The 72089-nt window shown below is 43.5% G+C and overlaps 1 protein-coding gene across 1 annotated transcript; it reads right to left on the reverse strand.

The window, feature by feature from the left end:
- Positions 1–2283: 2283 nt before the first annotated feature.
- On the reverse strand, positions 2284–35453 carry LOC131575731 (amine oxidase [flavin-containing] A-like). The gene is made up of 15 exons (XM_058831574.1): positions 35324–35453; positions 25185–25279; positions 23738–23875; positions 16742–16846; positions 15422–15513; positions 13004–13145; positions 11335–11484; positions 10209–10368; positions 8971–9067; positions 7585–7638; positions 6655–6712; positions 6115–6212; positions 4948–5059; positions 3628–3690; positions 2284–3147 (listed from the first exon to the last, which is right to left on the reverse strand). Exons 1-15 carry the CDS (start codon positions 35367–35369, stop codon positions 2992–2994), a joined length of 1566 nt encoding a protein of 521 aa, XP_058687557.1. The 5' UTR covers positions 35370–35453; the 3' UTR covers positions 2284–2991.
- Between the last annotated feature and the right edge of the window lie 36636 nt (positions 35454–72089).

The raw sequence follows: 72089 nt of genomic DNA on the forward strand, positions 1-72089 counted from the left end.
TAAACAGAGACCTTCTCACATGTATCATCCCCACTTGCTTATTTTGGACTGCCTGATCTATGTGCTCAGTGGTGCTTCCCATTTCACTGCTGCTGGGGAATATTAGGGGCTTTTTTCTCCCTCTGCTACTCCTTCTGCTAGTGCTTGCTCTGGTCTTTGTTTTGCTTCCAGCAGCCCTTTCACCTAAGGTTTTCCCATTTCCCAGGGTGTCCATGCAATTTAGTTCCCTCCCTGGGGATGAAGGACTTGGTGTGGACCTCAGCCTCTCCCATCTCACCCCATATTTAAAGAGGACAGAACATTTCCCATTTCTGCCAAGGGAGTGCAAAGCTCTTCCTCCAAAAACTGGAGCACTGAGCATCCCTGGTTAGGGAAGGTGTCCAAAGGCTTTCCCATTCCCCAGCCTGGGTGAGGGCTCTGCTTGGTCCCTAGGAGAAAGAGGTGTTTCCCTGGTGCTTCATCCTCTCAGCTTTAATACCAGCAGCAGCTCCCTTGGGGAGTTGTCAGTGGTGATAAACTCGGTCCCATTCTGTTCCAAAATTGGTTTAAGAAAGATGCTTGGCTGTTTAATATTTAAGCGAAATGTTTAATGTTTAAACAGGGAAACTGGTCTGATTGTCAGAAAGGGCATTAAAGCAGGATGGGAACTGGTCTATAATCTCTGACAAATGCTGCCCTTTCTCTGCAGCAGCCTGGTGCCTGGGAGCTGCAGGAGTTTCAGAAATGCCAATTTTAATCAATCTCTCTCATTTCAATTGCCGCCTGCCAATCCCACAGCAGTGAGACGTGCCCTTCCCTGGGAAGGGGGGAATGTTGTACCTGGCCCTTTTTCACAGTTTGAGATGAGTTCAGCTGAATTGCACTGGAATTTCAAACCCCAAACTAATTTCAACAGAAACGTGCGTGGATAAGGTGGAAAGTGAAGCTGGACAGCGTTGGCTCACGGGTGCATTGCAGATGATTTGGGGTCCCTTTTTCATGTGCACACAGAAGTTCTGATGTCAAGTCTATAGTAAGGCTGAAAATGAATGCCTCTGAAATAAACCTATGGATAAATTATTTTTTAACAGGTACAGGCAGCATTTTTCAGGTGGTGGAAATGTCCCCCTGGGGGGAGCATGTGGCAGTGTAGAACTGCTTCACACCACAAAAGGCTCATCAGCAGCCCATGCTCCCTCCCTCAGGAGGAACAGGGCAGTCCTTGTGCACAGGAATCCCTGCTCAGCAACAGCTGGAGCTGGGGAGAGCACACGGAGCAGGGAGCCCTCCAGTCAACCAGCAATTCATGTAACTCACAAAAAAACAAGCAAGAAAGAATCTGAAGAAAAGTTTATAAGAAGATCAAAGTTTCAGGACTATTGAAAGGCACATTTCACCCATGCTGAACAACAGTTGAGTTCATGGACACGTACAACGCTCAGAATTCATGGCAAAAAGACCACATAATGATGATACATTGTGAAACATACATTCCAGACTTTAGTAAAACACTAAAGTGATTATTTTAAGTGTTTCATGTACATAATAAGAGCGGAACAGGCAGATGCATCCAATTACTGTAATTTACAAGGCAATAATTCGAACCTCAAACAAATTTCTCCTTATTGGAAGAAGGGGCTATAGATTAGCAGTGAAACGAGGGGCAGTGAATGATCAGGGAGCCAGGAAGCTGCTGCCATTTGGAAAATAACAGCCAGCACCTGCTGCAAATCAGGGGAATTTAACTTCACTTATTAATTTCACTGTGCTGTGGCAGCACAAGTCTGGGCTGGATGGATGGGATGGATGGATGGATGGATGGATGGATGGATGGATGGATGGATGGATGGATGATGGATGGATGGATGGATGGATGGATGGATGGATGGATGGATGATGGATGGATGATGGATGGATGGACGGATGGAGGGATGATGGATGGATGGATGGATGGATGATGGATGGATGGATGGATGGATGGATGGATGGATGGATGGATGGATGGATGATGGATGGATGGATGATGGATGATGGATGGATGGATGATGGATGATGGATGGATGGATGGATGGATGATGGATGGATGGATGATGGATGGATGGATGGATGGATGGATGGATGGATGGATAGATGGATGGATGGATGGATGGATGGATAGATGGATGGATGGATGGATGGATGGATGGATGATGGATGGATGGATGGATGGATGGATGGATGATGGATGGATGGATGGATAGATGGATGGATGGATGGATGGATGGATGGATGGATGGATGGATGGATGGATGGATGGATGGATAGATGGATGGATGGATGGATGGATGGATGGATGGATGGATGGATGATGGATGGATGGAGCCGATGTGCACAGATGTTTCCCTTGGAAGTGGGCAGAATGAAGTCTCCTTGATGCCTCCCCTCTCCCTGTTCAGTGCTGTGCCTTGTGCTAATTACCTCCTTTCATCCAGCTCGGGGTTAAGTTTCACGTTTCAATGATTAATCAATAATCAAATGCATTTGAAAATTCATTTGGCAATTCTACAACTGACTGGCATGGTAATCTCTTCTGTGCAGCAGGGATGGTATGGGAATAACCTCAGATGTTCTGAGCTGCTGACTGAGGTGCATGCACGAGGGCATTTACTGTCACATGTGGTGCAAAATAAAACACTGAGTGGAAACAAAAGCATTCTTTGAGACCCCCCTGCAACTCAGAAAAGATGTGATCTGCATTTTGCCTTGCCTGTATTAGGAATATATCATTGATATTATCATGTCTAACAAAAAAAAACAAATGGACAAATTTGAAAAACTCCCCCACAGTTGATTTATTCCTGTTTAGCTGGTAGCAACTGCAGTGGATTCAATGCATTAATTATGGGACTAAAAAGAAAAATCACAAGGAGAATAACTTTTGCTCTTTCCAGATGTCCATGCCACTTTTCTCCAAAATAACCCTCATCTGGTAAAAGGGGAGGAGAGGGGGCGTGCAGCTTCCACTGGGCACCGCTAGTTTCGAGCGACAAGTCCCTTTTTATAGACGAAGAGCCCTGCAGCAGCCACAGAGGTGAGACACAGGGTGCAGCTCAGCAGGCACAGCAGCCCTGGCGCCGAGGGCAGGTTCCTTTCCCAGAAGGTGGTGGTGAATGGTCGGGCTGGGACATCCTGGGGGAGAGAGGAGATGGTGACTCCACAAGGTCCCCCCTCACCACAAGAGCAGGGAGGTGACAAACGCCCTCTGTGAGGTTTTCTTTCCAAGGACCAGATTGTGCAGGGAAGAGTCATGGCTGTGAGATGTGTTTTCTGTCATCCTGACCAGCCATGGGACAGTGAAGATGGAATTACTTGTGGCTGGAATGAGGTTCTAGTTGGCTTTAAACCATGGCCTGGGACTGGGCAGAATTAGGCTGCATTTTTCAGTCCCCCAGGCTCTGAGATCATTGTCCTTGGCTCTTAGTCACCCACCCTTCAGACACGGGTAATAATATTCCCTGGACAAGACACAGGAATGAATACCATCAGCATGTGAGGTGGCTGAAGCCTTGCCTGGGAGCAGGGTGCATGGGAATCCCTGAAACAGGAACTGTTTCAACACCTGACTGAGGGGTGTGTGCCTGACTGGGTGACAGTGATACTCTGGCTTACCTTTGACTCTGGCTCTGGTATCCAAATTTCACTCTTGGAGATCTTCCCCATGCTGTGCAGTACCTAGAAGAAAAAAATTATTTGTACTATGTGAAAAAATTATAACCCACAACTCTTCCACTTTTAGAGAAGAAGTCAGAGCAAGGTGACATTGATAAAAGGTCTAACAATGACTAGGCGAATGTCTCTTGAACCAGAAAGTGATTTCTACTAGAGCGTCTCTAAATATTTTTTGTGGGAGGTTTTTAGTTTTGGATTTTTTTTCTGAGATAAAGTGCTTTTTCTCAAGGCAGTTTGAGAAATACCAAGGTGAGGTTACTATCATGCACTTGGGACACAAAACCTGTTAGGAGTGATGCTTCTGGGACATAGAAAGAGGAGAGATGCATCCCTGAGGCTCTCACGGCACAGAATTATGGAGCCCTCCCTCTCCTATTCAGGCAGTACAAAGCTCATCAAGGATTTTTCTTGAGAATAAACTGATTGTAACAATCATGGGGATTCTTGGGGGCGAATGAATGCCTCCAGAAGACAGCTCACTGTCTTTGTAACTACTGCTCACAGGCACAGAGAACAGAAAAATTAGGTGACTTGAAATGAAGCAAGTAATAAGGATTATAAGGCAAATGTGACATTCTGTCAAATGGAAGTAAAAGGGATTTTAAGATTTTCTCTTAAACAACAACTCTGTGGCTTTGCAATGCAGCAGTTGTAACTGCAATGTGCACCCTTTAATGCTTTTTTCCCCTCCCTCCAGATTGTTGTAAAGGGATTTCACTGTGACTGGGAATCCAGCCCAGTGTGTGTCATTCTGAGCAGATTTAGACATTATCAGAGCTGCACATTACAATTTCATAAAGCTCAGCTAACAGGACTGTTTTGTAAAAAGAGAAGCAAAAGGGATAGATCAAAAACAAGAACAATGTTCAGATTTCCAGATTTCTGCACAGGAAATAGCTGTGAGCATTTGAAATTACTTAGATTAGTTTTAAAACAAACAGTGATTAACTTATTAGAAATTGAGGTAGTGTATCTACAAGCAGGATCAGGTTGGGTTTTTTTTTCCTCTAGACATGCAGCACACAGCATAAGCTTTATTTTAAGTCTCCAGTTCAGTAACATTCTGATTTGGTCGAGATCCTTGGCTTCACTTTATTCAACAACTAATTAAGTTTAAAAAAATAAAAATACTTTGGCCACGTTGTTTTCTGGGATTCCTCCCTGTCAATTCTAGGAGCCTTTGCACTAAATCAGACCCTCCCAGCTGTACTTAATCCTTTCTAGCCTTTTGATAGAGATGTTGAAAGCAGAGCAGTGTACCTCTCTGGCTGCTCTCTCTCCCGCCTGCACGGCCCCCTCCATGTATCCACTCCACTGGCTTGCTGTCTCCGTGCCAGCAAAGTAGATTCTGTCAACAGGCTGGCGAATGATCCTTCAAAACAAGTGGAGAATGTCAGGTGACAAGTGACAGGAAGGCAATGATCCTTCTAAAAGCAATCTATGGCTTTGATGGAGTGTGTGGCTTCAGCTCTCCAAAGTCCCTGCAGACCTGCAGTCCCTGCAGGACCACCTGCTCGCTTCTGCGCCCAGAATTCAAGATCTGAGAGAGAGAAAAACCTAAGGCATAAATCAGTGTTCCCAGCTTCCATGCAAAGTAATACAGGCCTTATTTTAGTGCTGAGATAAGGGATAATCCTAACAGCCTCCAGCAATGATAGATTTGTCTTCTGCACGGCAGCCTTGCCGTTATCCTGCCATTACTGTGGAATGTGAATGATGTTTTTGCAGTGATAGATCACTAATATTAGCCTCTATTTGGAGGCTGGACTTGTCTGGCTGCTGAAGGCCTGGCATTCAGGGAGCTGCATTCACCCCACAGGGTCATAAAGCCAGTCCCTCAGCCCTGCAGCGCTGCACAAGCATTCCAGCCAGCCCAGCTGTAGTGTTCCTCCACTGGGAATGTGCTCCCATCTAATCCCCCAGTAGGTTCTCCTTGTCTGCTTGGCAACCAGAGGCTGCTGGAGGCCAGACACCTCACCCATCACTGCCTGAGTGTTTGGATCAGTGACAAGAGAAGGGATTGTACATGGGACGACTCCTCCCCACATGCTCTCATGCTGGACATGGGGAGGAGCTCCTGGGCTTCTCCTGAACCACCTGCACAGTCAGTGGAGACCCCTCATCTGTCCAGGATATGTGTCCTCATGGGCTTGGGGGTCTCCAGAGGGTTCCATTGCAAATACTGCACAGCACAAACTACTGTAAATAATCCAGAGGGGAAAAGTTTTGCTTTGTTTCCTTGGAAGGCACAAGGGAAATTCTGCTCTTAGTAAAGAAAATAGCAAGATCCTTGTTAGATGGGGAGTAGGGGAGTGGAAAGAGTGTTGAAGTTCCCCATATTTTCCAAATATGCCATCGTTTTTTTGCATAAGGTACATAAATGTGCTAAGAAATGTGAATTTGAAAGCAAAGCATTCTCTGTTTTACCTGCCATAGGAATGCATTATGCCTGGTGGGAAGTAGGCTGTGTAGCAGCCCCCTGAATATTGCTCCATGGTCCAGTTCTTCTCTTCATAATGCACAGGCTGTGAGTATCAACAGAGAAAGCAGTGAAACACTGGCAGAGAAATTGGAAATAACATATTTCTTTTGAAGAGGGGGGAAAAAACAGGCTAAGAACACCTGACAAAGGAGTGCCATGTCATCTGGCTAATGCTATCCATCTGCACAAAACAAATTTTTGTGCTTTTACAGAAACACCAGTCTCCCATGGGTACATGACAGGACAAATTAAAACATGCACTGCCTTCTCTTTTCTTGAGCAGGGTGAGACTGGCAGTTCTTTTCTTCCTGTACTCCGTGCTGCCCTCCCCTTGGGAACACAAACTGTGGCACAACATGCAATTCTAGGCACACATTTCAAGGTACCAGGGAACTTTGGCACTTGAAGGAACTTGCCTTTATCATCCAGAACAAAGGAGAAACATTATTGTGCAACAGAGGCAAAAACAGACATTAATTCCTTACTTGTAAAGCCTCTTTCATCCCCAGTGCCTTGGCATATGCCTCACAGATCTTCTTTTTCCTATATGAAAATAAAATCAGAGTCAGAAAAAAAAGGGTGGGAGGGGGAAGCTCCCCACTCACATCTTTCTTATAAAAAAAATAATTTATTGCAACACATTGGAAAGCAAATTAGGTAAGGCTTTAAGTCTGATTTCAAGTTCTTAACATACATATTTCAAATGCTGATGCCTAAAAGTTACATCTAAAATGGACTCAGGGAATGGGAAATGAAGGTTGATTTTGGCAATGAGGCCTACAAAAATAAATCTTTGTACAGCTATTTTAGGATGCAGAGGCAATTCATTCTCATGTTCACTGGTGTAAGACCAGAAGAAAAGCAATATAAATCAATTAAATCCCTACAGATTTACTATAGCTGGGAATAAAATATGAGCTGAAGAATGCTGCTCACATTCCTAAGCAGAGCTCCTCTTTCACTTGCACAGTACCAAAACTCACATTAAGAAAGTACTGTTTGTTCATTTCACTGACTAATGGGGAAACAATACTTTTGCAAACACAGAAGTTTAAAAAATTTATCACCTGGTCTGAATCTGAAGACCCAAAAGGAGACATGTCAGCACTCCTGTATCCCTGGGTTAAAGCATCATTCAGTGGAGATGTAGTTTGGGAACATGGGTGGAAAAACCTTCTCTGTTCACACTGAGACCCAGAATTGGAAGAGAGGGCAAGATTTGGAAATTTAGAAATATCCATAACTGGATGAATATTAGCATTAGCATCTCGGCCTGTTGCTAAAATGCCAATTTCTGCCCCAGTTTCCAGTGCTGGTAGTTGCACTGAGCATGTATAAATGTGCATATTCACACACATATTCACACACATTCCTGTGGGGAAGCGTCTGAATATCTACAGCTTCTGAACTCTTACCTCTCTTCCTTGCTGAGATGGGCCAGTTTGACAGCCTTTCTGGTAAGGATGAAACTGAAAATAAAAATAAGGCATGTCAACATCACCCCAGCTGATATGCAAACTCTTGCTCAAAATTACTCTAAAAAGGGATTGGCAAAGCACTTTTCTGGTATGTAATGAGCTTCATGTTTGTCATCATCCCTCAACATTTAACAATTACAGGCCACACATGAAAAAGCCTGTGCAGAGTTAACTGAAAGGGAGGGTGTGCATTCCCAGAGGGCTCTGATCCAAAAGGACTGAGACCCTGAGCTTTCTTGAGCTTTTGAAATCCAGCAGGCAGCTGCCTGTGCCACTTGGTGTTAGTAAGTGCTGGCAGCCTGCTGCTCTGACAGGCATGCACAGTGTCGTGGATCACTCCTGCAAGAACTGGGATCAATATTTATTCATCTTGAAGGAAACAGATTTGCCAGTCAGTTCATCTGACCCTAGTGGAGATATCCAGGGGATGAAGTATGTTCCTACACTCTTTTAGAAAGTCACATAAATCCATGAGGAGGAAGAAAGCTGGAAGCTGTTTGCCATATGGGGTTTGGAGGAGGCTTGCTGCTCTCAGGTCATGGAAGCTTTTAAGCCTTGAACATGCCCATAAACATGTACAGTTCAGTAGAAATGGTGAGCTTCCCCTGTCAGACACTTAAGGAGTAGTTGCCTGACATTTATTTATATTGGCCTTTTTTTGGCAGTCTCACCTCAGATTACAGTGGAAAGACTTGTAAAGATGGTTTGTTCATTTGGTTTCAGCTGTTTTAAAAGCCAGTCAATGCTGTCATGTATTTTCCCCCCTGTTTGTCCAAACTGTAACATTTTTACTTGTCAGTTTCTACAGAATCTTGATTTTTTCACTGCACAGCTCCCTCCCTGCTCCAGCAGCTGATGTTCCTTGTCCTGCCTCAGCTCAGTGCAGACAAATGAGGATTTCTTGGACAATTGCAGTGTCATTTTGGACCAGGCACTAAACATAAAAGCCCAACATAAGCCAAATACAGGTTCACACAGGTAGGTAAGAGAGGGAGTTATTTCTAAATCTACTCCAAAGCAAAAATAAAAAACAAAAACAAAACAAAACCATGAACTGAATGCTTAAAAAAAACTACAGCTAAATTCAGCAAGTCCTTCCTAACCACATGCTTTGTATTAGGCTGTTTTATTAGAACCTTCTCCAGAAAGTTTATATGGACTAGAGAGGCACAAGAGGCTTGTCAGAAGTGTTCTCCTCCATCTGTGCAAACTGTGGAAGTGGCAAACACTGATGTAACCTGGTCATTTCCCCTCTCCCTCCTGCTCCCACTATCTCTTACAAGAGGAAATACACATCTGTGAGTGTGGGCTAGCAGCTTTTACCCCATAATGGCAGGAAAAGTTCCATCGGGTTTTGTGTCATCTATGGTTATTCCAATCGGAGACTCTTCATCCTCAATGATGAAGGAACCACAATAACCTAAGGGAAAAGAAACCCCAAGATGATAGCTGGAAAAACCTGTTGATGATGACTGTTGCTGATAGTAATGAGCAAGGAAAATTATCCATAAAAGGAACTGTACAGTAATTCTGTTATTACCAAAAACACCTACATGTCTGAAGTGTCTCTCTAACAGTTTCTCTACTCTCTTCTCTCTGACTCTGGGAAATCAAGAGATTTGTTTGTACACAAACTTGTAAAAATCTTTAAATGTAATTACATCTGGTCACTGCAGGCTCAAATTTACACTATTTTGATTTTTCTGGTGATAAGATTGTTAGGAATGGTGTTCCATAACAGCAATGTACAGAAGCATGGGCTGTCTAATCTCGGATCACATCATGATGTGATTCAGATGAACATGTGAAAAATCTCATCTAGAGAACAATGTATACACCTGACTGCATTCCTGCCTAATCTCAATGGCCAGTTTATGCCCTGAAACATACAAAAATTATATTACTTTGATTACGAAATATTTTCACCCCTCTCAATACTGTTAGGAAGAAAGTGGAACTAATCTGTTCATACAAATAGTTCTGAAAATGGTATCAGTTAAAGCTGAGAAAAACAAGATATTACAGCATGGAAAAAATATCTTGAGCTACCCAAAATGCTAACCTACTTTCCCAATCCTCTGAGATATCAAGTCTGCAGAACAGAAGATTAAAATCAGGGAAAGGTCTTGCTTATACCTTAAGCTCTGCTTGTCATCTGCTGTAAATTCTCTTTGGCTGACCTAACTGTCCCTGCCAGGAGGAGGAGGGAGCTGATGCTGCAGGGAGGCTGATGCTTCTGTGCTCTGTAGATTTCAGCAAGGTTTCCCAGGGAAACATTGCTTGTTCTCCTGGTCATTCCACTTCAGCCAACTGCAATAGGATTTGGGATCCTGTTTGGATCTGGACTCACCCTTGGGACAAGGCATGCACTCAAGCTCAGAGAAAGAGTTCTGCTCTCTAAGGAGCTTTACTTTTCACATTTCTGTATGTTTGATTTTGGGGTTTTGCACAGTTAATCCTCCTCTGGATTTATTCTCTGATTAGCACTCTGACACCATTCTCTGACAGCAGAACTTCAAAATCTGCACAGAGTTCCCAAGTCCTCCGCTTTCCCCACCTACCCTTCCTCCTCCAGAAGGCTTCCCTGTAGTACATCATGCATTTTATGACACTCCCCATAGGCAAACGCTGAATTAACTGGTTTCTCTTTGGTGGCAGCTCTGGTTTGTAATGAATCTTTGTTGTCAGGATTGGAGGGATGGCGCTGATCACGTACTTGCCCTGAAATGCAGAACAAAGTCAGCACAAGGCGCTGCCTCCCAGCGAGCTCATCCCACAGGACATGTTTGAAAGACACCTTTAATAGCTGCTAACAGCTTTCCCACATCTGACCCTGCTAGGTGGTTTTCCCACACACTTATTTCCAGGTGACAAAAGTAATTCTGACATCTCAGAAAAAAGGAGCTGGAAAAAAGAGATCAGAGTTGAAACCTGGCTGGAGAAAGGTAGGGAAATGGGACAAGAGATATCCTATGGCTCAGGTAAAACTGCCTTTTATCATCTCCAGGAAAATATGGCCCACATTTTTCCCAATTATAAGATGCTAAAAGAATCACATTTGTGCATATTCACAGGATGTCACTTCAGGACAAGGAATAGTAATGGTGATTCCAGCTTCCCTGAATGTGCTCCATCCTTCTCACAGGCCCTGGGTCTGACTGGAGCACTGCAGGGCCCTGCAGGGTGACACTGTGGCACAACACTGCTGCTCTCAGGTGCTCTCAACCTGGGGCTGCTGCTGTCCCATGGCTGCCACTGTGGGAAATCGTGTGCTGATGGAGCATTTCAGAGCACCATGGTAGAGAGGAAAAATCTTACTAAAGGTGCTTGAAATGTCTTTTTTTTTTTTTTTTTTTTTTTTTTTGTGCTGTGAACCACAAACAGACACAAATAGGAAGGTTATTTTTCTTTCCTTTGAAATGGTCTCAATGCAGAACTAAAACATAAAAATATATGAAGACATAGAAAGTTAAGGTAGAAAAGTCAGAGTAATGACAGAAGCCAGGTAGCAGGACACCAAGAAGAGAGGCAGTCATTAAATCTGGAAAACAGGGTCCATGGAGTGTCAGCACAGTCCAAGAAATAGACACACACAAATGGGTACTTCCTGATTACATCTGGCCAAGAGCTACAGCAGATGTATCCCCCTACTAAATGCATATTCCACTTTTATTCTGATCGAATTACCTCATATATCTCATGGTTTAGAGTCTCCACAAGGACATTATCACCTGTCTGGTCGATACTGATCACAGGTCTCTCCAGTTTAACTCTGCCTTTGAGGCGTTCCATTATTTTCTCTGATATCTGACCAGAACCCCCTTTAAACTTCCTCTCCTAAAACAACAAAGAGAAAAGAAACACAAACAAAAATCAACAGCATTATTCACAATGACATTGAATATGACTTCTGCTCACCATCATAAAATTCCAGGCCAAATCTTCAAGTCCTAAGGGTGCATAAAACAGCCAGACTTTCAGAAGAGTGAGGGCATAAATCTGAGCCTCAGTGGGGATCACTGACTGAACCACTTTTGCAATGGCTTCCCTAATGACCTGGCCTAAAGACTCTTTAAGCCTAGAGAACATGAACATTAATGCAGGCTTTCTAGCATAAATAAACATATCACTTCACTCAAAACAGGTTTCGAGTTTTTTACCCACCACGGTGCTATCAAAACCTCCAAGTGTTGACAAAGAAACCAACTGTAAAGTGAAAGACTGTGCCAGCCCAGAAGCAAAACAGATCTTTAACTGGGTCTGGTCTCGAGGTAATGAGCTTTCTCTGTCCCTAGGAAGACACAAAGGAAGAAAAAGGAAGAAATGTCACAATCTGTGACACACATTTCCCTGCAATGTCCGTGCAGAGGGTCAGGGGAAGCACTAAAACCTCTTTCATCTGCCAGCCACCAGCAGTGGATAATGCAGCTCACTTTTATGTGTAAGATGCTGGTACTGGGAGAGAGGAAAGGATCCAGAAAGTTTCATGCTGAAAGACTGAAATGGCTACCCAAGCAGGTTTTATAAGACTTGCCAGGGCCACTAAGCCAGAATTCCTCAGCGCTTGTGCTCAGCTAATATTGATTGGGGCGAGGGAAGGAGGAAGCATGATAGGAACACAGACAGCTTTTCCAGCTACAATCCAGCTACAAAGAAAAGAAAGTGCTCTTCCCAGGTGGCTTTCCCTTCTCCACACATTTAATTTAGCCATGAGTATCTCGGGATTAATTTTATTTTTAACTCTTGCTGCAACATCTAGCAGTTGCTGATGCAGGACAGCAAACATGACTGAGGGGCTCCTGAGGAGGAAGACTCTTAGGTCTGTCTCCAACCACAGGAGAGCATCAGCACTGCTTACATCCTTCCTGACACGTGGCTCTTACAGCAATGGACAGAGGTTGATGGAAACTGTTGCCATGTGAGCTGGCCCAAGAAGGAAGGGCCTTTTGCTATTTACAACCAACTCTTGTCATTATAGGCTTCAACACCAAAAGAACACCCACATTTCACTCTGGAGTACACTTGTTCTGAACTCTTGTAAACATTCAAATGTGCCAAGTAACTTCCAGAAAATAAATTGGCAAAAAAGCAACACAACTGCAACAAAAGTACTGTGCTGAAGTGAATGCAGAAAACCCCCAACTGTTTAAATAGTCCACATTTATTCCACATTTTAGCTAATAAAATTAGGGCTAATCCTAATTAGGATTAGGGCTGTATCACCCCATGAGAACACATTTCCCTCTGGCCCCACATGCTCTCATCTTTTCATTAATTGCAGGGTTTGGATGGGTACAACAGTGCACTTGCTCATTACGATTTCAAGAGAGGAGGAAGGAAACGAGACATTTTGTACCTGGCCCCCATTGGTGATAGAGAAAATCCTGGATGTGCCCCCACACTGCCTCACATACCACAGGAACCAGAGGGCAGAGACTTCGTGAGGCTCAGATGTGACGTTGACGTTGACAAAGACCGTGGCGAAGTCTCTGACAGCTCTGCATGAGACACAGGACCAGGAAAAGACTATGAGAAAATATGACTGCTTTCAGGATTTTATTTGTCATACTAAACAAGGGCTGCTTTTCCAAAGTCAGAAAAGTCAAGATGATTAATATCTGTTTTATTTTTCAGTCTGTACTGAGTCTGTTCAAATGGGTTCCTATCAGCATCTTCCTCCCTCCCAAAGTATTTATCCATTTAGTTTGAATTCCCACTGATTTCACCTCTAGTTAAATAGTTTCCCAGCTGCTATTCCTTTCATCAGAACAAATACTTTTCTCAGCAGAATATTTTTTGTAATCTGTTAGTGAAACTTTTCTGCATTTCTCATGGGGAGCACATCAGTTCCAGGGTTTGATGGCTCCTGAGGGACTGAAGCAGCCACACAGCCTGGACATTCCCCAACAGTAACAGTGCTGCACTGATCTTTTGTGAAATCAAGAATTAGACTTGCTAAATAACCCAGACACAGAAACCAAATTGGCAATCATCGCCATAAAAATAAGGGAAGGGTCACCTGTCTACCACAGTACATCCCCTGAACATAAATAGAGAAACAGCAGCAGGAACAGAGGATCTGGCTATTCACAGTACTTGCATTTGTGGCCACAGATTACTAAGAAAATTGAGATCGTTTTGCAAAGAAGGTAAAAGGACTTTGACTTTGATGAAGCTTCATGAAACAACATGAATTTATAATCATCTGATAAAGGAAGGAACTTTGCAAGTTATCTGGGATAAAATATGTAACTTATAAACTTTTATAACCTCATTTCCCTAAGTATGAAGTTCATTCACCCCTATTTCATTAGCCAGGATATGAAAGCAGCCTGCACACAAGAACCCTTTGTGACAATTCTGAGAGCACCAAGACACTAAGCAGTTGCAGCAGGTTCAAACCTAAGAAATGTGAAAGAAGTCTACAGGATCAGTAGATGCTGATCTGTGACACAGGACAAACAAATCTTTTGTAATCTTGGTCCTGAGTCATACAGAAAATGCTATGGAAGAGCTTTTCGCTTTAAGCACTGTTTTTTAACTGTGTGGAAAAATGTGGCTTGGCTTAAAAAATCTAAAATGGGCTTTTACTGAGTTTTTAAATAAGCACATCCATTAAAACTGGATATTTTACTGACAATATTGGCAGTAGAAGCTGCCCAGCAGAGAAGTCTGTTAAAGGAGGGATCTCCACAAACCCAGTCCTGCTTATGTTCCACCAGCTCCATGGCTAAGAGCAGCAGTAAAACTAGAAGAGGAAGAGTCAGTGCATTTGCAACAGCAGTTCAAAGTAACCAAGTTTGCAGGCAAAAGGCTCATAAAATTAATTGCAAAGAAAACTCCAATGCCACAGAGAGCACAAGCAAGTCCAAATGGCTGTACAGCATATCCCGTGGAGCTGGAGCAAGACCTAAGCCATAAAAACGAATTTCAAATGGAAAGATTTGGTCAGGAAGCTGCAGGCACAGCACTAAACTGCAGTCAGAATGAAAGGGCAAACAGAGCACAGCCACACAAATAAAAGACACTGAAAAGGAGGGAGGAGAGAGTTAGAGAACAGCACAGGGGCTGGCACAGCAAGCAGGGACATGAGTGCTCACAAGAGCACACTTCTCTTAGCCTTATAAAGAGCAATGATTGAAAAGAGAAAGGAAAGAAAGAGAATTCCCAGTTGTCATCACCTCAATGGATTGAACATTGTTCCTTTTTTTATTTGTACAGTGCAGTCCCTCACAGAAAACACATTGGTCATTTTATAGATGGTGCAACACCTTGAGCCCTCTTCCTACCAACTCTTGCTGATGTTCTGTTGGATCTGTTACTGACAAACGAGGAGGACCTGGGGGATGATGCAAAGCTGAAGGGCAGCCTTGGCTGCAGTGGCCTGTGGAGTTTTAGATCCTGAGAGGAATACTCCAAACAGCAGAACTGCAGCCCTGGAATTTGGAAGGGCAGGTTTCACCCTCCTCGAGGGCCTGAATGTCTCATAGGAAACTATTGTGTAAGGCAAAGAGCCACAGGAGAGCTGGCTGGAGTTCAATGATCCAATGGTTTGAAGTGAAAGGATGTTGGGAAGAGCTCACACACCACTGCTGTGTGCAGGGACCTGCTGAAGCAAACCCCAGGCTCCCCCAGCACTTCTGATGCCACCTGTCAGCCAACCAAAGCCCATCTCAAACACCTCCTGATCTGTGCTCAGCTCTACCACAGAACCTGACAAAAAGCCACCGTCATTCCACAGCTGGAACTTCAAAGCAGGTAAAGATTTACGCACTTGGTCCAGCAAATCTTATTTATCAGCTCTTTCATGGTCATTTTGTCCCATTCTTCAGCATGTGGAGCATCCCATGGAGCATCAGCAGGAATCTGGAGACAGAGGTGAAATATCCAAGGAATTATTCAGTACTTCACCATTGCCTGGTCATAGCTAGTTAGTAGCACAGACTTAATTGATATGCTGGCCAGGAGTTACTTTTGTCCCCTGCACATGGATAATTTTGGAAATTCACTAAATGGAATAGTTTCCATTCACACCTTAGGGCATGAATTGTACCATGACCACCAAATCTGTCTTTGTATGATCAGTGAACCATTTCCTTCTGTTGGGACTCATCTGGATTTTAGTTGTCCAGAAGCAATTCCAATTTAATTGTCTTGGTGTCTTGTAAAAGTTGAGGGGAATGTTCTTTATCCAGACAGTTCTAAAATGAGTATCCAAAGGCTCCTATGTCTCTCTGCTAATTGCAGAGTAAAAAAAAAAAAAAAAAAATCTAGATACTTTTCAAATATTTTAGGCAGTTAAATTATCAATAATAATTCTTTGCAGTAAGTAACATGATGTGGAGGATACTACCATATTCCCAAAACTTTAGAAAATGTACTATTGACCAAAAAAATGTGTAGCATAATACATAAATTTGATTCTGCAAAACCACATAAAATCAGTGGAATTTGCAGGAGTGCAGTGAGTTATGCTTGAAGATTCTGGTAAGGTAAAGCCCTTGGTTTATGTCTAGATTATATGGGAGCTGATGAATATTTGAAAGAGAGTATAATGCTCCAGGGGCTGCAGTGGTACTGCTTATATCTTGAACTTTAAAAATAAAGTTCCTGTGAAGTCAAACTGGAGCCTAGCTTAGGCAGCTACAAGAAAAAATAATCATCTTTACTCAAAATGCTGTCACAAGGGAAGGAGAAAAAAACCCTCTAATCTCCCAGCTCATGGGATATTTTTTCCTGTCATGAGAAAATACTTACACTGAGTTCAACCTCTTTTTTTCAGATATCTTAGATACCTCCAGATCCTTTTGTCTCCTCTCAGAGAATCATAGAACAGTTTGGGTTGGAAGGGGCCTTTACAAGTCATCTAGTCCACCCCTCTCTCAGTGAGGAAGACCTATTATTTCTGACAATTCCTGGGAAATACAGAAATCATTCTGATGGATGTTTTCTTTCTGTTTTGTTTTGTTGTTGAGGGTTGGGGTTTTTTTTAATTTTAAAGAAGCAATAAAAACCCTGCCAGAAAGAAAAAAAAAACCTGATTTATTCACGGTGACATGAGCATTGTAGGAAACACTGAATTTTCACAGCCTACCTCTTTTCCCATCTTGTCCATGGTTCTCCAGAAGTTATTGTAATCCAGATAAACCAAGGGATTCCATGTTGAAGGGCAAATTCCTGTGAAATTTCGTGACTTTCCCTGAAATGCACATAAAACCACAAACAACTGAAATACAACAGAGCAGATCTTCATTACTCAAGAACACAAAATTCTCAGAGTCATCACGTGTTTGGCCTTTTGCCCCAAAAGACCTGGCTGGGTTTTTGTTTTCTTCTTTTTCATTCTCCTGCATATGCATCAAGCAATGGAATGCATGTTGCTGAGTAGGAGGGCTAAAAACAGCTGGACTGGCATTAAAAATGACAATAACACCTTTTTATATCCACTATTCTGAAAGGGTGGGGAGGGGTACATTTGTTCTGAACAGGTTGTCAAATTCTCGGCTAAGGATACTCAAGCCATGGCCAAAGAGATAATATTCCTTGTTCCTAAGAATCCTTCATTATTACATTTAAATGAATCTACTACTTGCCTGCTGCTGAAATGTGCATCCTGAAATTTGTGTGGGTCTAAAATTGAATGCATTTCGAACTATTTAGGCACCTTTATGGTACACCTCACCTTAAAAGCAAGCTTACCTCTTTATCATTCCATGGAAGAAACCTAGCCTATAAGAAAACATCTGAAAGGGAAGTTTTTGGTTGCAGGAAGAAAAATATTGTATGCTTGCAAAAATGGTGTCAGTACTTCTGATGTGTGTGACACAGAGCTGCAGCAGTCGCTGAAACTGCTATTATCTGAAACTGTTTCAGATAATCCTGTGATATAATGATAAGAGAAACAACCTAACAGCAGCTGCTTCTTTGTGATAACTTTAATCTGAAAGAGGAGGGGATGAGCAGGTAATATTTTTTCTTATTAGATTGCTTTGGACCTTGCCCCATGTAAGTCAGTGTGAATTTCCCATCAGACCTCTGCTGTCTGCCTTTCCAGATGTGTCAGAAGTTGGAGTGAGGATGCAGGGAACACTCTGACCATGACAGGTAGGAGCTGTGGTGCTAAACCTGCTTTTCAGTGCCATGGACCCCGTGCCAGCCCACCACACCTGGCAGGTGGGAGTCACAGACCAAGAGAGAGGCTGCAGTGCTTCAAATGCAGGAAATGGGGACCCAGGGACAGAGGACACAAAGCAGGAGCCAAACACACCTTCCTCACACTTGGTGAGAGAGAATTCATTGATCTTCCCCACTGATAATTGTGTATTTGTGTGTAAAGGCATGTGGGCTTCTGATTCTGATTCTGCAGAACATTTTTCTCTGCAAAGATCATAACAAAGATAAAAGGTGCAAGATGAAACTCAGAGATCATAGTGAGCTTTCAGACTTGGCAAAAGCAGTAAAATACCGAAATTCCTACACCTTGGTGAACTTTTGTCAGACCCAGGACAGGTACAGTAGGGGAAGCAAATGTATGTGGGTAAGGGACCACAGCAAGACTTGCCTGGTCCTCTCTCCTCAGAGCAGGGCTCCAGCAGTGCCCCAGCTCTGGAGCCCATCAGGTCACTCTGTGCTGCTCCTCCTCACCATCTTCAGTGAGGGCAGCAGCAAAGCCACTCTCCTGTTCCAGCCAGACTCAACAAATTCTGCTCTGGGACAAGCAAAGCATCAAGTTGTGGTCTCAGCACTTTGTTCAGCCTGAGATTTGCAAATTCAATGTTTCAGAGTTGTTTTTTTTTTTTCATTTCCAACAAATGTTGTGCTTTCAAGTCACCAGGAGGTGGTTGGTCGCCTCTGGATTTCTGAGTAGGTAATCTCAACCTTGTGTACCACATACATTTTTTTCTCTCTTTTCTCCCTATTTTGTTATTTTGCAGACTTACTCTGAAGGAAGGTGGCAGGGGGGATGCTGCTCCAGCCTTCTCCAGGTGCACATGTGCATGCAAAACATTTCTGCCATGGCAAGAGAAGAGTAAATTCTCCTGTGAACTCCCAGCAGGGAATCAAAAATACACCGGCTCTTCCTTTCCCTTGAGGACAATTTCTCACTGCCAGGCTGCAGCACTGTGTTGCACTTCTAAAAGATCATCAAACACTTCTGCTCAAAATCCATTTATTGCTAGTCATTTTATTCTGATTGGGAACACAGGTGCAATCCACATTCCTTCCTTGACATGCTTTAACACCAATAATTCTGCCCTTCAGCAGAGAGGAGGTGCAGTGCTGCCAGGCCACCCAAATCAGGGTGAGGAGCAGTTATTACTGCTGTTCTGTGCTGTTGATACTGCATGGGGACAAAGGGAAAAGATAAGCCTGTGTCCAATCAGGAGCAGCAGCAAGAAGTTCCCAGTTTTTCACTGTTCAGTGAAAATCTCTTTTCAAAAGTCTTTCTGATAAGTGACTGTACCTGTACAGAGTGCTGTAACTTGCAAACAGCTCTCCTATCCTTAGCTTACTTAGCTTAAAACATCTTTGGTCAATGGCATAGCCCTGGGAGATTAATGGGAATACATGTTTTATCCCCTGAGAACTATGAAATGCCAACTGATAATTATAAAAGTCTAAAGTTGTGTTACTTGTTGCCCTCTTCTGCATGCAAAAAACCCTACAACCTCAGTAAGACTGGAGCCCAATGGCAGGAAAAGCTGGAAAAATACAACAGTGCTAGCAGACCTGGAAGAGGCTAAGACTGAATTCAGAGAGGCTGAAATAGTTCACAGACACAGTGATCCTTGTGTGGCGGGGCTGGACCTATCAGAGATGGGATCAGAGGAATGCCAGCTCTAGCAAATTCCAGGAGAGAAACTCCCATTTCCCATCAGGCAGTTTATGATACCAGTATCATAAAGTCACCCCAGGACACAGTGTGAGCCCAACAGCCTTAGACACATCAGTTCTGCAGCTTTCTCTCTGGCACAAGTATCTCCACAGCAGGGAGTAAATCTAGCCTGAGTGAGCTGGGGCTGGTAAGATATTAATTTGGTTTTAATATTGTCTCCTTGCTAGGCAGAAGAGCTCTGGCTGAAAGTTTCACAGAGGAGCTCACTGCAAACAGGGAAGGTCTTGCAATTTTCCATTTTTAAACAAATTCATAGTGTTCTGGATGTATTATTTTCAGAACTACTGTTCTCTTAACTGAAAGGCAAATAACCCACTGGCTTAGTTCCCATGCTGGCACATGGCTGCCTGACTGGCCCACAGAGTTTATCCAACTCTTATTTTCATTTCCTGGTGTATCGAGTCAGATCTGAGTCCTGCTGCCTGCTTGGATTAGTGACCCCACACCAATCCAAAGAAAACAAGATGCTCAAGCACCACCCCTCAGTGGTTAGGAAGAGGGCATCGAGAGATGAGCTCTGCCAGGTCCCTTCCCTGCCCAGGACTATGCTGGGGCTTGGAGCCAAAACTACAGGAATTAACCCCAAGTTGTGACACCACCCCAACTTTCAAATTGTGCCAGAGGAGCAGACAATTTTGCCAGACTTGAGAAAGGCAGGTCTGCCTCCTGCCTGCTGTGCCAGGGGCAGGACACACAGCAGGAAGCACAGGAGGAGCATCCCCCATGCCCCAGAGCAGGGGTTGTTATTGCCTGGGGCTGTGCCCAGCACAGAGCAGCAGCTCCCCATGGTGTGATCTCAGGAGAGAATCCTTCCCTGTCCCCACCTCCAGCAGGTATCAAACTATCCCTGGGAGCAGTGCTGTGCCTGGGACTGTCTGATCCCTGTGTCTGAGCAGCAAGTTTGTGGTGATGTGCAGGGTCTTAGTCACAGACCCACTTTCTGCACCCCAAGCTCTTAATCTAAAGGCAGGATGAAGGAAAGAAAGGACTAGATGGCTAATCTGAAGCACTGTATAGAAATCCTCATATTTTATCAAGTGTTCCTTCCCTCTGAAAATTGTAATTCCTTATTAAGTAATATTGTATATCCTGGAGCTGTGTGCTGCTGCCAGATATTGCAGGAGTGCAGCTATAGGATAAGGTTATTACCACACCAATGCCTCGACTTTCTAGAGTCTTCTACTGAAAAGGTGAAAACAGCACAGAGCTTCAAGGACCTCTGTTAAAACAAAAAGCTGTCTGCCAGCTCAGGGAAGGGAGAACTCCAGCACATCTGCCCTTTCTCAGTCCAAAAGCACTCTGGCTGAATTATGGGACAGTAGGCACAGGGAAATTTAGCTGGATAGAGGCTCATAACAAACACTGAAGATTTAAGTTACAGATTTACAAGGGCAGGATATCAAAAGAATTCCTCATTGACATTAAAGGAGTCCACGTTACTAACTGATGGAAAAGAAAGAACAAATGGATTAAAAAAAAAGGTAAACAATAGTTATATATTTGAATTTTCAAAGAAACTGTAACTACAAAGGAAACCTGCACCAGTGAAGCAACTTGGTTATTAAAGCTTGCAGTACATGGGATTTTTCCACACACATATGGGAAAAATTCCTGTCAGAAAGAAGCGGCTCATTAAATCCCTCTGGGGAATTTCACTTTCTCTTGGCTGCTTCCGCTGCTCATTTTCCCACTTTCTCCCAACTCAATCAAAGCAGTATCCTGGAAATCTCCAGAAAAAGCCAAACTGAACTGATTGCTATGGTAAAGAAAAGACCCAAAATCTCTGAATCCAAGGGTGCTGGAGATTACATACAGATGTCACAAACACTTTTAAAGCTGTGCTTAGTCATGGCAAAAGCACTTCCTCTCCCCTCTGACAAAACCACACCACATTACAGACTTTAGAAAAAGCTCTTGGGAGGAGACCTTCCTGTCTGGCCCTGGCTACACACTCCTGGACAGCCACCAGCTGACAGAAACAACAGCTGAGACACAAGGGGAGAAGGTTTAATCAGACCTTTCAAACCTGAAATTATTCTGTATTAGCCCAAGAAGCCGAAAACATCCATCTTTCAGATTAATATTTAATTTCTGGTGGATATGATCCTTTAATATCAAATAATCTCTTTGTTAACACTTTCTGCCATCTAGGAAATGCCACAGGTGCTTGTGTTCGTGGAGCAGCTGTAATGAACATGATGGGTGCATCTTCAGCTGGGAGAGCACAAACCCCACCTGCACCTCACAGCCAGCCTGGTCAGGGTGCAGCAGGCAGGTAAAAGAAAGGCAGGTGAAAGAGCCCTGGGCTCTGACCAGCCCAGCCAACAGCCAGGACTGCACAGGTGGAGTTTAAAAGCTTCAGCTAGAAGTGGAATATAAGAGAGGGTTCAACAACACATCCCTAAATCAAAGGGCATGGTGGCTGCACAATGTTTCAAGGAAAAAGGAAGGAGAAAAAGCAGTGGGAAACCTTAGGAAAAGACAATGGAAGAAAAGGGCTACAATTTGGGAAGGGAATGTGAGAGAAATGAGACCTACAGGAAGAAAAGCATCATTATTATTCACCCAGTGCTTACATCTGGGAGAACTTAAAACCCCTTTGCTCTCACCCTGCTCCAACAACTACAGCTCCCTTGGGACCCTGATTAGCTCAGCAGGGCCACGATGAAAAACCCAGAATTGATCCACAGCCTGTGATCCAGCTGAATAGCTCAAAATGCTGCCTCTTGCTTAGAAATACGCTTTCACTTCAAAGAAAACATACAAAATTACGTGGTCATTAGCAGGAACGTGCATAATGCAATGTGGGACAATAAAAAGCTGCAGCTTTGGTGTCAAAATGGATTAAGGGCTCAAAGTAATGTAACCCATTAGAGCCTTTTATTTAACATAAAGAAGATAAGTGCCTTTTAGGATGCTGAGAGATACATGCCTGAGCTTAAATTAGAGTGGGACAAACATTCTGCTGGAACAAACCAGCCCATCCCTCTTGCTGTAGAATTACATCAATTTTGCATGAGGGGGTGACAAATAACTTTTTTAGTACTATGGAGTGGCTGTGCAATTATTCAAGATGTGCCTGTTTTATGAGCATGGCATCAATCTGCCCAATAAGGAGTGCTTGCAGAAGCAGATGGTAAAACTTTGCAGCATGAACACATTGCTCTAATTCTTAGGAAAAAAGTGGGAAGGTAATAGGAATGATACCAATTAAGGATCCATCACATAGGATGGCTTATCTATATCAAGTATGTCAACTGTGACTCATATAGGCTTCAAGTCTGGTTCTGCCAGAGTCTGTTAAGCACCAAAACTAAAGAATATTTTTTAAAAAATTGAAAGTGATGGTCTTTGCAAATTAAAATAATACTTTGAGTTATGGATACAGACAGTAACATCTCACTCCTATGAATCTTAGGCCTTTCTTTGTCCTTCTCCCTGCTGTTCTCATCCTGTACTGGTTTTGGAAGCAGATCCTGGGTAGGACCTGTGCAAAAAAATCAGTGGGCCAAAGATCTGGCACGAGGGCTGGAAATCTGCTCTGAGGACAGGTTTCATTCCTGGTCACTTCAGCCACAGCAGCACTTGTTCAAGAGTGGCCACCTGGACTGCTGCTGCCCCACACCTCAGAGAAACTTTTGGTGACTGTTGGGAAGGGCTTGTGTCACCATTAGGTGGAGAGGGAACCTCAGAGTCTCAGATTAGATTATTAATTCCAAACACCCATTTGTGAGATGAATCCCACTCCATGGGACTGGGAGAGATCTCATGAGAATCCAGTCACGTGGGCAAAATATATTGTCCTAGTCTCAGGCTAGCTCCATAATACTGTTGTCCAGTACCATCATTCAATACTATCCATCAATACTATCATTTTTTTAATTTAAATTTAGCTTTTATTTCAGAACAAGTATTTTCTGAACTTCATGCAAAGCTTCTTTGGAGGGTATGTTCAAAGACAATGTGCCAAAGGCATCCCAGATTTGCTGTCAGCTGCATTTTCTGAACACTTTTAAGAAGAAAGTAAGAACCATTTGTCACACACCCAACAAGTTAAAACAGAATAACAACACTTCAAGCAGGTGCTTTCTGGATTACTAAGGGTGAGTTTTAAATGAAACCCTTTTGATGACTGTCAGTAATTTCCAAGTTTTTGGAAATTTGGGTCCTTCAGCATGGAAATGCAACACTTACCCCTTTATGATGGAACATATGGCCCTCGACATACACTTTATAGGTCTCCACCCCCAGCTCTTTTGCCAGTCGGAGAATCCGGTTTTGGGTAGGTCCCACATAAGATCCACCAACATCTACATAATTCACTTTATCATTCTGTGGAAAAGAATACAGGAATCAGAAGCTGTGCAGGAAGCTCCTCAACAGAAACATCTAGAAGCAGAAGGAATTATTCCATGCTGAACGTGTATGGAATGTACGTGCATGACATTCAGGAGGAATTTTTTTTTAATGGAAAAGGTTGCCAAGCATGGAAATGGGTAAAGGGAGGTGGTGGAGTCACTACCCCTGGTGATGTTCAAGAAATTCACATTGCTCTTCTTGTCATTGCAAAACATTTCTGCAGTTGAAACCATCTCCAGCATCAAGGCTCATTTTCTCTCTCTAGATACCTGCCTAGCCTTAATGCTGCAGGTGCTGAGCACTGCACTGCAGTTTTCAGAAGATTAATCTCCTTCCCAGCACTGCACTCCTTGGCTCCAGCCTGCTGCTGTCTGGACAGGGACCCCCAGCCATGCCTGCCATGAGAGGTGCTCAATGCACCCCTCAGACCAGCACCCCACTCACTTGGGAACTGGGAAGAAAGCAGAAGGTTTCAGGGATGCACACTATTACAGCAGGCTGATCTCCCAAGACAGTAACTCTTCTGAGCACTGTTTATAGTGAGTATTTTAAACCTGGCACTCTCAGTGTCACAGAAGGATGGTGTTTATGCTTCATGTTTCACACACAATGATTTCTGCTGGAACACCACTGTTTATCTCTGGTTCCCCAGCAATGGCACCTGACATAATTTACACCTCCCTCAATTCCAGGGTGGGAAGCAGAGGCAATGTCTGTATTACACTACCCTGTGCCACAAGTCACTCTTCATTTCTTTCATTTATTTTTTTCTAACGCCAATTGAGATGCAGTTCATTTTTAGAAGAAGGAGTGTTACTTCAGATAATTTTAAGACATTTTAAAACATACATCTAAGCATAATGATGTCTGGCCCTGCTCAGGCTGCTTCTTACACAGCTGTAAGTTATCATGCCTATTACAGAATGCAAAGGGAGATGGGAAAAAGAGGGGTAATTTTCTGACACTCATGGTCCCAGATGATGGTTTTCAACACATTATTGAAGTCTAGGTAGACAATATTAATTTTTCCCTCATCTATTAAGCCAGTCACTGCACCTTAGAAGGCTGTCAGGTTGGCCAAGCAGGAACTCTTGGTGAACACATGCTGACTGATGACTTTTGGACTAGTCAAAGAAGCTCTGTCACCTTCTGAGGGATTGAGCTGAAGCTGTAGTTCTCTGAATCAAAATAATTGCAGTTCCCTGTGTCAAAATAATAGGAGTGACATCTGTCACATTGTAGACCAGCACAAGTGAGAGTCCACATCTCGTGAAGCACTTACCCTGATAGTGAATGTCCTTCCTCCAACTCTGTCCCGGGCCTCAAGGACCACCACACTGACCCCAGCCTCAGACAGCAATTTGGCAGCTGACAAACCTATCAAAAAAAAGAGAAAGTGCATTAAAGCAAGTGGCAGCAATCAGCCACATTAATGGTCAAAAAACTGAACCTAAGCTTCAAGGTCAGAGATTTCAATAGACTGTTCCCAAAAATCCCTGGGAGAAGTTAGGAACTTCACATGGCATCTCACCACTGAAATCATGTGGCTGCTGCTTAGCTGCATGTTATAACCACTCACACCATTCACAGACTGAAGCTTCCTCCTTGGGTTGGCATTTTGGCCTTTTAAAAGCAGCAAAAGATCAATTATTAAGGGACAGACACACATCTTACTCTTCATTTGTGCAGCCTATGGAAAGGCAGCAGCCAGCTTGGGGGACTTGCAGTGCTACAGTGCCATCAATAAAGCTCCTCTCCCACATCAACCCCCTGCTCCTCTGCTGTTCCTTGTCCTCATTCACATGCAGGAGGAAAGTCTGCTTCACTGTCAGGATTCATTTTCAGCAATGGAGTTTGACCATGACAATCAAACAGGCTGCATGTAGATACTTTATAAAAGGAATTATGGTCTCAGCAAAAATCATCTAATTATGGGACTTTGTGATGGAGCCACTCTGGAGACAACTGAAATTCAATAGGACAGGAGACCTCTTTGCTTCTGACAGATGCAAGCTGAAATTGTAAAAAGCAATCATGAGTTGGTGAAATCAGATTATCCCACAGCCCTGCAGGCCAATTTGGCACTGAAGCATTGTTTCTTTGGAGTTGTTTCCCCTCCTTAAGTACACAAAAGGCAGCCCTATTGATCAGAACTTCCAGGATAGCCTGCAGGCAGGAGTAACCATATTACACTCATGTTTATTACACTGCCTTGAAATGTGATTAAAATCAACTGTTTGTGAGCCTAAAGAAGGCATGTCTGAAAAGACCAGAGGAGAGGAATCATCCTGGGAAGAGTTAAATGTACTCCTTCATTCTAAGGGCAATGCAGAATTGACCATAAACTTCTATGCATAGAAACTTTTAATGGGAAAGAGAAATGCCATTCACTGGAAACCAGAATTGAGGAAGTTCAAATGTTTTACATAGGCAGAAATTATATATGAAATTTTCATACTCATCTAAAAGTAACTTTACACCCTTGAACCATATTATTCAGATTGCTGCTGGAGCACAAGTATACTTAATTCTTCCATCTATTTAATATTCTAATTTTTTAATTGCAAGCAATTTTTCAGTGGAGTTGATATCTTATAAATTGATCTAAGTTTTTCCTCCATGAAACTCTAGAAACAATTATTTTCTAGCTAATTATTTAATCTGTTGAGTGATGGTTTCTCTTCCTCCCCAACATAAATGTAGAACTCACAAATCTGTGATGTTGAAAACACATACTGCTATATTTTCTTACAAATATATGATTTTTTTATATGCAGAAAAATGAGATTTCAAAATGTACAGTGGGTTTTGTCACAAAATAGTGGATATCCTACATATATAAAATAAAAGGCTGCATTATCTATTCTGTGCAAATACACTGGACACTCAGACATAAGTGGGCAATTCTTTTGTAAGAAAGTTTACTGTAGATATAGATGCCTTGAGAAAACTGATCATGAAGCCAAAAAATGTCCAGCCTAGGTATGAAAAAAACCAAAATTAAATGCAAATCTGTGGTGCCTAAGACCATAATTTCATGCTGAATACAACAGCTCCATTCCTGCCACAGTTGTTTAGGAGGAATAGTGGACTGAGTTGGAAGTTAAGTTCACTGCTGGATTATAGCTTAATTATGGGATATATCCAAATAAAGAAGGGCTGCTAAGGGATGAAGAACATGTTGTAATGTGACTCAGGTTCTCTAACCTGCTTGCCTGTTAAACTTTTACTCCAGACTTACAGGTGGTAAAGTTTCATTATTGTTAACCCAAGGGTCATCTGAGAAACTGGTTCAAAAAAAGAAAAAGGCTTTGAAGCTCCATGGGCTGGGAAACAGCAAAAAATAAATTGAGACAGCAATGGCTTACTGGGAACTGGGAGAGGGCATGACTCACAAGCAAAAACAATAAACAAAACATGTTTATTTAAGATTACTACCACACATTTATTTGCTCAAAGCATGGAAACTATTTTCTTTGAAAACAGAGAACTAGGAACAACACCCACTCCCAGCATCTCCATGTCTATCCCCATCTCTGTCTGTTGGACCCACCTCTTTAGCTCCATCCTGGTGAGACTGAAGTGCACCAGGTCCAGGTGCTTCCACAGGTTTGTCTAAAGTACAGGTCATGAAACCTCCGTGCTTTTTACACACAATTAAACTCTAAATTGACTGCATATTTACCCTTCATCTTCTCCATAACTTGAGTTTTCAAGACTTTTGTTGCTGTTCCAGTATCCTGGATAGGACTGGATGCCAGAGAGTGACCATTTGATTGATGGGGTAAGAATGAGAGAGGAAGGAGTGAGACCTTCTCCTTTCCCGCTCCTTGCCTCATCCCTGCCTGCTCAGCTCCCCTCAGGCTGCATGGAGCCATCCTCTCACTTCCTCTACACCATCTCCATCCCAGAGGACATCACGAGCCTCAGCAGCTGCCAAGGAACAGGGAAGAACCTGTGGATGCCTCATCCCTGGAAGTGCTCCAGGCCAGGCTGGATGAGACTTTGAGCAACCTGGTCTGGTGGGAGGTGTCCATGCCCATGGCAGGGGTGGGATGAGATGGGCTTTAAGGTTCATTCCAGCCCAAATCATTCCTCACAGGAACACTATCCCAGGCCAAAGGGAGCACTGGGCTCGCTGCTCAGACTCAGACACCGCAGTGTGTGACCGTGCTGCAGACACTCCTGTCACAGCTCAGCCTGGGGCTGCGTCACCCCCACCTCCTCCGAGTGCAGCCTTGAGATAAAGCTGGAAACCACCCCAAACCACTGGACAAACTCCCTCCAGATATCCCCCTAATTCCATGAATTACAAATACACTACTTGCCTCAGCAAAATGGAAGGAGCCTGCCAAAACCATGCCTCATTTGCAGTATCTGGCTGTGGAAATTCACTTATTGTTAAATGAGAACAAACAAGACCAGACATCCTCCACAAGGGTTTCTATGGAAATCTTACAAGCAGCTCCCTTCCTCTGAAGATGCCATGCAGGAAAGCTCTGTTCCTATTGATTTTGCAGTGCTATTAAGGACTCAGAATTGCTGCTGCTACAGATCATTCTGTGGCTGCTTTCATCCCAGAAAACTATAATAATCCTACCACAAGCAAAGCCCTTTGAAGTTCATCAAAACACTGGGTATATAGTAAAAAAAAAAAAAAAAAGAAAAGAAACTAAAATGAATTGATGCCAGCCTGCAGATTAGAAGACACACCCCATGACTGAAACATAAGGATACTGAACAATACTGAATTTAGTAATACAACAAAACCCTACTTCTACCTCACAGAGAAGAAAAGTTCACCTCCACAGGTCGCAAAAATCACTGGGACTTAAGAGATTTGAATTTGATTCCAAAGGAGTCCTGTACTGTGGAAAATGGTTTCCTGTTTTGTAGGGAAGTTATAAGAGTAGATTTATGAGGATAATTCCAAGCTGCCTCAGTGCTGGGGTTGATACAGGACACATGAGCAGAGATGAGTTCTACAGCACAGTGAGAGTTTTGAAAAAGTTACTTTATTGGAAATGTCGTAGTGATTGCATACTTTTCAAAATCTAGGCTCTGTAAATACTGAACTTCATTAGAATTCACAAAATTCTAATTAATCCACCCTAGTGTACATGGCATGGGATAGCCGCATTGTGAGAAAGATTATTAACTCATTACTGTAGTCTTCTAGCAGGCTTTAATTGAGAAATTGGGGAAAAATCTTCCTGTAAAATCCCAACATTTTTCTGATCTTGAGTGCGGAACTAATTCTCAGACTTTTTTTGCTCACTTTTCTAATATGTATCAGAGTAAAATAAGATAATTGGCAATATATTACTATTGAAGTTCCAATGTAATGGCATTCTAATGTTGTGATTATTTTTCCTGTTTCATTGATGGAAAAACATAACTTTTTCTAAACACAGTCAAGTAATTAAACCTGGCAATGACCACCTTAAAATCAGCTCTCATTTTTCCTGCTAGAAATCCCTTTGGCAAGTAAAAATGAACCTGTCAATAAGAGATGTAAAACATTTCTGCCATGACCATAGGGTAAAATCTCCCTTTGTCACCTCTTTATTCTTCTCCTGTAACCCCAATTACCCTTTCACTGGAATTTCTGTGTGCATCATAGCGTTTATTTAAGTTTTAAAATACAGTTAAAATGTGCTCAGTTACATCAGATTGACCAGAGCAGCCACTAATGGGCAACAACACACAGAAAGCTGAGAATGAAAGAATTGTTTCTGTTCACTGACTAAGGATTTAGAGATTCTCAGTTGCCACTGAATATATGCATAAAATAAAATAAAACAAAACAGCAATGCTATTAATTCAGTAACAGCATCTTAAATCCACACAAAACAGCAAGAATGCACAGTGTGGATCACAAGTCTACATTTATTTCTATTTCAGTGCTGCCTAATACCATAACATCACTCATTTTCTGCTTGTCAGAAACCGTGTTTTATCTTGCCGTACTTCCTTTCACACCCCTTCTTGTAGAATACTTGGTACTGGAGAGAGATTGAGTTTATGTATTTTGTCATTTTCAGGTAAATGTATTTAATTTCTTTTTCATCAGTATTTTTTCCCTTCTAGGAAAAAAAAATAAAAAATCCACTTGATTCAGCAAAGATCTTAACCAAAAGAGAATAAATATTTTTTATTACAGAGTACATTGTCCAAAGGAGACCAAGCCACTTACTGGTTTCAATGGCATCACTGTCTAAATGCTTCCTACAGATCAAGCCTTGTTCTGAAGGGCACAAAGACAGTTCCTCATGGACAATGTTAACAGAAATGCAGTGGGCAGGAAGAGGGAATTCTATCCTAAGAATGAATCCGTTCCTCTGCACACCCACTGGGATTTTCATGCCCACAGCTTCTTGCAGTTAACATCCCTTCCCCAAAGTAATGCCCTCCCCCAAAACAAAGGCAGAAAAAAGTTAATAAACACAGGGTAGGATATGAGGCATCTTTCCTCCCATTACATATTAAAATGAGCAGTTAAAATGATGACAGTTTGATGCCACCTAGTAATGGAAACAACCAAGTTAATTACACACATTTTATGACTATTGACAATTTTTTTAGTCAGTGTTGTGCAGAATTAATTCCTGTTACCTAAATGGTGACCTTCAACTAAAAAAGTATGTGAAAAAATGTTGCTGCTAAATTATGATTAACGTCATCACCACAAATACCAATAACAGTAATTCCCAGAAAAGACATCATGCCTGTCCCATGCCTGGTTTTGTAATGTTAGGGTATTTTCAGGGATCTGTCATAAGCACTTGGCTATTTCTTTTGCTGGTTGGAGCAAATAGCACTCATAGGATTTCAGCAGCAAAACAGCAGAACACATTATGAACAAGAAGGCAAATGGAAATTGATATTTCTGCTTATTTGCAATTATTGTACAGAGCATCCATTACACTTTGTACAGGGCTCTGGGAGTTTTGTCCCTGCTGTAAATGTTTCTCACAATGACAGTCAGCTTGCTAGGAGTACATTGGGAACTTAGAGCTCTGTGAAACATTGTTAGTTATTTCTGCATCCCCAAAAATGGTCCTTAGGAATCTCTGTTACTAAATGACAACATCATCACTGATGATCAGCTTTCTGTTTGGATCCAGAAAGAAGGAAGGAACTGGGTAGGTGGAACCCAGCACAGGGCAAATGCAAAGCGATAAACAGAGAACACATTTTATGAATCAAATATTGCATTCCTGTAGGTCAAATCCCAGGTAAATACAGAAGTAACAGTAGAGGGGGAAAAAAACCCAAAACTATTGAAAACCAGTCCAGATTTGCACAGGTCAGACTGATTCTGTCTCACACCAACAACTGTGTGTTTGACAGTTTATCTGACACCACCACCCACCAGCAGCCTGGCGTGCTGTCAAAACAAACAGGGCACTATACAACAGAAGTGGTGCTGCCAGGATGGCAAGCAAGGAAAATCTGCATTTCCTCATTATTCAGTCTTTCTCTCAGAGCCCAAAGCCAAGGCGTAGGTAGCTCGAGGGGTAAGGCTGTCGATCACACTCTGTGGAGCTGGAGATGCCAACACAAAGTGCTTCTCCACAGAGAGAAAAACAAAAAAGTCTTAATAATGTATCATATGTTTTATTTCTATGTAAAGTCCAATCACTACTATTTTTACATACAATTGTTTTCCTACAATTTGTGGCCCTTGGACTCCCCTGTAAGTTCAGCAGAAAGCAGCGCTGTTTCCTGCACATGGCTGGGAAATCTCAGCTTTGCTTTCATGCACCCACGCAATCTCCTTGTTTCTACATAAGAACAAACATCTTTTTCAATGGAAATAAGAACTATCCATGTCAGCAAATTATTGTCTTAAGTGTAAGATTCAATTAGATCTCTTTTTCCCTTGTGTTTTGTACTTGCAACACAATGTGCTGAAATTTCTTCTAAAAGATATTTGCATGCAGCATTTTTTGGACTTCTCTGCTTCTGGACATACTTCTCCATATCTGGTGCCTCTCTGGTTTACATTATGTAGAAAAACATTATTAATTCCCCATGCAATCTTCTGATAAACTTGTCTTCCACATGAGGTGAGGCTGGCACATGAATATACTCCCATGAAAAAAACAGAAGTATTTTGCTTACATTCTTTTTTTTTATTTTATTTTTTTTTCCTTTCCAAATTTGGAACTATTTAAGCTTGAATTTTCAGGGCGTGGTTTTCAGGGTGTGGTTTTTTTGTGATTCTCTTCTGCTGGAAAATCTTGGTCAAAAATGACCATCTATTTCTTAATGTCTAGGGAAAACATATTCTTTGATTTTGAAAAATCATGCCTTTTTTTAATTCCTATTTTGGACGTTGCAGCAGCAACTTGAAATTTGGCAGGGAGGTAACCTTGGAGTCAACATAGCATATTTTGTTTGTTATCCATGTGAAAATATGCCCCAATAAGGTCAGTTAGAAAGTTTTCAGAAATTACATGTCACAGCAATCATTTTTCAGATATGAGCAGCTGAAATATCTGAGGTTTCTGTCAAAACTCTCTGTGCATTTATTGATGTCCAGTTGTTAATGAGCAGTGACTGAGCATCCAGGACCTCCTTATAACATTTTGTGCCATCAGCTTGCTGGGTTTCAACAAACACACAACCAAGTAAAATCAATCAAGTCAAAATCAATCCAAAACAACACTCTTCAGTTCAGTAGAAAATGCTATAAATAGAAAATGGGAGCAATATTCAAGCCATATAAATTCCCTGTGGGTATGGGGAAAGTCTTTAACTTTAGGCACCACTTTATTTAATATGCTTGGGTATAAAATGCTGTAATCAATATTAACTGTATTACAGGGGACCTTATCTATTAAGAGCGACACAAATGTGCCTGGGGCTTTTATTGGCCACAATCCACATTTTTAACATGCAAGACCAAGAGGAAAGAGGAATCTATCCCAACCTCTGCAGCTCCCTCTCTGTAGGGATCCAAAGGCACTTGCTGATGAAGCCAGGGCAGTTTGCCTGTAATTCCATGGGGTACAGCAGGAAAATCTCAGAGGTAGAAGCCACCCAAGCAGAGAGTTCTTCCAAAAGCACTTTTTGCAGAAGCTCCCTCCACCCCTAAACTGCAGTTCCCTACAGGGAGAGTGGATTCTGTGTCCTGGGAATGAGCACATTGGGGTGTGCCAGGAGCATGGATGAGCAGAACATCCATCAGGCTTTGTTCAGAAATTGCCTCTCAGGACCATGCTTTGCTCTGAGGAATAGACAACTCCAGAGCTGCCTGTCAGGATTTGAGCTTCATTTCACAAATAGTGGACAAATATTTTTAAAAGCCACAGTGCCACTACTGGGAAGTTCACACTTAATAAGCACCTTGCTTACACCTCATAGAGATTTCATGTATTTCTAGTAAATAACTAGTTTATCCCAGATTTCCTATCCTTTCCTGTATTTTCCTGTATCCTTTCCTGTATTCCTGTATCCTTTCCTTTCCTGTATGAAATCTCACCAGATGAGTCAACTGCAAATTCAATTTCAGAGCTACAAACAGCAAGTCAAGACTGGAATCAGAGACGTTGAGAGGAAATCCTGTCCATACTGGAGCATGATTTACTGTCTATTCCATCAGAAGCAGAACTCTAGATACAGATTACTTTTTTTTTTGTTTTTTAAGACCAGAAAGCAGCACTGTCTAACCTCTTGCAGAACTGAGGTGTAGGCATATTGGTACAGAAATGGTAGTGACAGAGAAGCTGTGAGAAAAGCAAACCAGACCAGAGGCTGATCAGACTTTAATCCCCAGCTATGAATGGCAGTGTAAAGATGGATTAATTATTAAATGAGGCATTTATTGTCTATTTTTCAATGTCTGTTTTCTCAAAATGGTGCCTGTTCTAATTCATAACAGGCAAACACTAATTTTAATGCCACTGGCATAGGGTTTCCATTGGCATGAAAAATGCTCCTGTACCCCAGGAGTGCTGTGACATGTTTATTTGTCTTTCTCACGCCACCGACAAATTTTTGGGGACTGCGAGCATCATGAAATTTTCTGCTTGGCTCCATTTCAATCCCCACACCATGTTTTGGTCCAAGGCGTAGGTGTTACAAAGTAACTTTGTGGTTTTGTACTAGTGAGGCAAGATACTACACAGAAATGCTCAAAGCATTTTCTAAAACACTGCAACAGGTTGGGGACCTGGAGGAACGAGGCACCCTGAAGGGAACAAGAGCTTCTCAGAGCTCTAAAACCCATGTTAAGAGGATGTTGCCATCAGCTGCACACAGAATGGGTGGCAATTCCCTAAGGACACTGTGTGTGTGCATTGCAGGAACCCTAAGGATGAAGACCAAATGCCTCATGCTAGCAGGAAAATTACCAGGCATCTGGTAAAACTAAAAAGCAAGGAAATCTAGATTCAAAGTCTTCCTTTCTGTTTAGTGATGCTAAAGATTATTTGCATCTTTACATATTCACAAATAATTATTTAAACAATTACTGTTCTTTTAGTAAATGAAATGACATAATTATGTAAACCATCTACTGTTTTATGCATTAATTCACCCCAGATTACACCAAAGGAAAGCCGCTGACTCCCTCTCAGTACTGGTAAAACCTAACTTTGCCCACACCAATAATGGCTGTAATATCACTGAAGTCACACAGTCATAAAACTCACCTTTTCTTAATCGTTAGTGTAGTGAGGGCTGCCTAAAACCTGAGACCTGGCCAAAGCTGCCAACACAAAATTGACCTGAGGGACAACCTAAAGACCAATTTTCTCCAACACAGCAACATTCTCATTGTAGGTAACATAAAAATAATTCATTAACAGGGTTTTTTTAGGTGCAAGGATGAGAGGCCGTGATGCAATTGCTGGTTTCAAAGCAGATCTGAAGAGTATTTTGGGAAGTGCTGCCTGGTGAAGTGTGAGGAGTCCATGGCACTTGGGGAATCGGGCTGCCTCCAGAGCAGTTCACAGCAACCAAACCTAACCTAGAGATACTCCCAGATGTTTATTCTGCAGCATTTTTCCAAACAAAACAACTGCCACCGCTGCATGGGCAACCTGAAAAAACCACGTCAGAACAGCATCTTTGTGGGGATGAGCAATCCCAGCCCGTCCCCCCGTGCCCCCGCCGTGTCCCGCACCTGTGGGCACTGCCGGGACACTTTTCCCTCCATCCTCCTCCCGACGGGCAGCGAGGCAGGAGCAGCGATTTGTCCCCAACACAGCGACACGGATCGTGTCCCCTCTCCTTCCCCGAGCGCTCCTGAAGCCCCCGTGGCCCTGGCGCTGTGCCCGGCCATCGCCACCGCCCGGCCCCGCTCCGGGAGCGCTGCGGGCGGGATTCCCGGCGGGATTCCCGGCGGGATTCCCGGCGGGATTCCCGGTGGGATGCCCCGGGGGATGCCGCGCCGCTCCCCCGCCGGCCCACCTGAGATGCCGCCCCCGATCACGATCACGTCGTATCTCTCGGCCATGGCGCTGTCCCCGCTGTCCCTGTGCCACCCCCGGCCACGGCCGCGGCTCCGTCCCGGCCCCGCTGCTCGGACAGCGCCGCTCCGCCCCTGGGCGGGGCCACACCGAGCTGCGAACCAATGGGCGCTGCCTGAGGGCGGGGCCTCGCGTGGCCACGCCCCCAGTGCTTGGCGCGCGGCTCGACGGGGCGAGGGGTGCCCGGCAGCACCGGGAGTAAACACCGGGAAAAAACACCGGGAATGAACACTGGGAATGAACACCGGGAATGAACACCGGGAATGAACACCGGGAATGAACACAGGGAATAAACACCGGGAATGAACACCGGGAATGAACACCGGGAATGAACACCGGGAATAAACACCGGGAATAAACACAGGGAATGAACACCGGGAATAAACACCGGGAATAAACACCGGGAATGAACACCGGGAATAAACACCGGGAATGAACACCGGGAATGAACACTGGGAATAAGCACCGGGAACACCGGGAATGAACACCGGGAATAAACACCGGGAATGAACACCGGGAATGAACACCGGGAATGTGCACCGGGAATGAACACCGGGAATGAACACCGGGAATGAACACCGGGAATACACATCGGTAATGAACACCGGGAATGAACACCGGGAATGAACACCGGGAATACACATCGGTAATGAACACCGGGAATGAACACCGGGAATACACATCGGTAATGAACACCGGGAATGAACACCGGGAATGAACACCGGGAATGAACACCGGGAATAAACACCGGGAATAAACACCGGGAATGAACACCGGGAATGAACACCGGGAACACCGGGAATAAGCACCGGGAATGAACACTGGGAATACACACCGGGAATGAATACCGGGAATGAGCACCGGGAATGAACACTGGGAATGAACACCGGGATTGCCTCATCCCGGGGCGCGCATCGCTACCGCTCCGTGCCGCACCCCGGCAGGGTATCCCGGGCAGGGTGTCCCGGGCAGGGAGTCCCGGGCAGGGTATCCCGGGCAGGGTGTCCTCAGCAGGGTGTCCCGGGCAGGGTGTCCCCAGCAGGGTGTCCCGGGAAGCGTCTCTCAGGCAGGGTGTCCCGGGAAGGGTATCCCGGGCAGGATGCTCCGTACGAACCAGCCGAGCTCTCGTAACCCCGGGCTAATGACCCGCAGTGTCCGCGGCAGGAGGAGATTCCTGCAGCCAGGGGTTGTGGCAGCCCGCAAGCCTCACCTCCTCCTCGAGTCAAATCGTACTTGATCCATGAGCCAGGGAACAAGGGGTTAACCTTTCCACGGGCGTGTCTTCCCAAAGACAATGCCTGAAATAATACTTGGCTGTCAAAATTCTGTTTGTACTTAGCTACTATCACTGCTCTGGAATACACGATGGCTGTGATATTCCTTGTCATTCCACGCTTCACAGCACGTACAGGTTTTATTGCCAAAGTGTAAATGTCATCTCTGTGGAGTGGAAAAAATAGAGAGCCTTCCCCTTCCATCCCCTTCCAAGCAAGCACAGGAGACCTTTAAAGTCCACACAATTACAGGGAGTCTTAGTGCAGTTTCGTGTTAAATATTGGTATAAGTTCTGAGAGATGCCCAATTCTGTAATCATATTCCATACCTGGGTATGACAAATGAATCCAGTAAGACTGCAATACTTTTCGGCTGGTGCTCTTGGAAATTTCTCTTCCATAAGGAAAATATAGAACCTTTGTTTTTTGTTAATTGTGCCAAATGAGTGAGATGTAGACCTGTTGGTGTGAGCCAGGGGAGGGCTACAAAAATGTTTGGAGCACCTCTCCTGTGAGGAACACCTGAAAGAGCTGTGATTTTTGAGCTTGGAGAAGAGAAGCCTCTGGAGAGACCTTATTGAGGCTATTCAGTACTTTCAAGGGGACTATGAGAAATATGAGGACGGAACTTTTTATCAGGGCCTATTAGACAGGACAAGGAATAGAACAGGTTTAGACTAAAAGAGAGCTGATTTAGGTTTGCTATAAAGAAGAATTATTTTTACAATGAGGGTGGTGAAACACCGTAACAGGTTGCTCCGAGAGGAAAAGGATGGCACACCCCTGGAAACAGTCGAGGTCAGGTTGCTCCCAGCATCGTGGTCCAGTTGAAAATGTCCCTGCTTGTTGCAGGGTGAGCGGACTGGCTGAGCTTTAAAGGTCCCTTCCAACCCAAACCATTCTGTGGTTCTATGGCAGCAGTGTCTAAACGCAGAAACATCGATAAATCACTAAGCAACGGTGCGGGAGACAGAACAATGGATCCTCTTCACCAACCAGAACAGGTACTTTACAAAGTGCAAGTGCAGAGCTCAGTAAGTGTGTTGCAATGTCTGCAGACACAGAAGTGCCAGACACGGTAGCGAGGCAGAACAACAGATCCCTGCTGCTCTGGGAGATCATCTGCTGCCACAGAAGCTCATCATCACTGCCACTGCTGCTGCTCCACGCCAGGGTAAAGGGAGCACTGTGGGAACAGACCAAGGCTGCCAGAGTGCTTGGGATTCTGAAACAGAAAACCTAATGTTCCAATGTTTTGTGCTCAACAGGAAAAAACTCTCTGTTTCTCCAGGGAGATACGAACACCCACTCCCAGAGCTCTGCTGGCTCCGGTGGGCAGGTCACAGGAAAAAAAGCTTCACTCAGGGGCACCTCCCTCATAATTCAGAAGCAAAGTTTGGAGAAAAGCAACAAAAACATCCGTCGTGATAACAACAGGAAACTTGTGTGCATCTAGATAACTTGCTGATAGATAAGCTTGCCAACAGATCTCCAGTGCTAAAAGGAGCTGTAAGAGTCTTGTTAAAGGCCACTGGAGACTGAAGTGGTTCTACCTAGACCAGCTCCAATGATGAGAGATGATATCCAAGAGTGAATTATAGAAATTGTTGGCTCAACCATTGTAGTAAAGACTGAAAAAATTCCTGAGGACTTACCAAGGGTTACCTTGGGCTTTGACAGATTCCAGAGGTAGTGATGCCTGTCAGAGCTGTGTAACTGCTTAGTGTTTGGCATCAGTAGGAGCACTCAGAATAATTCTCTCTTAACTCAGACCTGCAGACATCTAGAATTTGGGGGAAAAAAACAAACCCTGAAGCCTTGCTTGAGAACAATAGGATAAACCTATTAGATTTGCTGAAAATGCAAGAAGTAGGGAAGGAAGAAAGTGATGTGTCATAATGAGAGTGATCCTCCTAAATGTGATACCACATTTTTAAATAAAGACTTGAAATGTATTCAGAAATCAACAGAAAATAAAGGGATGCCAAACTAAAGGAAATTCCAAGCATATAAAATTTTATTTGGAAAAAAATCAATTTTTGCTCAGAAAGGAGAGTTGATTAAGAAGGAAATGCTCACCAGTGGGCCCTCTTTCTTATGCAGTATAAAAAACAAGAGAACAACACTGAAGGATGAATATAGGAAGCTTCTGTTGCTGAAACCATTTCCTAGCAATCTCTCTAGTTGATTTATGTCTGCCTCAGTGATTGATTTGTAGCAATAATTTGCTGAGCCTGCAGAAAGTGCATGATCATAAACGTGAAAGTATAGAAAGCCACAGACACAGACTTTCTAATTTGCCAGGGAAAAATGACTGAAAGTTACTGAGAAATACAGTGGAATATCAAGAGCAAAGCTTCCACTTGAGATCATATCTGTGTCAGCAACAACAAATATTTTTGGGTAGCCTCAGGAATGGGCAAAATGGATTAATTTGTTGATGAAAGAACATGAAGAAAAGTATCCAAAAATAAGTGTCCAAGTCCACCAAGTCCTTTATTGTACTACCAGTCTTCTGCTTTTCAATTTTACCAGCTGTTAATGTGAGGAAGTCAAACTTCTCAGGTCATGCCATCAAGAGTCACGGTTAAGTGTTATTTTGTGTCTGCTCAATACCCCAAATGATGAGTAAAATCAGTCATAATTGTTGTGAAAGACACAGATATTTTGCATTCCTTCCTGACTTCAATGTTGCTTATTTTGCCAATGCATCCAAAAATTAGAACACAAACATAGGGAAAATCTCTAGCATTAAAATAAATTGTTTTTATAAAAATAAAATAAATTATCTGTTGTACATCTGTGTGTATAGTACAGGTTTTTTAGTTATCTATTTGTTTTATGAGTGCATTTTGAAAGGTAAATAGAACCTAAGTGCTGTAAGCAAAGAGTGCATTATTCCTAGAAGACTGATTGTCATTAACAAGGTCATAATTAGCACCACTTAGCCACCTCTAAAGTAATGTAATTCTTGTATCTTAATGATACCAACAGAGCTCCTCTAAAATACCCTAGAACCTGTCATCTTCAGTGTAACTGTCAGCTGAAAGTTTTGCTATTAACTCATCATCTGTGTTGATTAGCACTCTGCATGCACGAAGATGAGCTTTCCAGGGAGCACCACAGCCTTTTGCAAAGCCTAAATCACAGAAATTTGCATTCACACATATTTTAATTCTGGTAATTATAGGGTTAGCAATCTGGGTTGCATCAAGCTGAAATGTGAAAAAAAAATGTGAAAAATAAACTCTCCCAGGCATCAGACTCAGTAGTTCTACTGGGACTCCATTTGTGGGGCAACAGGAAATGGTGTGGAGCAACTTCAGAACTCAGCTCTAGGTGATACTGTATTTTCAAATAACAATTTTCTCTTTTGGAACAGTGTCTTAGACCATCTTAGGCTAAATTCAGGGTCAACAGCTATTTTGTATGGCTAATGATGTTTATAGATGGTGGTTTTCTTCCCCTTCTCCTCTCCCTGCCCAAGGACTTTATTAGTAAAGAAGATTATAAAATACCATGTAGGACATGATAATTAGACAATGTTGCACACCATACCTATGGGAAAAAAAAAAAAAAAAGTTCTATAGAATGTTCCAGGTGTAGAGTATTTTCCTCTCAAACAAATTCCAAACAAACAATGGCAGATCATTGTTTTCAAGGGTTTTGTGCAAGAGGAAGGAGAGAAAATGCGTATTCACTAACAGCAAGGAAGGGGTTACCCAGCCTCCTGCCCAAAGCAGATCTTGTGTAATTTGAATGAACTGAAGGATGGAAAAACCATAAGCTCTGTGGGCTTCAGGGTCTGGCCACCTTCAGAGTGAATCCCTTTTTCCTTATACTGAGTTGGCATTTCCTGTGGCTCTGGGTTGTGCTTGTTGCCCCTGTTCCATCACAGGGTGCTGGGGGCTCTTCTGTGCTTTGGAACTTCTCCTGTTGGAGGCATTTCAAGAAGCATTAAAACCATGACATGGCAGAGTAGGCCTTGAAAGTAAAACATCATGATACCATGACCTCAGTGGGTCCCCTAGGGAATGTTCCTATAATCTCTTCACCTCTCTCTGGTCCCCCAGATAGAATTATCTTGGTGCACTGGAATAGTCCTAGCTGAGGATTCACAGACAGATTGTTCAATATGTTGGCAAAAATTGGTTAGAATCAAATTGGTAAACTGTGGATGTTGAGTATTTATTTTCATTTTTATAGACTAGGATATATATTCTTTGTTTCTCAAGATAATTTTCTTCCTTAGATGTGCATTCAAAACCATCTGAAAACCATCACTAGTCTGATGTTGCAGAACAGTCTTCACTGGTATGAAAAATGGGTTTGTACACGAAGATGGCTGTGGAATATTTACTCATCAGTGTTCATTTTCACTGGCATGTTTTCAACAGTCCTAGTGATCTCATGCTTCCTGACCAGCCCTTTTCAGGCACTGTGCTGAACTCAAATCAATGAATAAGCACCTTGAAGCAAATTATCATCACTCATGGCTATTTGCACTTGGTTAGTTCATTTTGCATTATAATCACAACCAGGAATCTTCTGATACACAAACACAAACAACAAAAATTCACTGTCCACCCTCTTGCTGACCCATGTTTCCCTCTCACTCATCTACAGAGCATCCCACCAACCTCCTGGTGCAGTGCCTGTCCTGAGTGCAGGACAGTGGCAGTGGGACATGGAGGGGGATGAGGGGAGTGGGATGCTCTGAGTCAGCCCCCAACACTGGCAGAGCTCCTGCTCTTCAGCAACTGACTGATGCAGGACCTCCTTATCCACTCTCCTTCCCCTGCACAAAGCTCTCAGTTCCTCCACAGCTCTGGATGCAGAAGACATCATTATGTGACTGCATTTGAGGGCCTGGAAGCTTTAAGCAGGGATATAAATATTGAAAGGGGGGTGCCATGAAGAGAGATCCAGGCTCTTCTTGGTGGTGCCAAGGACAGGAGGCAATGAAGAAAATGAAAGAAGCTCCACCTGAACATGAGGAAGAATTTCTTTCCTGTGCAGTGACCAAGCACTGAACAGATTGCCCAGAGAAGCTGTGGAGTCTCCCTCACTGGAGATATTCCAGAACCCTCTGGACACAATCCTGTGCCATGTGTGCTCTGGGATGACCCTGCTTGAGCAGGGGAAGGTCCCTTCCAAGTGACCCATTCTGTGATTCTGCAGTGGAGAAAACAGGCAACTGCAGGTCAGGAGTTTTCTTAAAGCCATGAAGAAAAGGTAGGTAAACCTACTAGAATATATTTAAAACATTAATTCAGATTTCAGAGTGTTCCTCTACACCTGGAAGAAAAAAAAAAAAACACAAGCTTGAGACTGGCTCCCTCAAGAGCAGTGCCCTCAGCTACATGCAATGAAACTTTCTGTTCCCCCAGAGAAACATGTTTTGCACTCACTGGATGAAGTTTTGCTGCCTCAAGATGCCAAAAGATATTTTGGCTCTACAGAAATGTGGAATAAAATGTTAAGTACTTTTTAGCCACCAAAGAATTAGGTAAATGTTTTCTTTCTTTCTTTGCTAGGATAGCATCAATAATTTCATCTTGCAAAATATTTCCAGCTCTTTATTTCATTGTGTAATGCAACAGATTTAGGCATGTGTGGTATGAAAATTCAGAATATAGTTTGAGAAGGAGACTAAATTGCCTCGTTCACATTTTTAAAGTAACTTCTCTGCATGGTTGTGCAGTCTGACTAAAACACTTATTGATCTTTTGCAGCATCAGACACTCCTGTCTGTATGCCTCAGAATTGTCAAATACTTCTGAATGAAGAAAATGTTTCAATTTTCTTCAAAATTTGAGCATCCTACTGATGAGCATTAGGCAGGCATCATCAGTGGGTGAAATACAGCACAAATCTCCAGGTAGCAGAAGGCAGACATGTCCAGGCGATTCTCACACAGAGAAGTGGCTGTTTGGTTCAGAGTGAGGAGAGTTTTCTTCCAGGTGTTTGAAGACACGAACACAATGCTCCAGGAAGCAGCAGGTGAAGTGCAATAAACCCATTTTTTTCTCCAGACTCAGCCTTCCGCCACACAGCCTCTCTGAAAGAAAACAATGATTTTTAGGTATCTGTACAATTTCATAGCTAGTCAAGTTACATTTCAGTGGCAACAACAGATTTCAGACCACATCTTGACAAACATCTTCTGAAGGCAAAATGATCACAAAACTGAATTGTTGCCTTTAAAAATGTACAATCCCTCTGTGTGGGAGTGGGTTTTTTTCCAGAAGATGTGAAAGAAACATAGCTGCAGATACATCTCCCACTAACAAAATAGAGGTAATTGAAGTTAAAGTTAACATGTGTGACTAAAGAGATTATGCTGGTAACTTGTTTTTAATCTCTTTAGCTCTCTATTTTTTGTCTTAATTATGTGCATTAGTTCAAATGCCAGTGTCAAGACAGACACGAAGGCTTTCCCTTTCTCTCTGACTTATCTTCATTACTCATTTGCCTTCAAAAAGAGTTTATTGTAATAAATATGGGATAAAATATAGTAACTGACTGTAGTAATAAGTATTTTTAAAAATGTATATGTCTGTATTTGCTTTCAAGTAAAAGAAACCCTGAAACGTTTTCAACAAACTTAAATAAATCCTTCAGGAACTTTTGTTTGACTGACACTTTCAGCTCCAATATAAACTCCAATATGAAGTCAGTAGAGGAGACCCTGCAAGGGAGGTCTAGAAGAAGGGCTCCAGGTGCTCCTCAAACCTCTGGGACTCCCTCATCCCATCTTGATGGGGGGAGAGACTTTGCTGGGCAGCACTTGTGGTGCTTTCAATGCTGCCCAAATAGCTGCCAACAGATGTCTGCAAGATTTCTGTTCAAAAGTCCTGTAAGGACCTCAAGAAGAGGCACAGGTGACAGCAAGGAGCAGCCATGGCAGAGCTGCCTGAGCTCTGGAAATTGGGAGAAATTTCTGTGTCCCCTCTGCTGGACTCAGCCCCAGCAGGGCATGGGTTTAGCACTCAACCTGCACATTTCAGGTTGTCCCTGTACCAGACTTACCTGGTCTTTCTGATCTTTCTGAGGCCATGTTAAATGGACTTAATGGCACTCTTGGTTTAGCAGCTCCTGTTGGTTTGCCCAGAGCCTCTTTCCAGGTTTTAGACCTCACATGAATGCAGGCACTCTCTGACTTTTGGAGGGGAAGGGTGGGTGTTGCACAATGTGTGACCCAGCCAGAGAGTGGGACTTGATGTGAGCACCTGAACTTTGCTCACGTTGTTTAAAGCACTTGAAGCAGATTTATACTGTGCAATGTCATTGCTGCTATCAGCTTTTCTCTGTTCTGCCAACACCATCCCAATATCAGATAATTTTTATGCATCCTGTTATAAAATGAACTTTCAGTGGTATTAACTAAATGTCCCTTTAATTACCAGCTCCATAAAAGAGTGGCTTGTATATAGCTGATGGATTGCTGCTATCACTTGAGGTTAGATTAAAGCTTGTATAAGAAATGACAACAATCTGAACATAATACCACCTTTGGAGAACAAAGGTTTGTTATAGATCACAAAGCCTGGCTGCAGCTTGAACAGGATTTTAGAAGCAGACCTGCCACTACAGGCATATGGGGAGATGAGTGGAGATCATTAGTGTAGACATCAAAATAGCAAAAAAGATTTGGTCTGGGAGAGCAAAAAAGCCTGGTAGAAACACCAGAAGAAATAAATAATCCACTTACAGCCATCAAACTCCAGCCAACAACAAAAAAAACCCAAAAACGTCAAAAAGCTTTGCTATAACTACCTCAGAGAAATTTGTCCTGCCCTCACTGTCTATCAGGTAAAACAGCATTGGGAATCTACAGAAGCATCCAAAAAGAAATAAAGGTTGTTCTTCACTGCAAATCCTGTACAGGATGCAGTGAACTGAAGCCATGAGCGCAGTTTCATCTCTCTCCTACATAATTGACTGCTTCACTGAACACCTAAAACCCTCAGCACTCCTCCTGAGAAGCAAATTTAATGCAGGGCTTTGGGAGCTGAACAACCCTTTCTGTCAGCCCTCCTCTCCCTGCAGCAACCCCAGCCTAAGTTCCATCAGGTAGAAATCAGTCACACAGACACAATTCCCTGCCTCTGTCAGGCAGATGAGCTGAGAAGAGTCATTCCCAAGGTGCCATTTCTTCTTTTCTTTAAACTCCTTCACTGGATGGTACCCTGTAGATGCAGGACATTTTCTAGTGTGACCCAAGGAATCACATTCCAGTAAGAAGTAAATAATGTTAATTGCCCATTTTGCTTTTTGCAAATCCAAGCAGAGGATCTCAGATCCCGACATCGTGCTCATTCCTAAAAGTGACTTAGAGCATCTTTTTTCCTCACACAATCATGCAAATTTGGATGATCAATTATTAGAAATTGGCCAGAGCCAATGAATTAGCACATTTTGTAATTAGGAACTGTGAATAAATTGGTTGAATTCATGGGAATTGTTGGTAACTTCATTGACCTCTTGTGTAACTATACTGTCTCAGCAGTATCTATGATAGTGACTATTGCTTATCTGGTGATATCAAACATTCTCTAAAATAATATTGATTACTTCTGCTTCATGCAACTTAGAAACATATTAAACCTTTTTGACTGCTTCAGAGAAAAAGTGTCTTAATCTGGATCTTCATTTAAAAACCCCCTCAAACCAGAAATAATCTCTGATCATGTCCATCAACATGCTTCCTGTAAAAGAAAAACAACTGAGTGCTGAAATCCATCAGCACCACCTTATGCAGTTTTTTTCAGAGCTCTGTTTAGCAGTAGTCACCCCCAGCTTCCACAAAAAAACCCCACAAACCATACAGCCCAGAAGGGAAATGGAAATCCCTGCCTACACATAAGTTCTTGATCAGTAAATGTGGATTCTTCACCTGCAGAGAACAGGCAGGGTGAGTGTGCAGGGCCTTAAAGGGTTATCCACAATACGAGCAGAGCAAAGCAATCAAAGGTCAATTTGTAGTGCCAGGGCAGCAGGGAGGGAGGACAGGGGAGCTGCTCTCACACTGAGCTGCCTGCTCCTTGCCTTGGTGGTTTATCTCCAGCCAAAATTCCGGCACAGATGTGAGATTTGCAGCAGAGAGAGGCAGATGTGTTCGCTTTCTGCCTTTGGCACAGGCTCCAGGACAGGGCTGCTCTTCTGTCTCAGCACAGGTGCCAGGCAGGGTGGCAAAGTCCTTGCTGTCACCAGCCCATGAAGCTGCTGGTTCCTGCACAGAGCTGGGAGCACGGGAAGCAGCAGCAGGCAGGCTTGCAGGCAGCTTTATACAGAAAAACACATGGCCTGATGTCTCTCCTCTTAATGAGTCATTTAAGAGCTAGGGCGATCAGTGCCATTTCCCCAGTTGATTTTGGAGATATTTCTGAAGGAGCTGTAGAAGTGGTTTTCTGTGGCAGCGGCCTCAGGGTGACAAAGAGTTACATTGTCCCACCCCAAACCCCTTGTGAAGGGCGGCCCAGGAGTTCTGATTGGGTTTGAGTCCCTGGGGGGTTCTCCCTTGGTGTGTTTCTAATGGTCCCTGACCCTGAACTCCACCCTCAAAGGTGGAAACCCTCGGGGGTTCTGTCCCTCAAAAACCCCTGCTGTGCCTCTGTTCGGGGCTCTCTGTTCTGGATCTGAGTTTTTTCCCGTGCTGAATAAATGGTTTCATGAACGGGAGCCCGTCTCGTTGGTGTTTCATGCTGGTCCCCAGAATCCTGCTGCTTCCCTGGACGAGAACCTGAGGTTGCAGACTGCAACAGTTTTCAATCTTGTGAGCAGTGTTATGAGCCACAGGTGTCATTATGAGTTCAAACCTCACTTTGCACCTGTGAGAAGGGAACTGAGGGGATAAAGCACATTTATTTTGTGTTGGCAGGACTGGAGCCACCCAGTGCTGGTCAGGACAGGCGTGGCTCCATCAGCAGTGGCCACCAGGGCTGCTCTCCCCAGGAAACCCCTCTGCCCACCAGTCTGGGTGGCAGCAGGGACAGGGGACAGCAGCCAGTGCAGGGTGACATGATTTCTACCCCGGGGTTTGGGAGTGGAGGCTGAGAGTGATTCACAGCACCTTCTCTTGTGTGTCTGCAATGCATTCAAAAGGGGCTGGAAGAAAACACTGTCCCCAAAAGCTGCTTTCTGCCCCTCCTGAGGAAGTTTGTGACTTCTCCACCTGCTGCAGAGTCTGGGGAACACAGCACAGGCTGAAGTGCTCAGCCAAGCACGAGGTGAAAGCACCATCAGCAAGAGCTCTGACTGTGCATCTCACTTCACATTTTTCTGTACTGTGATTTCCCTTTCTGGACTTTTCCTCTTTTCTACACAACAGAGCCACCTGACACAAGTTTCTGCAGCTTTCCCAGTCTCTAGCAACTGGGGGTGCTTGCCTTGCCTAATGCAATGCCTCAGTGTAAAGGTAATTTCTGTGTATCAACTGTACAGTGCTTAAGTAAGCAAATATCTTATTTGGTGCTCTTTAGATTTTTACTTTGGACACGTTTGAATTTTACTATCTTGAACATCATGGAGCTATCAGAAGGAGCCTACAGCAATAAACAATTCACTGTGTTTGCTCTCCAGTGTGAAAGTACACTCTCTGAACTGTGGGAGCCTCCTATATGTGTGCTTTCATATCTGCCTGAACCTTTCACCTCCAGGACATTTTGTGTTTGCAGGTGTTGAAGTTCACACAGTGGTGAATCGTGGAGTCCTTTGAAAGGAGAATTTTACCTCATCTGCAGTTTGAGTGGCTTTCAAATATATTTCTAAAAAATAATACCTAGACATATTTTTTTTTACTGAGAAAACATTTATGTGGTGAGGGAATGACTATTAACAGGAGATCCCTGGAAAGAGAATGAATAAACAGAAGTACAATAAAGTATTAGGTATAAAATTCCTGTGTATTTGTGGGCTAGAACATGTGAACCACCCCCAGAACACTTTGTTATATGTTTTCTTTGTTTTTTCTATGCCTATTTAAACCACCAGCTTGTGACACATGCTTGTTGTAATTTTAATAGCTCCTTTTTTCTAGTGTGTTTGCCATCTCCTCAGAGTCCTGGTAAGCCTGAGGTGTGCTGATCACATCCAGATCTCTTAGTGACTAATCTGATGGGAAATAATTCCACTTATTAAATATTCTTCTATCAGAACTGTGCTAGATCTTTTTATCTTATTTTCCACAGAAAAAAAAGATCTGTTCATGTGTTATGCCACATAATTGAGATACTTATGCAGCAAAACATATTGATTATCTGCATGTTTGTTTGTTTTCATCGAGTTTTCCCTCTGGAAAAAAAGTAAAAAACCACAGTGTAGTAGCCAAGGGCAAGCAGAACCAGTTGCAGGTGAGAGTGACAGAGTTGTTCCCTCCTGGCACAGCAGGTGCTGACCCACAGGATGTGCTGGCTTCCAGGCTCTTCCTCTCCAAGCCTGGAGAAAAAGCTGGAGCTTCTGCTTGCATGGCTGTGGACATGAAAACACATTACTAATTGATTTCTAAGCCACCCATAACCAAGAGAACCTCTTATTGTCAGGCCAAGGAAGGAGGGAGTGGCTCTGAGTACAATGCAGCTCTCCTGATTCATCTAATGAGATGACATTTAAGTTGTCAGTACAGCTCAGGGAGCAGGGTGTATTTCACAGGCAGAATTCATTCTGCTTAAATTACATTTAGAGGTAAATGTGTGACAGTGGTAGACAATATAAAATACACAAAAATACAGAAAAAATGAAACTTTGCTTTGGAGAAAACTGTAACTGGGAAGGAAATTGGACCAGATGAGTTCCTGCCCATCACTGCAGAATGATGAGATGCATGAGCACAAGAGACAGGATCAGGGCTCCTGCTTACATTTTTATGCACTTTTCAGTGCTTCTTTGGCGTAGCTGAGACTTGTAAAGGGACTTGCTGAGATCCCAAGAGAAAAAAAATCCCATTTATCACCCCTAAGACAGATGTGCTGACTCTATTTGTTCCTTCTGGGAAATTTCCTCCTGAGCCCATCACTAAGTATGTCTAAATGAAAAAAAGATGATCTGGATTTTAGTTTGAGACATGTGGACAGCTCAGGTGATGATCCAGCTCTCATGCTTCTAGCTTGACCTGCATTTTTGTGCTTTCCATCAACCTGCTAAAATTGCAGCACAAAATCTCTCAGACAGGAGGATGTGCAGTGAGCTCTTCCCAGCGATGACTGCAGCCAAAATCTCTTTCTTGTTCCCAGATCCTTCAACAAAGGAATTGTGTGCATGTGTTTTTGTTGTTTTTTTTATTCCCACAAAAGTGTACACACATGAGTACACAGCATCCTTAAGGTTCAAGCACACCTCAGCCTCTGCCTATCAGGAATTTGGAGTAAACACAGTTCACATGCTAAGGCTGCTTCCAAAATCCTTTACACCAGAAGCTGGCAAAGTCTTTAAAATGAAAATGCTAATTCAGAAAAGGAAAAACCTATTAAAAATAAACCAATGCATTAATAAACAGAATGTTTAAGTAGTTAACAAATGTGTTTTCTGACTATCTAGCAGCAACCAATTCCAGAAGGCAGCAGGTATCTTTAAGCACCTGTGAAAGAAATTAAAAAAAAAAGGAGGGAGGATGTTTTCAGTCGTATAGGATTGTAGCTATGGTGGCATAAATATAGAAAACTTCAAAATCCTGGAATACCTGTTAAGCATTAAGTAATAACTTAATTTCCTAAAAGTAATTTCTGAATTCTAGGATTTTTCTTAGCAGTTGATGTACTTTTTTTAGTACAGTTAATGTAGCAGTTAGCTTAATTTCTTTTTTTTTAGTTTCCATGAATAGCAGGTAGGTGCCTGCAACAGCTACTGCAAAAGCCGAAAAGCAAGAAAAAAACTAGTCTTCTCAAATGTTTCTGGTTTCTGAAGATTGCCTAGAATGGGCAGGGCTAAAATCTAATTATGGAGCTGGTTATTCAAAACTGCAATCCAGTGATGCAGTGCTGTAGGGCAGCGTGGTTTCCTGGGCAGTGTGGCAAACACAGCTCATGGAACACCTCTGATCCTGTGAGGACAGCACTGCTTTGGGGACAGCCCGTGGCCACTGCTGTGCAGCAGATGTGCAGCTCTGATGGGAGTGAAACGCTGCTGGTGAATCCACTCAAAGTGACACAAAGCCAGGCTTTGTGACAGTTTCAACCTTTGGCATCGATAAAGGCCATACCTGTCCCTCATTACTTTGCATTTTCATGCATCTCTGGCCACAGTCCATCTGATTAGGATGGGATATAAAGCTGAGATACTACAAGGATGGCTCTTCTCACAAGAACCAGCTTGTACTTTCCCTCCCAAGAGGTGTAGCAGTTCCAAGCAGTGGGTTTGTGTTGGGGTCAGAGATGCAAGGTATATACCTTTATCTGTAATGCCTAACTCTGACACCCAAAAAAGCACTGAGTTTTGCATAGCACCATGGAGACAACAGGTAGAGTTAAGTAGAAAAGATTGAAAATGTAAATGTGTAAATTAGAAAGCTTCTTAAATCACTGGGTGAATGGGTTGAGGTTTAAAGTTTAAAGTAGTTTAGAGAGCCGAAGACAAGATGGAGGATTTAGGGTGTTGTCCCTTGTCCTTCTTCTTTCTTCTTCATGTTCTTTTCCTAGGGGTTTTTGGGTAGTAGTAAGTGATTGGGTAGAAAATGCCGCAGTGCAGCACACAGGTGTTGGGTCATTGGGTCACTAAGAAAAATAGCTTGGTTGGCATGTGTTAATTGGGTAAATGGACATATAAAAGACCTTGAAGAAGATCTTTGTTAGCCATTTTACCCCTTTTCTATCATAGCGCACATAGCTCCTTGTACCTTGTAATACTGATAAGAAAAAATAAACAACTGAGACCTAACGAGAAAAAAAAACTGCCTCCCTCTCATCAATCTTCAGTTCAAAGGGAAAAAGAACCCAAATCTAAAAGTCTAGAAATAAGACAGGTTTGGTGAGGAGGAGGAGGATGGCGGGGATGACCGTCAGAGACACCTGATGCCTCAGAGGGACTCTGCATCCTCTTTACCTCTGTCTCATCATGCTCTGGGAGTTGTCAGGAGCAGTTTTGCAGCCCAGCTGACTGTGTGTGTGACATTCTCCTTACCCAAATACTCCAGCCCAGCTGACATTTTGTAGCCCCTGAGAAGTGACCTCTCTGTGCCCAGCAGCCCCTCTCCAGCTGCCCATGAGGATGAGGCTGAAGCCATCTGCTGATGTTTATGGTGTTTATGCCTGATAACCAGAGGTACAGACAGGGGACAGAGGGAACAACCTGGCCAGTGGCTACCCCCAAACCACAGGGTACACACGGCCTTATTCTCACAGCTTCTAGGTCTGGGGTTGGCATATAGCCAAGCACCATCAGACAGGCTGGACATTATTTTACTACTTCAATATGTTCTAAGATAAACAGGCCCTGTAAAAAAGAAAAAATGCATTCAAACTGTTTGGAACAAAGGAGAACCATAGAAAGAAAAGAGGTATTTGTGCTATTTCTTCTGCTGTGTTAGAGAAGATACAGGTGCAATTTCTTCTCTGCAGCTCTGGACAGCAGAAGCTCACTCCTTTAAAACCAGCGCAATCCAAGATTTCCATAAATCTTAGGGACCTGCAATCCAAAGCTTCAAAGACAAAGTGTCATAAGTGGGGTTTTTGGTGGAGGCAGAAGAATTGGCAGTTTTGCATCTCAGTTGTATGGAAAATCCAACAGTTGTAGTAAGTTTGAGAAAAGCACAGGAATTTTGGGCATGATTCTAGGAGAAGAAATCCTGGGCTTTCAGTAGTTGTTTTCTTTATTCTTGTTTCTCTACAGTCAGGCCTGAGGCAGCTGGTACAAACCTACAGCATTTCCAGAAGTATATTTATGATTTCTGTCCAAGCATAATGATTTATGTAAAAATGTATGGTACCCTCAGGAACAAGCTTCTGGAGACAGGATGTTTTGTGACAATTAGAAATACAGATCTCCTTCCACACCTACATGCTGCTTGTGCTAATACTTTCCTGTAATAAATGTTTTCCCTCTTTTACTTTCCACACCAAAACACAGGCTGGGAGACATATGAAATATTTGAACTGTGTTTGGAAATAAGTTATTCAAAATCCAGTTAACCCACAGTGTTGGCACTGTAAGATGTGGTATAAATCAGGTGTTGCTTTCCTGACAGGAAAATCAGGTGTTGTTTTTCCTGGTTGTCTCCTAGCAAGATCAGCCTGCCAGGCCCCCTGGGTGCTGAATTTGTCACTGTGCTCATTTATGTCCTTGTCCCTCACCTGCTCCTGGCTCAGTTCTGGGGGACAGGAGCCCACCAGTGCCACCCTGCTGGGTCCCACACTGCCCTGCCCGGGCACCACGATGGAGAGCAGGACACAACACTGTCCTGTACAGATGGGACTGGGACAGAGGACAGGGCCACCTACACCAGTATTACTGCATGAAGAAATGCTGCTGCCAGGAGTTTGACCCCACTCTGGTGTGGGACTAATTTCCCAAGCCTCATGAGCTCCTCACAGACCAGAGGAGGGAAGTCCCACAGCCACCAGCGTCTTCTCCTCCCGGTGCTCCAGTGCTGTCCAGGACAGAGGCAGTGGCCCAGGCACAGAGGAGATGATGGGAAAGTGAACCAGGTGGAGTTCCATGTCTGTTTCTGCCTGAATTCATGGAACACTGTAAGCCACAGAAGCTGAATCAGCTCTCTGAGGCTGCTGGTCTCACGGGCAGCACGGCACATGGCTGGTCCTTTGTTCACTGAAACAATGACGTTCAGCTCCTTCACTTCAGTGACATTTAATGGAGACATTTGAAAGCATGGCAATGAGCAGGAATGTGACAGGCTTCATATTCATAACCATGCCAGAAAGGGTTGTATCTACAGAGATTTAGCCCAGATCATGATGTTTCCCAAGGGAATCTACAATCTCAGTTTTATCTGGACAGAGAAAGGGAACAGGATGTGTACCCCTGACAGCCACCACTGCAGCTGAGGCAGCACTGGCTTACATGTAGATTTTCAGAGATAAAACTGTAAGCTGGCTAAGCTTAATCTAAAGAATTAACATCAGGGGCTTTAGGTGCTGTAACAGACCTCAAATAGTGGATTACAGATATTTTACAGGCTAAGAAAAATAACATTCCCACACAGCTGGCTTGAATTAATTCTCCTGCTTCCAAAACACAAATGAAAGAATTGGTGGTAATCCCCAGCTGCCAATTAAAAGTAAAGAAGATATCTAGGCCTAAACTGTGACAATAAAGAGTCACACAGTAACAGGCTGTCACTCCACTGCCTCTTTCACTCCAGCTTCTGGTACTTGACTCCCACACCTGGAGACAGATTTTTTAGCAGGGCCTGTCGTGACAAGATGAGAGAATACGGTTTTAAACAAAAAGATGGTAGATTCAGGTTAGCTATAAGAATGAAATTTCTTATGATGAGGGTGGTGAAACACTGGAACCAATTTCCCAGAGAAGTGATGGATCCCCCACCCCTGGAAACAGTCAAGGTCAGGTTGGACAGGGAACGGAGCAAGCTGATCTAATTAAAGATGTCTCTTCTCACTGCAGGGGTTTGGACTAGATGGTCTGTAAAGATCCCTTCCAACCCAAACAATTCTGTGATCAGGCTGGACTGTGTTCAGTTTTCTGAAATTCTGAAATTCTGCAGTTTGGTGGGTACTCAATCCCATCCTGGGATTGCCTTGCTTGCCCAGGGATGGGCATGAAAAGTAGATGCCAGTTCTGTTGGCACTGAATACCTCTGGAAAAGTAAAAGATGACACCTATTTTTTCAAGTCAGGTGTTTTCTTTTTAAAAGCGGTAAAACAGAAAGAAAAAAAAATGCACTCTGGGAAAGTAAAGGATCAAGTTTTTTGTTGAGCATTTCACTCTCTAAGGTACAAAGTGGAAAGACAATATTTTAGATGATTTCCCCAGTTTCAGAGCTCGTCTGACTCTCTTTCTTTGCTTAGCAGAGCTATTTTCTAGTTTTTGCAGCCTGTCTGTGGTTTGCAGTGGACTTACACCCCCTCAGCAGGGGTAAGTGCTGTCCCTGCTCCTCAGCAGCCTCCCCTTCCCACCCTGACAACTCCCCCAAGAGTCAGTGACTCCTCTGGCACCAGCACCTTTGGAATCTCCCTTTTCCTCTTCCTCTCTCCTCTTCTCACAACTTTGTCAGGCTGATTGGCTGGGGCTGTTCCCTGATTAATTTTGGGGCAGTTTGCGTCCTCACAAACTGGATCAGGGATGGATTGGATCATCTCCACCACTCCCTGCTGAGCAGACTCCTTAGGGACGCAATTTGTGGGATGCCCTTGGGATGCCCTGGGCACTCTGCCCCTAAACCCTGTGGGAAAGCCTCTCCAGGGAAAAGAGCAGAGCTGGGTGTGGAGTGGCCATCTCCTTTGGAGCAGGCTGTCACCCAGCTCCATGCCACCTCTGACAGCCTGCCTGGAGAAGGCAAGGCATTTGCTTTCCTGATGGGTCACTTCTCAAGTGTGAAAGATGTCCTCCAGCCCAGGACCAGACACTTCATTGGGTAAGGATAAGGAATGGGGCTTTATAATGAGGCTTTTAAAATACAATAAAGGCACCAGCATCTTCCTTGCTGCTTAGCTGGAGCCAGAAAAGCAAAACTCCAGAGCTGTACTGGATCTTTAACAACTCTACTGGACTTCAAGCTCAAATTAATATTTTAGACATTAACAGACATGATGTTTATTTCTTTGCTTCTTTTTTCTCCGTGCCCTCCAGCTGGACTAACATATTCAAACTCCCCAACTCAGCTCTTGCTCAAAGCCAAATCACATAAAAAGTATCGAAACCTAAAATTGCACCAACTCTTTTAAAAGACATCCCAGCTTCTAATGCCGCAAGAACTTCAGAAATATTTGTGTCTTTTGAAAGATGTGATGATTTTTTCTCTCTCGGGCAGTGTCTAGGAACCTGTGCTTTCAAAGCTTCTACTGGACAGCAATTTGTGGAGACAGCAATGCTCTGGAGGCATTTCTTACTCCTGAGTCCCACTCATCCACAACCTGCAGTGCCCTGAAGAAAAATATCCTCTCACAGGCTGGATCTGATCACCCTCAATATCATTGACTCAACCCCATGCTAAATTAATTGAGTAGTTAATGCCTGTAGATTAAAAAAAAATACATTTTTCTGTGTTGGACATTATTTTAAAACTTCAGTGTGTTCTAAGATAAACCTCCTGCAGAATGTTTATATTGACAGAGACTCTCTGGGGGGATTTTAGGCTTATGGTGCAAGATTTGCACACTCCAACTGATGGATACTCCAGGACAGTGAATGCTGCGGACAAGAAGCAATTAACTGTATTTGGCTGGAGCTGGGCTCTGTCCCTGAACCTCAGCATTCCCCCTGGCCAGGGAAAATGTGTGGGTCTGGAGGGAGGCACCTCTCCAGAGGTGGCCAAATTCCAGCTGCTGCAGGGTGCAAGGAGTGAGTGGAGACAAGAGGAAGGAGAAGGGTCTGGAGAAGGAGCTGGGGGCAGGCACAGGCTGTCCATTTCTGCCTGGTTATCTTCAGGGCTGAGAGAAATTAGTGGCTCCTCTGCAAAGGGAACAAACTACTTTTCATACCCAGATGTCTGTATTTCATGACTGGTCAATTAAATTGCTCTAATCTCCTATTTTGATGTTTTTCATAATGTTTGCTTTGTGGGAAGAGCTTTATTTGGGATAAACTGGTGTAAACATTACAAATGGGCATTTGCCAGGTTATGCTGAACCAAGCCATTATCTAACTGAGAAGAAGTATTTTGTGAAACAAAATTCAGTTATACATTCCCAACAGGAAAAGCTGTTGATGCAAAAAGGCAGCAATATTCAGAGAGGTTGGTTAAAGGGCAGGACCCTGCTGTGAAAGAGCTTAGAAAAACCACTGGCACATTGTTTGTGGTGCACATCTCAAATGCTTCAGCACTGTTGAAACATTTTGGGAAATAGTTGCTCTCATACCTGTTGAACTAAAGAAAAGATGAGTCTTCTCATTTTCTTAGCTTTGCCACTGGGCATGTAAATTATGCTGTGCTGACCTGTGAGTGTGGGAGACACATCTGCTGAAGATCAAAGCACAGCCAGGCACTGAGTCCCCACACAGAAAACCCCAGGATGTCTGTGGGGTTGTTTCCTTGCTCAGACCAGCCCAAGGTGAAGAGCAGAGCAAGGGAAGGCATGTCCAGGGTGCCCTGCATTAGCTGCAGGCTCATCTCTGAGCACAGTGCCAGCTGTGTAGCGCTGCTCTCACTCATGCAGGATCAGGTTCCTGCAGTGCCCTCAGCTCCTGGGGCTGAGCTCACCCAGGACAGACCCACCTGTGCTGCAGAGCTCCCTGGGGCCAGGTGTTTGGCATCACAGGGAGCCTGTGAGATCTGATTCTGCAGAGGAGAACACCTGGGGTTCCACATGCTGTGTGCTAATTGCTGCTAATCAATCCCAACTAAAAAGGCTTAAAGCCATGATGTGGGTCAATGTCCACCATTTGTTCATCAGTGGACAACACCATTCATTTCAAGCTTCATTAGGCGTGCAATTATGCTGAAACCCATATTTCTCATGCATGACTTAGACTACCAAGTCAGGGGAATAATACAGAAAAAAACCCCAAAGCCTCTGACTTTGCACAAAGCCTTTGACTTTGCCCAAAGCAAAAATGTCTTTGTGGCAAAATAATGCAAAAGTCAATAAAATATTCCACAGCTGTAGCCAAGCTGGGGCTTGAGATACAAGCAAAAGTACTGATGATGGAGATTCCTTGTTCAATTGAGCAATGAAATTACTCAAAACCCCAGCAAATCTGCATCAGCATCAATATGTGTAGAGGTGCTGTGTGTTGGCCACTTTGTTTATTGCAGGTGATCTCCTGTGAGGACATGGACTGAAGCTAGGTCAGTCTTGTGTGGTGGTTGGCCTCTGTTGGAAGGACTTGTGAGGGCAGAAATGAGGACAGGTCAGAGTTAAAGGGCAGTGGGAGCTCTAGAGACATGGCTAGCTCATGCAGAATTTGTTTGACATTCTTCCTGAATTTTTCTGCTGGAATTAATAAGCTGGATTGTGACAGGCTTCCCTAAACCAGCATCAGACCACATCTGGTGGGCACAGGTGGAAATAAAGGCAAAATAAGACAGGTTGAGGGAAGTCATGGTCTAACACAGTTGCTAGTGGAGTCTGAAATAGTTTTCTGAAATAAAAAGAAACAGGATGAGATTTTTATATCTGTGTGTGGATAAGATGTGCTGTGCAGTTAAAAGGAGATCAGAATCCTACCTCTCCAGTGTTGGCAAAGAGAGCTGAAATAATCTGTCAAGCAAATGGCCTTGGTGAGGATCATCAGGAAGACACAATGAGATGAAACTGACCCAAGGTCTTCTTTTGGCTTTTACCAGTGATTGGACAAATTATTGCTTTGGTATTTTAATTGCCACTACCTCTGGAGAAGCCTGATGGGTGCTACTGTGCAGGGTGAGGTAGGATTTTGCTGGGGATGTCACACATGTGCAAGGCAGCACCTACCCAGAGCTCTACAGAAAAACGTGATAAGGTAAATTATTTAGAAAATCTTAAAAATAACTGTTGAAAAATTCTTTTGCTTCTGAAATTTCCATCACTACATCCAAGGTTTAGCACACAAACATGTTTTAACAGTGGACAAGCAACACCCTCACTTTCCTGAGCACTGGCTTTGCAGGTCTTCAGGGCTTTTGTGACTTGTGACTCCTGGCACTGGAGAAGCTGGAATAACAGGCACAGACCAGAGGGCTGGACAGACTGAAAAACCCATTTCTAAAATTGGAAGACAAATTGAGTCTATTTTTTGGGCCATATGGTGTCCACAGAAATAGAATAATAAATGAGATGTCTTTTAAATGTCAAATTTCATTATTTTGGATGGATACTTGGCAATTGATGTTTAATGTTGTGAGCAATATGAAAAAACAAACCACATGTGTAGTATGAACACCTACACCTAAACAGAGTCAAGATGATCAGATTTAAAATATTAAATAATAATAAAAAAGGGATTTAGGTTTACCAAGTCTTTCATCCCTTTGTTCTATTATCTTTCTTATGGTGACCTCTCAAGCCTGTTTTTCTCTGTTCTATATTTTCACCTAAAGTGCAGATCCTGGCACTGAGTGTGGGGAAAAGCAGCTTCACCCTTTGTAGATACACATTGTGGCAAAGGACAACTTTTTAAGGTGAGGACACGATTACAAAGCTACTTTAAAAACTATTAGATAAACTCTTATAAGGATTGTGAGCAAAATTAGAAGGGACTGAGTCAGCAGACAGCCACTAATGAAAATGCCTTTAACTTTGTTTTTCCTTCCATGAAATCAGAAGAAGTGTATGTGAACTGAAAGCACTTTGCTGCACTGAGCCTATTAAAGGAACCACAAAATATTCAGGTCTACTTCACTGTATCAAGCAGGAGAGAGAGAAAGCAATAATGAACACCAAAGAGACTGATACAGAGCAAACAGGATGTAAAGGTTCACAGAGAGGTGATCAGTAGCTCACTGCTCCCTCTGCTTATGCAGAAAATATGAACTCTCTGGATAATCATCACATGCATTTGCTGACTTTTGTTTCCCAAACATACCAAACTGTGCTAAAATGAGAATATATAGCAATAATTACATCCACATTCGGATGGCAAGCAGGAACTTTTTTTGCACCACAAAAAAGCTGCAGGGGAGATTTCAGTTTGGAGGCAGGAACGGGCAGGGCCCTGAACAATGTGGTGAGTCCTCCTAAATTTGTACTGAGAGTAACTGATTATTCCATGGCCACAAATGTCCAGGATGTCTCTTCTATTTTTTTGTCTGAAACCCTTCTTCTGAACACTTTGAATCCCTTTTTCTAACACGGATCAGCCCAAATACACACAGATGTTCGCTGGACCAGGTAAAACAAAATGTTGGTGCTTTTCAACCAGGAGGAAAAGTGACATTTTGGGATGAATTGGGAGCTTGACAAGCAATACTCAAAAGTCCCCAGAAGGGTCTTAGAGAAGCCACATTATGCAATGGGAAACCTGTCTGCACAAGACTACGTTTATTTATTTATGCAAATACACAATTTATAGCCACACTGGTGATTTGTTGTTCAGCTGTACAACGATTAGGCAGAGCAATAGATTTTAACCAGAGTGTCAGCTTGGGTCTTTCATACCTCTGTTTGGCTATTATATCTAACAGTGAAGACACCGAAATAAATTGTTATTGCCTTTGATATGCAATAAAGTCCTTGGGAAGAGCATCTGCACTTGAAGACGGTTTCCTACACTGGTGAGTGTTTGTACTGGAGCTGTTCCTGTGGTGCCTTCTTACCCCTTACGTTTGGTGTAAAATGCTCACAGGTCCCTCTAGTGCCATGGTTAAATCCTCCAGACTTTTGTAGGAATGCTCATTAATTTTTGGGTATCATCCTTCCAAGCCCAGCAGCTCTGCAGTGCTGTTTCCTCATGCCCAAACTGCTGTCAAGCTCCAGGGAGCAGCTGCACAGATGTGCTGGGGGATGGAGTGCTGGGTCCTCCTGATCCAGGGGGATTGTGGATGACAGAAAATAAATAGGATTTGCTCTTGAGATGAAATCTTAGGAGTTCCTGCACTCCTTTTCCATGGAAAGATTTAGGGAAGAAAAATATTGTCCACTCCCCTAGGCTCCCCAGGCTGCTTGGTCCCCTGCAGTTTGGGGCCAGGTGAGGTGCAAACATCCTTGTTGCTGCTGTTCAGCATCCCAGAGCTGTCCAGGCACTCAGGTCAAGTCCCAACAGCAGGGACCTCGCCTGAGGCACCAAGAAAAACCTTTGTCAGGGTAGCGACACCCTCAGCCTTACTAGCTTTGGCCAGATGAGGTCACAAGATTTAAAGCAGTGTCTGAAATCTCAGGCTGACTCCAGATTCTCTCCCTTGGAGACTTGCTACCAGAGGGACAATTTCCTTCTCGTAAGAACTGCTTAACACCACATGCAATTTGAGTCTGCAGGACAGCTTTGGCAGGGTTTTTTGGCGTCTGAAGTTAGAGACGGGGGGAAACTCAGTGCCTTGGGTTGGATGGAAGAGCTTGCTGGCTTCCTCAGACCCCTAATGAACCAGCAGAGCATCCCCAGGATTGGTTTGCAGGAGCCGATTGCCCCGGGCAGGCACTTTCTGCCTGTGCGAGCAATGGATCAGGCACCCGCGTCTCCTGCCTTGGGAGGGCGCCTGCAATCGGGTCTGAAAATACACCCGAGAGTGCAAAATGGAGAAAAGAAAGGAAAACCTGAGGAGCGCCGTTCCTGCCGGTTCTACCCGCGGGCGCCCTGCCTTTGGGAAGGTCGGGCTTTGCCTGGGGAGCAGCGGGCAGCCCGGATTTATGTTGGGTTTTTTTTCATTTCCTACGTGAGCCGGGGGTGCCTGGAGCTCCCCGGAGCCCGCGAGAGGGCGGCATCGGCTCGGGAAAGCCGCCGGGAGCAGCGGGGATCGGGAGCGGGAGAGGGCATCGGGGACCGGGAGCGGGAGCAGCGGGGATGGGAGCAGGGAGAGGGGATGGGGATCGGGAGCGGGGATCGGGAGCAGCGGGGATGGGAGCAGGGAGAGGGGATGGGGATCGGGAGCGGGGATCGGGAGCAGCGGGGATGGGAGCAGGGAGAGGGGATGGGGATCGGGAGCGGGGATCGGGAGCAGCGGGGATGGGAGCAGGGAGAGGGGATGGGGATCGGGAGCAGGGATCGGGAGCAGCGGGGACCCGGAGCGGGGATGGGATCGGGGATCGGGAGCGGGGATCGGGAGCAGCGGGGATGGGAGCGGGAGCGGGGATCGGGAGCGGGAACGGGATGGGGAGCGGGGATGGGAACGGGGATAGGAGCGGGGCCGGGGCCGCCCGCGGCAGCTCCGCGCATCCTCCCGCATCCTCCCCAGCACCGAGAGCCGGCTCTTGGCAGAACCCTGCACACGCAGCGTGCGCTCAAATGGCAAACAGGACACTGCCTCCTCCCTGGTTCACCCCCTCCCCCTCTAAAAAGAAAAAATTAATCCAGCTGGGCAGAAAGGAATTGCAGGGTTGAACCGTAGGTCCTCCTTCCAACAAGCGTGGAGAGCTCCCAAAGCCACGTCAGCCGCATTTGCGGGTCCGCGGGGCTGTAAGGGCAGAGCGCTGGGGGCAGATGAGATGCTGATGAAAGAGAAAACATCCGCGCTCCCATGGCAACCGCGGCCCCCGCCGCAGGGAGGATGCTCCTCTCCTCTCCCTCTCCTCTCCCTCTCCTCTCCCTCTCCTCTCCCTCTCCTCTCCCTCTCCTCTCCCTCTCCCTCTCCTCTCCTCTCCCTCTCCTCTCCCTCTCCCTCAGATTCTCTGGGTTACAGCAGGGTTTGTTTAGAGCTGGGCTCCCCCAGCAGGTTTAGCTTCAGCCAGCTGCACCGTGAACTAATTGCAAATCCAAACCTGCAAATTTGCTGTAAAATGTAAGAAAGTCAAATGATGTTTCCTCTGTAGCTTTTTCACTTAGGAATCCAAACTGAGAGATTTAATTTTTTTTTCACCCCTGTCCCGTGGCAGGAGAGAGAGAAGAATCCCCATTTTGTTATTCCTTCAGGAAAGACAATGGGAACATTTTCTTTTCCAGAGACATCTGCCCCTTGTCTGTACAAATAAAGAGCTCCAGTCTCAGCTAATTCCTTCAAAAAACCCACTAAATAAAAGGCAAGTCACTTTTTCCCCCCCTGATTTAGAAGGACAAAGTAAAGACAAAATCCCACAGATCTCTCATCACTTCTGATTGTTCAGTGCATCAGGACAATAGCTTGGTCTGCCTGACCCAAGACTGTGACTCCACTTCCTCAAGGTTTGTGTCTCTTTAAATGACAAGAGAATCCCTCCCTCACTCTTGCAAAGTAATTACCTGAATCCATGGGCTGTGTTGTTGACACAGGCACTCATTTCTTTTTCTTTTCTTCCCCTGCCTTTTCCAGCTCTCCTATTTCCATAAGCTTATGGCATTTCCAGGGCACCCCTAGAGAGTGCAGCCCTTCTGCATCATTTCAGAGGCATGTAATTTTATTTTAGTTGCCTGACTTTCTATATTTCTATGATTCATATATTCTAAAGCTCTTATATTGTTTCCTTTCTGATTTTTTTCTGGTCCCATCCCTGCCCATGTGGGTATAAATAAAGTTTGACCTTCTGGTTTAGCTGGTGAACTGTGTGATCGTGCTGCAGAGTTCCTTGGCAATCTGTAGTGCCCCTCTGTGTACACACACACCCAAGCACAGACCTCAGCTCATTTTCACATGCTCTACTTTGCAGTTTTTTGTGATGCAAACGGTGCACTGGCCCAAGAACTAAGTTTAACAGTCCTTTGTATCTGTAGAAAATCAGAAATATATTAATCAAAGATCTAGATTGATTAATGCCAGGAAAAACTCAGAATTGGAAACTATGTCCAAAGAGTAGAAAAATATCCGCAGATATTTACAGCACTTTCCATTTTTGCTGTAAACCACCTGAGTTTTGTTGATGGGTCATCTGATATTCTCACAAGATCCCTGTGTCCTACACTGACACACCCAGATAGAGACAGTTTTCTCTGGTTTAGTAGACAACATTACACTTCGATAAATAGTTTACAAGGTTTTGTTTGCTGCTCCCAGCTGCATTACACCAGAGGACTAAATGAGTCTCCTTTGAGGACAAAAGAAGGTCATATGTCCCTTTAATTGAAATTGCTCTTTTGGAATGGCACAACCAACCAGAAAATGAACAACAGAATTGTTCAATTTCTGTTGCAGAGAGGAGAAAAATGTGCTGCTTTTCTAAAATGTTGTAAATAATACATTTAAAAGCTGCATCCCTTTCTTGTTCAGTTTCTAGCAGTGTACTAACAAAGCAGCTCTGTGGTCTAAAGTCAATAATTTTTTTTATAAAAATTTATTATTTTGATGATTTTTAATTTATATTGTTAATATCTGTTCTCTCAGAAGAAATTTCATTTTTCTCATGAACTTAGAGTAGGTAATTTCTGTTGCTCCATGCAATATGGAGCAGGAAACAGGGAATACAACACAGCTGTCTGGTTGAGATAGCTGTAAAATCAGCCTCCTCTGAAACTTCTCTTAATAGAGGTGGCAAAAACCAGAGCTTGGGACTTCAGGATCCAGTGATGTAAGGTGTGTAAATCCTGTGCATTCAGAGCCTGGTCTCAGGCTCCCTGAAGTGCATTTAGCCAGAGCCACATTTCAAAATGCATGGAGGAAGATTGGCTCCCACCAAAAAGCTGCTAAAAAACAATGGTTGTTTAGGGTGTTGTCTAGACAGTCCTACTGTCTGCTAGAGACCTACAAAACTGGGAAGTGTTTTGCTGTGCTAGCAAAGCACATGGGAAATAACACACAACACAACAGTCCCAGGGATTCCAATCAAATTAAGCCACGTGTTTACAAGCTCTGCTGAACTGGAACCAAATTGCATTAGCTGGCTTTAACCTCTTCACAGATCACACACAGCAAGCTGGAAACACCTGCCTCAGAGAGCAAAAAGCTCTGGCTGGTGCCTGCTGGGGTGGTTCAGGCTGGTAGTGGGCTCAGAGTGTGGCTCTGGGTCCCAGCAGAGCAAAGGGTTAATTATGGTGTGATGTGTCCCCTGTGCTGTGATTTGGGAAAATGAAGTCAAACCAACCAGAGGTCTTGGCCAGCCTCTGCTGACTTTGAGAAGGATGTTCCTGTGTTTGGAAAAAGGGATCTTCTGCACGTAGAAAGGGATGAGCACAAAAGGATCTGTCAGCAGCCCTGTCTTCTGAGAGATGAGATGAGACAAATGTTGGCTGGCTGAGAGCCTGCAGTCAGTGCAGGGGCACCTGCTTCTGATGTGGGTGAGTTCAGTCCTGTTTTGTCACTTGGGCTTGGTTTATACTAATAAGGAGCATTATTAACCCTGCCTGAGCCACCTCCCCACACTGCAATAGCTGCCATTGCCCCTGCAGCTCCTCACAGGGACAATGTGTGCTTTACAAGGATTTTACTGCTTAATCCCATTCTTTTTAATTGCAGTATGATTTTTTTTTATCTGAAATGCTAATGACTGGTGTACTGAAACTCTTTTCCTTCCACAGCAGAGCCTACATGAAACACACTGGTTTTGTTCCTTAAGGGTGCCAAACTGAAAATGGCATGAGATCCATGGGTGGTGCACTTTCATGTGAGTAAAATTAAACATACTCAGCAATGCAAACCTGTTAGGGATTGTTGATGGCATCCATTCTGAAAGCCATTATAGCTGTATCTGGGACTTCACTTTCTGTCAATTTGCAGGTATCTATGGACCATATTGAAATAGTCAGGCTCAGTTTTTCATGCTGAAATCCTTTAGATGTGTAAGGAACTGACTCCTCTTCAGCCCATTTTCATTGGGCCACATAGCAGTAGAGTTGTTTTTTGTTTTTTGGTTTCACTTTTTTTTGACAGACCCTTAATCACGCCCTGCCTTCATGAGGAGACTGAACATTTGCTTTGGGAAACCTTAGGATGTGAAGTGGATGTCTCATAGGCAGCTGGTTCAAGCCAAAGCTCTCCATGTAATGAATAAATATCTCTGACTATTTATGTTTTCTCATTGAAACATGGTCAGTCTCAACACAAGCCAATAGCATTTGTTTATCAATGCTTGTAAAAACAACCCATGATAAGCAAGTCTCCTTTTTTATGTGCTGCAGAAACCCTTGAAATGCAATTTAATGACAAGCAGAAGTCAATGTTTTCCATAATTGTCACAAACACTGGCAGCAGTAAGAAGGTGCCTGTTCAGCTCACCATAACACTCTAAGAGATACAGCACCAGAAACCAAAAATTAGTATAACATAAGGTAACATGATACAATAATATGATACCAACCTGAGTAATTCAAAGGAATAAAAGAATGATCTCTGAAGACAAGAGATATCTGGCTCATTTTACATAGTCCAGTGAATGGCTTCTCAGTCCATCTCCCCAGAAACTGGCAGAACAGAATCAGATGACAAAAGGGAAAAGCACATGTGAAATTATAAGAAACGTCCTATTTTGCAGCCACTATCCAAATTACATTACAAGATGAATATTTTCTCTTTTAAACTGACATATCAGATAAAAGTATCATCTGAAAACTACAATCTAACCAGGAAAATATAGAAACTCCCAGTACAACTTCTTCCTGGGCAGGGAATATAGCAGGGCATGGTCACACTTGGAACTGGCCCAGTACTCCTTTAAACTTGAGTGAGCCCTGGGAAAAGGTACCTCCTTGCAAAGGTAAGGCCCCAAATAATTTTGTTGAGCCAGTTCACAAACCATGTAAACATCCCCATGCAGCTGCCAAGCTGCCTGGACATCCACAGGGAGCAGTGTTTTGGGAGCAAACATGCATTGCCAGGCTGCTCTTGGTGTATCACCACAACCCTCCCAGGCTGGGACCTGGGGAGCAGAAATGAGGACATTTTATACAGGACTGACCCACAGGACTCGTTTTACTTAAATGCAACTGGTGCTGAGGGCTCTGTGCACTTGGATCTTTAGGTCCTTCTCCTTCTGCTTCAGAAGCAGACCCTTGCTCCCTTTACCCCAGCAATCCATTTATATAACTGTACAGACAGGGCTATTTTTGCAGTGTAGAAAGGGCTGGAAAATTACAGTGGCTGCTCACTTAGAGCAATTACCTTTCTCCCCAAATAGTCCCACTCCTTTCAGCAAGGGGTCACTCAGTGTGAGTGAAGGGGAAGAGGTTGCCCATTAATTATCTTCCACAGCTGAGCTAGTGCTTTATGATTTCAGCTTCTTTTCTAATCTGAAGGTGCACAACCAGGGGCTCCGTGGGAGCCAAGGCTGGAGTTGGCAGGGGTGATCTCACTGTCTGGAGCCTGTTTGTTGATCCTGCCTGTTCTGTGACTTTTTTTTTCCAATCTGTTCCATCTTTAGAAAGTCACCCTACTCAGATTGGAAATCATGAAGAGTCTTCTTTCCTTCTTGCTTGCAAATTGCCTTCTGTGGACTCCAGAAATCACTGCTTCCCTAATACATAAACAGGAATATGGATGGAAAGTTCAAATATGTACCATTAACAATGAATGGTAATGAAATCTGTATTTATGAACTATGTCAAATTCTGATTTGATTTAAAATCAAAGGAGAAAATGGTACATGTACTTATGGGCTTCAGAAACTTGAACATCTATAAAACAGTGGAAGAGTAGTGGTAGCATGTTGGTTTCCAAGCCTTTTCCCAAGACTTATAAGTCTTTCATATCTCTAAGTCTGTCAAAGAAATACATTGAAAAATATGTCTCCTTTTTATACAGTTCTCTTCCTTAGGAAAGAAAGAAGTTTAGGCACAGAACTGTTTAAGATTCAACTTTTCTTAACTATCAACAGATAATGAAACAGATGCTGGCAGGCAGTTCTTCCACACCTGAAGTTACAGAATTACAGCCATAAAAGCAATAAGAAATGCTCCCAGCATGCAGAGGTCTCACAGTTGTGCATACATTACTCTGCAGAGTCTTGGCATATTGAGACAAGAGCTGTATCAACCTTTACCAAGCCGTGATACCTGTGCACAGAGAAAACAAAACAAGAATTGATCTGTGTACTTCAGAGCAGTGTCTGAACCAACAGTGCTCCTAGCAAAAACCCACAGTTCTTGACCTGCTCCAGCTTTGGTCACTCCCAGAAAACCTTAAAACCTTCCAGTGGAACCTCCTGAGTGCTGTTGCCACTGTGGAAGACTGGACACACAGTGAAATGAAATACACACAATACAGAAATAAGCATGAATACGATTGAATGAACAGCAGAAAATACTGCAAAACTTCATTGTGCAAAAGCTGCAGTGTTGGAATGAACAATTCACATTCTCATTCTCCTATGTGTTTGTACAGGGAGGCAGAGGCACTGAATTAAGAAATCAGGAATCCTGGTAGTGCTCATTGCTCTTTCACAGTGTTCTGGGACTGCCAGAGCCAAGGCACCTCCAGAGGCTGAACTGTCCCACTCTTGAGAAAAGTGCCTCAGAGACACAGCATTTATCACCTCCTGAAGGGATCTCTGCCCATGAGCACTGCATGTAAAACAAGCTTGTAGCAGATGCTTGACTTTCTCACAAGGCTGAAGTTAAGGGAGATGAATTCCTTTCCTGCATTAGTCTATCTGCTTGGAAAGTTGAAGGTAATGACACTTCACTATCTCAGAGTGCTCATCTGGAGATCATGGGTGTAGGTATTGCAATAAAAATATTCTCAAGAGGCACAAAGGTGTCTGGAAGAAAAGAGGTTGAAAGAGATAAGCCCACAGGTTCACAAGTTTTAGAAAATATATTTCCATGGGAGGAGAAAAGGCAGGAATTATGCAAAAAGCTTGCTTTGAACATCACTGAGGTACAAAGAAATTCATACCTCTTACCAAACATCCTAATGTTCAGCTCTGTTACAAAAAGAAGCTTTGGCTGTTGAGACATCCAGAAGCACATCAGTCATGCCAAGGTATCCAGTGTAATAAAAAGATATCAAGTATTCCAGGATAATGGAAAACACAGACTGTCATTGGTCTGTAAGGGAAGTTACCACAGTGGAACCTTGTAGGAATTCTCATCAGGCTGAAATGAGTGGGCATTGTACCAACAGAAATGTTTATTATTCATAGCAGTTATGGGAATATACATTTAAAAAGCCTTTATCATCAGTCTCATTCACAAAAGCTGTTCATCTGCTCCTCTGTGGATACTACAGCCCAGACTTTCTCCTCAGTCTATGTGCAGTCCAATTTTCTTTTTCTTCCTAGCCAAAAAGGCACAGTCTGCTCCATGCAAGGGTTCACTTTCAGCAGCTACTTATATATTTATCACATTTATCTGACAAATCAAATGAAATAAGAAAAAGGGGCCTTGAATCTCAAAGATCATTTCCAACCTGTGGTATTGTTGACGCAGCTCTAGTTAGTAACTAGCAGGCATTAGTGATTTTTCATTAAATAGGAATATTGTCCTTGGACAATGATTCCAGCACATTTCCTGCCTCTCAACAATTTAACTTTTGATTTTATGTTGTTTTTTTTTTTAAAAAAAAAAGTGTATATATATATATATATATATATATATATATATATATGCCTTTCTGTAGGGATAGAACAGACAAAGATGTGCAGAAAACTTGCATCTTTCCGATAGAAATATCCTCTTTCACAAATGATATCTTAATATGATAATCTAAACTAAAGCTTGCGAAAAGAAAATGAAATTTCTGAAACTGCCCAGCAATTCATCAAATATCTCTTTGCCATGGAGAGAGAGGGCCCCACATGGGGAAGGGACAGGGTAGGCTCCACACCAGGGTGCTGTGCTGGAGGGTGAGACAAGCAGAATATTCTTGAGCAGCTGCAGGCTGTGGCTGCACTCCCCGAGTCAGCTCCCTCCAGCTCAGCCCCTCTCTGTACCCCTGTGCATCTCCTTATCTCCATCCCTCAGCTTAAACCTCACTAAGCAGAACTCAAGCCAGGGCACATGGCCTTAATTTGGGCACATGAGGAGCAAGTTCCAGTTATTGAGAGCAAACTGGGTCAAACACCCCATGTTTGCCAGCTTTAAAAAATTGTGAACTACTTCAAAAAGCTGTGTGATTTTTTTCTTAAGTAACTTTTCAAGGATGCGAAATGAAAGGCTGAGCCTGAGGGACATTTGGCTGTCCTTGCACTCTGAAAGCAAAGGCACTCCAGGGTATATGAAACCTCTGGGAATATTTGTAATTTCATCCAATAATGTCTTTTATTTTCCATTTATCTAAGTGTGTGGCCAGCTGCCTTCTCATAGCCCAAGACCTAAACCTCTTTCATCACCTCTTAGCTCGTTCCACCAAAAAATTGGCTCAAGCTCCTCTGGAAGTTGTGCCAAATCATATCAAGCCCACTAGAGAGGCAAGATGGACTGTATCTTTTACATTTGCATAGGGGTTCACAAATGGGAAGATTGTTAGCTTGATTGAGAACTATTTGTGGTCAACTTTTTTGTGAAAAATAATCTGTCAGATGCATCAGCCTAATTATAGGGGCTCAGTTTCTGCCAAGATATAATTAATGGTCTCACAATGATATCAAGTGCTGTGGGAGTTCATTTTGAGATGAAACTTGGCCTGAAAGACCCATGTCCAGGAATTTTTGCAAATATGCTTTAGAATAGGATAATTAGAATAACTCTGAACTAATCTTTTAAACACATTTAAAATTATTTGCCTATTTCTAGCAGAACTGTACATTTCAAAGCATGGGTTTCTATCACTTCCAGCACTGTAATTTGGGGTGGCCACTGTTGTTTAGTCCCTCATGCAAGGATCAAGGGACAGGATCAAATGACAAAGTATAACTACAGGAAATTAAGCTGAATGCCAGGTTGGATGCAAACAGGAATGGGATCCCTTCTCCTCACTTGCCCTCGACTCAGTCAGCTGTGAGCAGTTATTTGAGAACAAATCTTTAAAGCCATGGGACAGCACGAGCCCCCCACCCCTGTGTTGCTGCCTCACTAAGGGCCAGGCCAGCAGAGTGCTCTGGGGGCACAAAAATATCATTTTGAAGGCAGGGCAGGTCATCTGGGGGTGAGCCATGGGCTGAAGTGAAGGGAATGTGCCATGTGTAAGTCTGTGCCTGCTGGCTCAGCAGCTCAGATCCTGCCTGCTGCCTCTGTGAGGAGCAGCAGAGTCACTGGGTGGTGACAGCCTTCTGGTTTTTGGAACCCTCCCCTGGCACAAAAGCCCATTCTGCCACCATTGTGGTGCCCAGTGAGCTGAGCATCTCCCCAAGCAGCTGCTTGGAAACAAACCAACCTAAAATGCTACATTTCTGACACAGGCTACACTGCTTCCCTTCCACACTTCTAAGTAAAAGAAACTGGGAAAATCACTCTAAATTCTCACTTTTTAACCTACAAATAACTGCAAGCTAAGAGCAGTTTCAACCCTGCTTAAGGGAAGAGCTGAGGATTTCCCTTGCTGTGCAGAAAGCTCTCTGAAAGATAGAATTAAACTATATCAGGGCAATTTACAAAAAGATAAACTCAGGCATTTAATTCCCTATCTGGAGAATGGGATACGGTAAAGAAGCTGAGATTAATCTGCATTTATCATCTCCTGGTATTAGGGCTGGCAAGGTAACCTGCTCTTATGTAATTGGACTAATAGCTGTGGTTTATTAACATCATTAAATCAGTGCTGCCTAGTAAACTTTCCTTTTATCTCACAACACTGCCTTATCTGCCCTGGAGAAAAGGACTGGTTTCCTGGAAGCACATTCTTCCACATCATGTGTGACTCAGGCATGGGCTCAGACAAGTCAGGGGGCAGCCCTGGTTGTTTTAATGAGGAAGAAGCAGAGATTTCTGGGTTTGATGAGCAGGGTTCCAGCTACTGCTGCGCTGCTGGGATGCCTGCAAGCAATCCCTGACAGCACAGAAACCCCAATCCCCAGTAATGTTTGTTAATCTTGCAGAGAGAAAATACAGTTGTAACAAAGGAAAAGGGCAGCTTGATCTGCCTTGCCATAGGGTGTCTCAAAGCAAATGAAGATTTTGTATTTATTGGCTTCTTTGATGGTTAAGGATTACAAGGGAAAGGCACCTCCTTGTGTTGTGCCTCTGCCATCCCGATGAGGCTGCAGTTTGTCAGGCTGCAATTTGCACAGACTACATTATCAAAGGAGATGCTACACAAGGAAAGAGGGCTGGGCACGCTCAGAGGCACTGGATAATGAGTAAGATGCAAGTAAATAAATGGAAATGGGAAAGAAAACACAGGCCCAAGGAGTACCTGACTCTCTTGTTTTGTTATTTGAGGTCTGGTAGATCTTTTTCTTTTCTAAGCATTTGCCCTTATAATTGGAACACTAATGGGTGAAGAGAAATCCTCAGTTCCTGCTGGTGCTGCCTCTGTTTTCCAGCTGTAACTCTCCTGCCAAGGTAAAGAATTCTAAATTCCCCACACCTGAATTTTGTTTTTTGTGAGTCCTGAATATTTGCTTCCTCAACAAGGGATGACATATAAAGGGAATATTAGTATGGGTAAGGTAAAGAAGTGAAAATATGGAGAAATTTAAGAACATGAAAATCAATAAAACAGCTATGCAAGCCCTAAGCAGAAAGCACAAAAAGACAGGAGAAAAGCCTTCCTGACTTGAAAGGATTGGAGTGTATATTGTGAAGAGATGGGAGCACAAGGACCCAAAACACGGCAGAAGAGGTCAGGAGGGGAGATGACCACCAGCAGTAACTGTTTACCAGTTTATTTGTTGTGATTTATTCACTGAAAAGGCTGTCAAGCATTGGAACAGGCTGCCCAAGGAAGTGGTTCAAGGTGTAGTGGTGGACTTGACAGTGCTGGGATAATGGTGGGACTCCATGACCTTAGAGGTCTTTTCCAACCTACACAATCCTATGATCCTGTGTTTTCCCTCTATCCTAACAGTGAACTCCAGGCACCAGACAATATCTTGTTAATGTTGATGTAAATGAGACACAAAAAGCACAGTCACATCAGTGATGTGGCCATGAAGCCTTTTTTTTGTTGACCACAATAATGACAAAAAGCATAATTATGGTCATGCCAAACAAAGTGCCACTTACACCAGCCTTGTCAAAGTTTTTTATGTCACTTACATTGATTAAAGGTTTGTCAGTGGAATTGCTGCCAGAACTTTCACTCTCTGAAACAGTCAATACTGATATAACATAAAAATGCCTCTGTCTATATGTTAATGCCTTCTCTCAAGGGAAAAAAGAAAAAAGAAAACATGGATCATGCTATTCTTCATCTGTTTTTCTACCAAGTTAATTTAAAAGCCTGAAATAAGAGCAGCCCACTGAGATGAGCTTCTCTGATTCTCATCCTGGAGAGTGACAAGGGTTTCAGAACATGACTGTGATGTCCTTCAGGACCTTGCTGAACTAGCACCGAGCTGACAACATTTAAGCAGCTTGGCACTGCCAGGACTCAGACTTTGCAAACCAGAAGGCCAGAGGAAGAGGTGGCCCAGGGTGGGAGAAGAAAGTCCCAGTGATTCTCAGTGCCCTTTGCCTGGAACAGCTCATCCTCTCTCTTTGGTCACTGGCCTGTGTTGCCCTATGGCCCAACACTGTGGTGCTGTGATGATATCCCTGTACAGAAATATTTCTTTCCAGAGTTCATAGCCTGCACCTTCAAAAGATGTTAATTTCATATAACATGACATTCAGTCCCCAAAACTAGACTAATCAACCATGCTCGTGCATCCCATCGGTGTGGCATAATAATAAATTAATACATAGTCAAACTCGTGTATTTGTTGTTGCAAGCTGTGACAAATGCCTAAATGCTATGGATGCCACATTAGAGATAACTTAACTCCTTTTGCAGGTATTTGCTCTCCAGTGTAGACAAAC

Source organism: Poecile atricapillus, chromosome 1, assembly GCF_030490865.1.
Source record: "Poecile atricapillus isolate bPoeAtr1 chromosome 1, bPoeAtr1.hap1, whole genome shotgun sequence".
NCBI lineage: Eukaryota > Metazoa > Chordata > Aves > Passeriformes > Paridae > Poecile > Poecile atricapillus.

What these genes read in the sequence shown, in the direction of transcription:
- LOC131575731 (XM_058831574.1), bottom strand. Translation starts at nt 35,369, where the DNA reads ATGGCCGAGAGATACGACGTGATCGTGATCGGGGGCGGCATCTCAG. An exon ending in TGGACAAGATGGGAAAAGAG is followed by an intron (nt 15,514 to 16,741) that starts GTAGGCTGTGAA and finishes CTCTGTCTCCAG; the next exon opens with ATTCCTGCTGATGCTCCATG. An exon ending in AGCCTTCTGGAGGAGGAAGG is followed by an intron (nt 9,068 to 10,208) that starts GTAGGTGGGGAA and finishes CTTTTCCCTTAG; the next exon opens with GTTATTGTGGTTCCTTCATC.